The sequence below is a fragment of the Chanos chanos genome, chromosome 6 (assembly GCF_902362185.1).
Source record: "Chanos chanos chromosome 6, fChaCha1.1, whole genome shotgun sequence".
Classification (NCBI taxonomy): domain Eukaryota; kingdom Metazoa; phylum Chordata; class Actinopteri; order Gonorynchiformes; family Chanidae; genus Chanos; species Chanos chanos.
Window position 1 is genome coordinate 11,609,904 of NC_044500.1, and position 68,137 is coordinate 11,678,040.

At 41.3% G+C, this 68,137-nt stretch overlaps 4 protein-coding genes across 4 annotated transcripts in view; all 4 read right to left on the minus strand.

The window, feature by feature from the left end:
• LOC115814386 (T-lymphoma invasion and metastasis-inducing protein 1-like) overlaps nt 1-12,452 on the minus strand; it is a 26,235-nt gene extending 13,783 nt beyond the window's left edge. The window contains exons 1-13 of the mRNA XM_030777212.1: nt 11,559-12,452; nt 9,712-10,180; nt 8,796-8,968; nt 8,357-8,581; nt 7,073-7,258; nt 5,424-5,570; nt 5,122-5,196; nt 4,093-4,263; nt 3,232-3,336; nt 2,384-2,465; nt 2,011-2,097; nt 400-612; nt 181-281 (exon numbers count right to left, since the gene is read on the minus strand). Coding sequence (XP_030633072.1) covers nt 181-281; nt 400-612; nt 2,011-2,097; nt 2,384-2,465; nt 3,232-3,336; nt 4,093-4,263; nt 5,122-5,196; nt 5,424-5,570; nt 7,073-7,258; nt 8,357-8,581; nt 8,796-8,968; nt 9,712-10,180; nt 11,559-12,452 — 2,928 coding nt within the window. The remainder of the gene's footprint in view (nt 1-180; nt 282-399; nt 613-2,010; nt 2,098-2,383; nt 2,466-3,231; nt 3,337-4,092; nt 4,264-5,121; nt 5,197-5,423; nt 5,571-7,072; nt 7,259-8,356; nt 8,582-8,795; nt 8,969-9,711; nt 10,181-11,558) is intronic.
• Nucleotides 12,453-31,043: 18,591 nt separating this feature from the next.
• Nucleotides 31,044-46,636, minus strand: LOC115815037 (SR-related and CTD-associated factor 4-like). Its single transcript, XM_030778007.1, has 19 exons — nt 46,511-46,636; nt 44,907-44,990; nt 44,518-44,562; nt 44,254-44,415; nt 44,028-44,157; nt 43,744-43,904; nt 43,229-43,363; nt 42,857-42,948; nt 42,687-42,738; nt 42,392-42,505; nt 42,050-42,126; nt 41,730-41,935; nt 41,371-41,471; nt 40,998-41,111; nt 40,477-40,633; nt 39,769-40,091; nt 32,245-32,380; nt 32,035-32,115; nt 31,044-31,935 (listed from the first exon to the last, which is right to left on the minus strand). Exons 1-19 carry the CDS (start codon nt 46,538-46,540, stop codon nt 31,361-31,363), a joined length of 2,775 nt encoding a protein of 924 aa, XP_030633867.1. The 5' UTR covers nt 46,541-46,636; the 3' UTR covers nt 31,044-31,360.
• A 908-nt stretch (nt 46,637-47,544) lies between these two features.
• On the minus strand, nt 47,545-50,656 carry LOC115815038 (THAP domain-containing protein 5-like). The gene is made up of 5 exons (XM_030778008.1): nt 50,476-50,656; nt 49,672-49,864; nt 48,415-49,211; nt 48,013-48,199; nt 47,545-47,670 (listed from the first exon to the last, which is right to left on the minus strand). Exons 1-5 carry the CDS (start codon nt 50,550-50,552, stop codon nt 47,545-47,547), a joined length of 1,380 nt encoding a protein of 459 aa, XP_030633868.1. The 5' UTR covers nt 50,553-50,656.
• An 890-nt stretch (nt 50,657-51,546) lies between these two features.
• ppp5c (protein phosphatase 5, catalytic subunit) lies at nt 51,547-60,105 on the minus strand. The gene is made up of 12 exons (XM_030776966.1): nt 60,023-60,105; nt 57,313-57,554; nt 55,812-55,959; nt 55,341-55,462; nt 54,927-55,025; nt 54,378-54,483; nt 54,015-54,157; nt 53,838-53,925; nt 53,495-53,535; nt 53,199-53,377; nt 52,914-52,995; nt 51,547-52,745 (listed from the first exon to the last, which is right to left on the minus strand). Exons 1-12 carry the CDS (start codon nt 60,087-60,089, stop codon nt 52,683-52,685), a joined length of 1,380 nt encoding a protein of 459 aa, XP_030632826.1. The 5' UTR covers nt 60,090-60,105; the 3' UTR covers nt 51,547-52,682.
• Between the last annotated feature and the right edge of the window lie 8,032 nt (nt 60,106-68,137).

Below are 68,137 nucleotides of genomic sequence, written 5' to 3' on the forward strand. Positions count from 1 at the left end.
TCTCATTACCTACCTAGATCAGTGTATTTTGCTACCCAAAATATCCGTGACATTTGAGGTACCAAAACAAGGCATAAATCTTATACCATAAAATGAATCCAGCCATAACCATAGCATAGTACTGTACATCTGTAAATGACTTGTACTGTGGATTAATGAGCACTGGTCAGAACTCCTTACCTTGCCACATTCTTCACTTTCCCTGAAGAGTTCTGAGTCATCATCGAGACTGTCCCCTGAGAACTCCAAAATAAGGCCAACGCCGTCGTCTAAAATCTCCTCTGTAGAGAACCAAACCGTAGAAGGCCGTGTTAGAACAGAATACCGTGATGTGAAGAACCAGAGAGAACAGCGTTAGAACTTTATATCGTAATGTTAACTGAAAAGTTCTTCACTGACCCTGACTCTGGGAGAAGATGTCGGTATAGAGCTCATCAGCGGCATCTGACCGGCGTGGGGGCAGATAGCAGAGCTGTCGACGGTCCACAGGGGGCAGTGTGTTTACTGTTAGAGAGAGCGAGACATGCGAGAAGGCTGCTTTCATGTCGGCAAAGGTCAGACTGCTGGAGTCTTTCCCATTCAGCTGGAGAATCTCATCTCCTGCATTCAGTCCTATACAGAAAGGTACAGGGAGAATACAGACGTTTAGTGAAAGAGTCCATTCATAGCGCGGAGTGTTAAACAAGGTCTTCCAAGTAGTCATCTCTCAACAAGATTCTTAACGTATGAAATCTGACCCGTTAAGAAAATGAGATTTTTAAATAGGATTTTCAATTAAAGATCCAATTCAAGATTTCATTTTACAAAAAAAAAAAAAAAAACTGGAATTTTATTTACGAGTCGGGTTTTTACAGGGTTAAGAAATGTGCTTCCAGTCAAATTCTATTAAAGCTATTACGGATCGTTCCACCTGCGCCGTTCATTGTATGCTGTTCTGAATCAAGCGAGCAGAAAAATTTCGCACTAAAAGAGGGAGTTGTTCATGGGGCCATCTGAACTGACAGTTTTGCAGTTTAGATGTTTGTGAACATTTGATGCGTGAAAAAAGGGGATGTGCATGTTATGCAAACTGCTTTCCTACAGGCACAATCACCCATAACAGAAGCTTGAAACTCCTCATATAAATATCTTTGTAGAACCATATTACTATACCCCATGCATACTAATGAGTTTTATGAGTCAACAAAGCCATTAAAGCCCAATACTGTTTTTAAGACTGAACGGGAATATGTGTGATAGAAATGCATTCCGGGTTGTTGCTTTTTTTTTTTTTTTTTTTTTTTATGTTATTTATACTAAATTAAATAAAAATCTCCAGTGTTGCTGTAGGTAAAAAAAACATTTTCTGGACTAAATCTGCTGTCGTTATCTTCTTGCCTCATGCAAAAAAAAAAACAAAAACTCAGGGGTCTGATCCAGTTTTCTGGGCTGGAAGAAATATCACAGAGAGCTACACAGCTGTGATTATAAGCTAGCAACACCTCTGCCCGCGGCCCCCCCACCCCGCTGTCAAATCTAACATTGAGGTCAGACGCGGAGCACGCTTTCTTCACCGCACATTGGCGTGTCAATGCGAATGCGTTTTCAGAGTCGCACCAGACCAAGCCTCGATGCTAACCGAATGTAACGCGCTTGACAAATAGGTGCGATATTGAATACTTTGCTAAGGCGCCGAGTGTAAATAATGTGATGATGCACGTGGTCTATTAATGGCACTCGGGTCACGTAGAGGTATTTCTCTTTTCTCTCCTGCCCGCCTCCGTGCTCGAGCATTAGTCACCACACATTTCTCATTCGCGTCTCCTTGAGCCCCCGTAGAGAACTCTCTATATGGGTTACGTAACATATTGTGCCGCGTAGCTGTTTTACAGTCTGCGCGCTGTCTGAAGTCTAATGGGACTTGAGGTCTTGTGACAGTGCTTGGTGCCTCCCATAGAGACCCATTCACTTAGGGAACATGCCTATGTCTCTGTGGAAAAACTAATTACGCAGAGAAGAGAGATAGTGAACCTTTGGCAAAGGCTAATCCTCCGGCTTTCACATCAGTGATGTAGAGCTGTTGAACACTGTCCTCCTCCACCACTGAAATAGAGAAACCTGACAGAGAGAGAGAGAGAGAGAGAAAGAGAAAGAGATCATTTGACAGCCATCTGCCTCTGATAACATAGTTCAGTACACTGAAGAGTGAGAAAAATCTCCAATCAGTGAAGAGGAGACAATTAGTCAGAAGTGTGTGTGTGTGTGCGAGAGAGAGAGAGAGAGAGAGAGAGAGAGAGACTAATGGATTCAAATACAAATTTTTAGCACTTAGCCTAAGATTCTAAAATTGAGTAAAGTAATTGGAATGGCACAAGAATAAGAGAGAAATTAATACGCATCTTACCGTAACCAATCATGCAGGATTCATCACGGTCAAACTGGATGACCCTTTTAATCTTGGAGCACAGCTCAATCTCCTTATAAAGCTGGGAAGATATGAAACACATGTGTCGATTTTTTTTTTTTTTTTTTTCGGAATTCAGCATTCCCCAGTGCGACAAAGAGTCGTTCTCTAGCGAGTCTGTTAATGACGGTAAGGCACAGCGCTTTGATATTCTACATTCAAAGCGATGGGACTGAACAAACAGCTTGCAGAGATGCACTTTGCGCCAGAAACATCATTGCTTTTTCTTTTCTTTTTTTTTTTTTGTTTTTGCTTTTTTTGCTGAGCCTGTATTCCGGGCGAAGACAGCTATGAGTCACTGAAGCACAACCTGAACCACATCATACACAGACAAGACCAAATTAAAGCAGTATGCAAAGATGCCCGCCGCAATGCTTCGTGCGGTTCTGTAAATAAGGCACAACCTCGTGTCCCTGGGAGAAAAGTCCAGGTTCTAGTGCACTGAAAACAATGCTCCAACTCATAATCACCATGGTAATCACTTCACAGGGCTTTTAATACGCCGTGACCGTGACTATATGCAAGACATTAGAGTTTCAAAATCGTTCAGTCATTGAAGATTCAGTGCACATGGCATTCAACATCACATGAATCTAAAAGGATGTCTGGAGGGCCTGAAATGGTGACTCTAATCCATTGATATAGAGAAAGAGCTTTTGGCATGAGAGGATGCAGAGCTGACAGTTTGGATTTGTAAGTTGAGGGGGGAATATGACAGATAAGCTTATCTGTGGGGGTGTGGTGTGGTGTGTGGTGTGTGTGTGTGTGGGGGGGGGGGGGGCACTTACCAGGTCATACACATCCTCTTCAGGTTTGGGGATGTAGAATTGCACTTGGTTTTCTATTAGAAACTTTAGCCGCAAGTAATGTTTGGTGGGATCCAGTTGGTGTGCCTTCAGAGTTTGGCCGAAAAAGAGGCAAAAAAAGAAGATAGAGCTTTTTTTAGGAAAGAGTTCTTCTGCCAAGTGTACACTTTCTTACAGCAAGCCAGATGGCAAAGAGGCTCCTACAAACATTTAGTTTGAGTTATTTAAGCATTTGAATTCTGGACTGAGCATAATGTCTCCATCAGAGAACAAACAAAACAGCATACACTAAAGATTTAGGTTCCTTTACATAATGATGAAATACCCACACATAAATGACCTTGTGCAAAGAGACTGTGTGTTAAATTCATTGTCAGGATTTTTTTTTCTGTTAGGTGAAACCAGAATATTAAAAAAAAAAAAGGTGAATGTGTTACAGCAGTGAACTTTTGAGTCAGGTTATGGAAGGATGTGAGTGGAATGGAAAGTATGTGGTAAAGAAATCTCTACGCCATGAGCTGTCAATGAAACAGCGGGGACTTCAAAAAGTAAGTTCATCAAAGAGCCAAGGAGAGGATGCAGCCTTTCTTCACACTAAGATTACTTTAAATGCATTTCCTTTCCAGAAATCTCTTTATACTGCAGCACTGAAACTATACAAGAAGCCCACATATAAAAACTGTCCATTTGAGGAGTGTTCTAAAGATATATGTGTGTGTGCGTGTGTGTGCGTATATATATATATATATAAATATCTATATATATATATATATAGGTCTATAAAAATTCTTTCCAAAAGTTGAAATTCAGATGAAGAATGAAGAGTGTAGTAGCTGACTGTACTTTGCAAATGGTCTCCAGTGCGTCCAGAGCGGACTCTCCTGGCTGGATGATGGCTAACACAGGCTGGTCGTTTGGCAGACACACCCAGGACGGGGTGAGATGGTCTGAAGTCCAAATGTCGTGATCCCCGCTGTGTCTTGACAGGCTCTTCACAGGAACCTTTTCACCTTTCTGCAGCAAAACGAAAAGGAAAGAGTAGAAAAATACATGCATAGCTTTAAAAGCTGAATTTTAGTTGGGGGTTTTTTTTTGACACCGTACTTAGTACTGTATAATTCCTAAACCAAGGATAAAGCAGCAAAATAATAGGTGGCTAGTCCTGGATGTTTAATGAACATGTAAAATCTTATCAAGTAGTGAACTCCTCAATGAAAAGACCTGGTACAAATAACGGGTTACAGATGCAATATAGGTAAACAGGTGATAATTTGTTTATGAAGCTTTGTAATTACACTTGCGGCAGTTCAGCTCTTTATTTCATAATAAAAACTGAAACAATGGACAGAGTGACCGGCCTACGGTGGAAAGTGCTGTCTTATGATGAATCAGATCGAGAAAGAAAAAAAAAAAAAAGAACAGGAAATGATCTCACCCTTTCAGCTAATTTTGGATATTCGTAAATCAGACTACAGTAATGTTTATCTCTTGGCTGTGGATATCTGAACTGCTGGGTGATAGATGTCATCTCAGAGCCACTGTTATGTGACAGTAATGTTGGCAATGCCACTGTTCTCTTCAGCGCTAATGTTAAGTGTGCTTCAGTCTCCCTGCCAACAAATTAGACAGAATGAATCCCTATCAGTTCCCAGTAATGTACAATGCTTTTACAAATAATGAGGACTCTCTGGTGTTGTTCAGTTAACCCTGAGCACGCTTGAGTCTTGTACTGTGAATTGATTTGCGAATGTATACCATGTTGTCCTGTTTTTTTTTTTTTTTACCAAGAACATTAAGTCTCTCTGTCTTCTTGATGGGGCGTTTCTATGACTACTAGAGAGTGATATATGAGGACAAATTTTTGTTGCTTACCGCCGTTTCCGTGGCAGCATCCTCACACATGCTGTCCATAGGCTTCTTCGGCGGCTCCTCGCCATCTGCAAACACCTGCAGCAGGAAAATGCTAATGAGTCCGTAATCTACTCTAACGCAGCAATGCAGGGATTATATTTTAATCCCGAAGTTTATAATATGCATTTTTGATGCACAGTAATTAAAAGCACCTGGAAAAGCTTATCTGGAACTAATTTAAGACCGGTGGTAAAAACGGACACAAAAAAAAAACAGACTGTCAATCAAAAGACACCGAGAGAGACCACGTCCTTGCGAAGCACCTGGTTAATGCTGGGATGGCCTTTGGTTTTCTTTTTGGAAGTTGTGTCCAGGCCCCAGAGAGAGGAGAACCTGCTCTTGCGTTTGCTGGAGGAACGGGACATGGCGTGCGTGCGCCGTCTCACTCCGCTCTCGGTGCGTGCTGCCACCTAAAGAGACGACACAGGCCCACGTTAAAATCCCAAACGTACAGAAACGGATCTTCACGCTCAGGGTGTACCTATCTGCTTCAGTCAGGTCATCGTTTAATCAAACATGTAAAACCTGAAAGCAGATCTAACATATTTGTCTTCATCCTTGCTGAGGTTACGCGATAAATAATATTCTGAAGCGTCAACCCAGCTGAAGTGACGTCATCATTTCATTTTTTTTTATGTATGTTATATACAGTACATCGCTCCATCTGAGTGAAAATGAGAATGTGGGGCAATAAATTATACACTTCCTGAGTTTTCATCACTCACAAACTGTACGTGTTTGTTGCGCTCAACACGTACTGACGTTTTCTGTCGTTTCCTGCCAGAGAACTGCGCCCTTGCTCCTGCTCTTTCAAAGAAATGCAATCCATTTATTACCAACCATGCATGGTCTCTGGGCTACTGCTCACTAATGTAACAGTCTTTCAAGTGGAATTAACTCTGTGTGTAGGACGCTTCAATTTATCCTGAGTACACATCTCTGTGTCCCACTCTTTCTCTCTCTCTGTCTCTCTCTGCCTCTCTCTCGCTTGCTCTCTCTCTCTCTCTCTCTTTTTCCTTCTTCCTTCCTTTCAAAACCAAAGCGAGGTTGAGATGTTCTGAAGAGCAAGAACAGCTTAAAAACAAAGTGATGGCAAAAAGATAAGAAAAAACCAAACAAACATTTTAATAATATAGAGTATGGAGACCTCTACTTCAGATCCCTCTGTTCCCCTGTCCTCTATCCTGACACACCCACTCTAACGGCAGCTCGTGTGGGTGGCTCAGAACATGGATGGTATTGATCGGCCCAGACTGTGGCCCACTTCCAAGAGTAAAATATCCTCATCTACCAACGCATACTGTCTTCGTGTCAGAATCAATTACTCTACCACGGCAACACTGGAGAGGCGGCAAGAAACAGGTGACCTAAAATGTTTTATGGGTAAAAACAGTTAAAATTAGCAGCTCTTTTCTCTCATTCAACAGCTTCGGTTATTATTTCTGACCTGAGAACAGGATCTCTCTGTGTAGCTGGTTATGGCCTGAAAAATTCATATTTTCATAGGATTAAGGAAATGATCTGTAGGTGGTAAATGCTACACGAAGAATACAATGAACGTATAAAGCAGGTGTGTAGGATTCGGACAACATTATACTAACATTTTTAAATGTAAAATGAAGGAATATTTCAAATAAAAGAATATTTCAAATGAAGCAATATGCATGCACTAATATGATATTACACACTTTCAAATGCAAATTGTACAAACAGAAATTGTGTGATGATCGACATATTTATGAATAAATACATATTCTATACATCTGGTCAGTCAAAGTACCCAAATAAACCAGGTTACGCTGTAATATAAAATAATTGAAACTGATGCCGACACAGATGAAAAAGTTTCATGTCAGAAAGGTTGGAATGACAGGGCGGTTTTAATTAAGAGTATACGCGGCAGTGTAGTTACCAGTGCATGGAAGGAGGAGACAGAGAAGATACCCAGCCGGCCCATGGCCAGTTTGGTGGGACGAGAGGCAAAGGCCAGTAGACGTTTGGGGTTGGGAAGTTCGCCGCCCTGTAGGCTGGCTAAGTAACAGCGAAAACGGAAAAGATCCATGTGAAACTGCTCCAGATTCTGCTCCCACAGAAAAATCTGTCCAAAAAGAGAGGGAAAAAAAAGGAAGAGTTCATTCTCAGTTAAAACATGAGTGAATAACAAAATAAATCAGGAAATGACTTTATCAGCCGAGGAAGAAGAGAAAATATACATTGCTCGCAGGTTTGAATTACTTAGCAGAGTTGTTTTTTTTCAAAGCTAGCTCAGATTGATTCTCTCTGGACACGAGAACAAGGACGCGGGGCCATTTAAGGAACTGAAGAAGCTCCGTGGCTCTCTTCCGACAAGTGCTGCTGCTGACCCAGCCTGTGCTTTAAGAGCGTGTTGTTTTCAGGGCTAGTGGAACAACACATTGTAAACGTTCATTGGGGCGCCCCCCCTCAGTCACCCAGCAATGTTTTTTTTGGGGGGGGGGGGGAATACAGATACTGAGATACTGCGGAGGGGCCTGACTCTCTGCCAAGTAACCCAGAGAAGAGAAGAGAACAATAAAGCACATTCCACTGGCAGGCAGAAGGCAAGGAAAGCTTGGGCTTTCAGAGGAACAGCCCTACTTCCATTCACAAGAACACAATGTGAAACCTGACACTGCCAAATACACCGCCACCACCTTCCAGTTGGAAACAAAGGCCATCCGATCTCTCTTTTCGCATGTAAACACCCATTAACTTTAATACGAATCTTTGAATTAATGATGAGAATGAAATTGCAATTCTATCAACGTCACAGGTAACAGAACTGAAATTGTGTATCGAGGTAAAAAAAAAAAAAAATTCAATATCCATTTTGAAGAGTCATGGAAATCTACTGAAGCCTATTCAAACTGTGGCAGGGCATTAGTGCAGGTGATGCGCAGGGAGATGTCTGAATGCACACTCTACAAAATAGCAATTCTTTAGTGGTTTTGTTTTCCCTATTCAGGCTTGTTAATCAGTCTGTTGACAATATTCACATTGATCCATGCAAGCAAGTTCAAGGTATAATACTCCCAATAATACGTCCCCTGTAGGACGAGAAAAAGTTTTTAGTAAAGTTTTCAAGTCCATCTGGTAAGTGTGAAAAATTGACACGTATCCACAAAGCCCAGATGAAACTCATTCTCATGTAATATGGTACCACGCGGCCATGCATCACCTGATCTAGTATGGTCTTCCTCTTCTTGGTATCAGTGACAGCAGAGAGCTGCATGTCACCCATTTTCTTCATCTTTTCATCCATGTCAATCTTCTGCTCCAGTTTCTTGATCTCGGCCCGGAGGAACCGGACAGTGTCCTCGCGGTGGTGTTGGCGGGCCACCGCCGTGGCACAGGCTGAGTGGATGGCTGTGATCCAGTTCTCCAGTTCTGTCTGACTGCAGGTCTACACAAACAATTAAAATGCTTAATAAAAAAACAAGTCTTTGGGGTTTTCTTACAGACTCACTGTATAATACAAGAGGTACAGTTCTGCACGAGACTGCGTCTGTATCTGTTTGTGAATAGTCACAGGTATGTGCAACTCCTTCACTCATTAGAACTGAAGTGGTAGATCTTCATTGTGTGATTAGTGTAGACCTTGCCTGTGAGTCACCAACCTGGAACAGAAATGAGTCTCCCAATGAATTGCTCAGACAGAAGACAAAGTCCTTTTTGGGATGTTCTGGGACAGCCTGAACAATGCTGTTTTCTGCCCATACTGCGTGTTTAGGGACACTGTTATGGTCAACACCAGATCGCCCATCCGTCTCGTAGAAAAACAGGGTGCATCCTAAAAGGACAGGCCAGAACACAGATCGATTTAAACGTCTGCTAATAATACATCCACTTAATTTACCAGAAAACTATTTGCTTTTGTGGTCTTAAAGGAATCCTTTCTGAGAAAAGCAAGGGGAAATCAAATAAATAAGTCACTTTTATGGGTTTTATTGATTTAATTCTGCTCTCCAGTGGCCAACATTAAGAAGTGCAGGTTTGCATTCTAAAAGGAAAACTGGCGTCATTCAAGCACTGATTTAATTTTAAACACAGTGCAGCGCCATCAGTCGCAAGACCCTGTAATGCACTTCAGATTTGCTATGTAGCTTTGGAAAACTGCAGACATAACTCATTCCTACACGTTTGCCTCCAAGTGTATTCTGCACATTCAATTCACCAGCCCAAAGTATAAATAAAGAAGTCATAAATACAGAACATAAATGCAATGCTAAAGTAGAATATGAAGGAGAGATGAAACACTGTCATAAAGAGACTTCACAAAATATTTACAAATGCTGCCCAATGCACATTATAATCAATATAACTAACATACTGAACCCCTTTTCATTATCCCTTTTCCCTTAATGTGTAATTAATAGTCTTTGCATACATGCATACCAAATTCACCTGTTTTAAATTAACTATGAGGGTAAATCGATATTGTCCAATGAAAAGTGTTTAGCACTGTTGAACATGCCCTGTATACCATTACCTATATGTATTCTTTCTGAACACTTGACTAGATGCAGCACGCACCTTTGAGAGAAACCCAGTAACTTTTCCACTTGCGGCGTGTGGCCAGCTCCACCTTCTTGTTCTTCTTGTGCACCAAAAAGTTCTTGACAGACAAGCGTCCAGCCTTGCGAACCGTCCCCTGGACGACATTGAGCAGTGGGTCTGTGTGGTAGGCGGAGCTCAGGGTGCCACTGCTCTGCTCATCGCTCAGCCCTGAGCCCCCCTCTTCGGGACACTCCGTCTGGCATGAGCTCCTCTCCAGCTCCTGCCGGAAGTTCTCGTACACCCCCTGTACGCCTTCGCCGGCTCCCGCCCCGCTGCTGCTGCCGCTGTCGCTGCCAGCGAAGGTTCCCCCACCCTGGGTGGAGTACATGGAGAAGGAGGCCGACATGGTTTTGTAGCGGCGCGTCTGGTGCTGAGACTCGCTCTCGGCAGTCAGCCTGTCGATGCCACTGTCCTCATACTCGCTCTCTTCTCCCGCCGTGACATCCTGCACACGGAGACCACCAGAGCAGATTTATACTCTCTTACACTTACCGTAACACAAGCATGGTTCATTTAGAACTAAGGCAACACAAACTGCAAATTGAACCATTTGGTGACTCAGCAACGCAAGCAAGCTCCTACCTTGGTTGAAGAACATTCTGTCTCTTCAGATGCAGAGGACATGGTGGAAATTGTGAAGTAAACATGTTCTACACTCTACGGTTTGTCTACCTGTGCCTGACCAAACTCCAAATCTGGAGATGGAGCTTTGAAAGCTTTAAAATTTGCTGGAGAGCTGCTACCCTGTTGGGGATGCAGCCTGTCCATACAATGCCACTCTGTATTCCTGGCATGCTCCTACAGACATGGGGCTGGGGCTGATGGGAGATTAAGGAGGTCGCACCAAACCAAGCTTCTACAGATGGTCACATGATCATGCCGAGCAGCCCCGACTCTCCATTCATCTCTTGTGCTGGTGCCTCATGGGCAGGGACTTACACTCACACGCAGACACACACACACACACAAACTGACTCACACTAATTTTTACTGTTATGTTCCTCTGTCAGTTACAGCTCATTAGCATAACAAAGAGCCAGTGCATTTCACACAGCCACTGACTTCTGAAACTAGAACATCTGACGCCACCCAGAGAAAAACAAGACACTAAAGCAATGCACAAAAAGTGCTGAGTGTATGAAGATTATGAGCTTCTCAGTCGTTAGAACTGACATCTCAGATACAGTAGCACTGTAACGGAGGTGTTCAAACAATGTATTGATGGAGGCCAGAAAATTCAGGAATTCTGGAAAATTCTAGGATTCTTACAAACATTAAGAATCCAAGGCCTCTCCTCCTGAGCCAAAGCAGTGTTGTGGTAAAACTATGGGGGCTTCAACCATTGAGAGCATTCAGAGCACGCGTCCATATACTCACATATTCATGGAAAGGAGGGAGTGGGAAGAAAAACTGTGGGTGGTTTAACAACCCTAACACAAAAACTCTGAATGAATGAATGTAATGCTTTGTTTGGTTTGAGGGTACCGTTCAATAGTGATTGTGCAAACGTCAGCGTTCTGCTGTCACTTGATGAGCACGCAAGCTTAAACCTCAAACCAAACTCAACTGCTAGCCTCATTATAAAAATGTTCTTAGACAAAATAAATTCAGAGTATTGCTTCCTCCATCTAAATTATGCCACAACAATGGCAGGCAAACCCATTTTAATAGCTGCACACCAGTGCAGCCTGTTGGATGAAGCGCCAATGTTTATGCATCCATATTGAGAACACGGAGCTTTGAGGGCCGTAAGACACGAGTAGAAAAAAACGTTCTAGAAATGTTGATGTTTCAGCATTAACTTAGCATTAACATTAACTTACCTGTATGGTCTGGGCCCGCCTTCCTTGCATGGCAGTTTGATGATTGGTTAGTCCCTCTGACAGGCAGTGCGAGCGGCGACAAGGCAGTGTATATGCACCATAGGTGTTGCCATCATCCTCTTGTGGCGATAACATCTTATCATCCTCATTCTCCCCACCAGCCGCACCGCCCTTATGCCACTTGATGTAGCGGCCATGTGACTGCCTACAAGCAGGGCTTTTGGGGCCATATAGTTCATCTAGAGAATTAGCTCTGTTGCCATCTAGCAGTTCCAGACCCTGTGGGCTGGACTGTAACATCCCCTCAAAGTCAGTAAAGTCCCTTTCATCAGTCATATCCACAATCTCTTCCGTACTGGTCAAATTGTCCTGGCTGAGATCGGACAATGAGATCTCCAGGCTGTCCTCCCGCCACATGTCTGCCGACTTTGAGCGTTTCTTCTTGAAGTTGATGCCCTCTTTTGACCCGTCAGACGTCCTCTGCTGAGGGGTGGCATCACCTTGCCGGGCAGCCTCTCCCTGCCCTGTCTGTTTGGCTGCTGCTGTTTCCATGTCTGCTGGAGCGTTAGCCAATTCGTTATGGAAGGACATGGGGCGCAGGTTCATGGCCACACGGTCCACCCAGATGGGACTGCTGAAGTCGGGCAAGACATTGGCATCGTTGAAAGGCTCGAGTCCATTGTCCGCGAGTGACTGAGGGATGGAGGGCGTGCTGCTGGACCGGGTACTGGTCTCCGAGTTGCGATGTTCCACTTTGCCTGACGGATTGGGGCGCGACCGGTAGGACTGTTTGTTGGAGAGACGTAGCGAGCGGGACATGTGCTTGCGGGACAGGTGGCGGTGACCGTCTCCGTAAAAGGCATGGCTCCCACTCTGACTCTCCACATTACCCATGATTCAGTATCTGCTACAAACATAAACATTTATGAAAGGTTTAAAAAAATATATATTTAAGAGACAGTTTATTGGATAAGTAATCGGTTGATTTCTTTTATCTCCTTCCTAAAAAAAATAGCTACAAAAAAATAGCTGTCATCACTACCAGAATCAAGGAGTTCACTTTTACAGTGAAAATCTGCTCTTCTAATATATATTTCTGTAACTGTGGTTAATAAGCAGTGTACTGATGAGGATTTCAAGCATAGTAATACAACCTGTGATAGGTCAGTGACTTCATTGGGATATCCAACTTTGGTGAATATATCTCCATGGAGAAATCATGGTCCTTTGCCTTGAAGGACTACAAATATCTGAGACAGAGCAAGAGAGAGAGACAAGTACAGAGAGGTTTAAAGCACTGCAGTTTGCAGAAATCAAAATGTACAGTACTTATGCAACACAGAAAGTGAATACAGCTTGATTCATTACAAGATCATCCAGCAAGCTCTTCCCTGTACACATACAGTAATGAGGCCATTTCATGAAGGAGTGTACAGTCAGAATTATGAGTTTGGCAGAGGCCCAGTGAAACAGACCTAAGAACATTTTGTAAAGGAGACTGAGATTTAAGATTGTGTATTGCTGTGGTTGGACCACACACGTGTAGGCAGTCTGGCAAGGCTAAAGTAATGAACCATGATGGGCCCAGCTTACTGCAACCATATGATTGGCTATGGCTGCTTGAGTGTGGTTGAAAATAAGTTGACTCGTGGTTACTACTGTTTTGAACAATTGCTGAGGTAGACTGCAGTCGTAAAAGCCCTCTCGAAACTATCCCACACATGCATCTGGAGTTTATACATGAATACTAACAAACATTTAAAAAGTGCCACAATCTTACCCAGACACGTAACTGAAACATAACCATTGAATTACAGCAATATATAACAATAAACTATAAACTACAATGCTTCCAGTTTCGCTTGAGAGTTTGAATATACGGTTTAGGTAAGAGCAGGAGACAATCAATATCTCTCCAGCATATAATGTTCTCAATATTTCATCTCCCTAAACCATACCAGTTGACAGTCATTAAAAAGCCAAAGCTACATAAAAACACATGCGTAACTCTTTCAGAACAAATCATTCTCTGTACACAACAGCCATGTATGGTGCCTCTGTTCCCAATAATCCAGTTATGGCTGGCGTATCTATCTCTACTCTATCAGAGCGCATGCTCCTCTCCCTAGAGGCCTAAGTCAATGCTGAGAGAAGATGACAGGGCACAGCAGGGTCTAGTCGCAGCCTGACCCTCCTTCAGTTCCTCTTTGCCTGCAGCTGGTCTGGGGGGGGGGAAACGGTCCATTGCAGATGAAGCACTGGAGCAGGCAATGAAACAGTTCTGGCTTTATGGTCCTTGTTTCTGTCACAGCCAGAACTGCCTGGCCAGGCTGGTTAAACCTCACTCTGAGGGAGGAAGCGATCCACTCTGGCTTTTTTCAGCAAGCGCGAGTTTACGCAAGGGGAGGAAGGGGAAACAACGGTCAAGCAAGCACAGAATCAGGCCAATGACACATTGTATGTAACAGAGACGACAGTAACCAGGTCTTTGATTTAATATAAATGGCTCTGAGAGTAATCTGTTGCTGCAGCTGGTAGAAAAGAGTGGATTCCTAGCAGTTCTGGGTTGTTTCGAAACAGAGATGAATTGCACCACTGGATGCCCTTGGGGCCTTCCATACTGTTTTACTTTAGATAGGGATAGAGACTCTTCTTTTGGTAATGTTTAGAGCGCGAACCATACTGAGATGGAACGGAAGATAGGACAACAAAGACACAGCTGACGATGTTTTTTTTTTTTTTTTTCCCTTTCTCTCCCTGTTACTTCTTTTCTCTTTTCTTTCAAGACAGACCCTTTGGGGCATTGTCTTAGCATGAAGCCAAGACAGATGAGCAGCGGCCAGGGCTCAGCACAGCTGCTTATGCACTCATGCTTTCAGTGAAGAGCAGAGTTATATAAACTGCAGCTGACCCTCTTTTTCTGCCTCGTATTTCCAAGCGCTCTCTCTCTCTCTCTCTCTCTCTCTCTCTCTCCCCCAACCTGCTCACTCATCACTCCTCCCAGGTACCGCAATGCAACCGCTTCATCTTTGATGTTGGTTCAAGTCAATGTCAGCTTGGCGACATTGAAGTAAATATACAGTACTGCACCAGTTTTTTTTTGTTTTGTTTTTTTCTTCAATAAGGTTAGGCAATGGACAGGATGCAGACAAAGATTAGAAGCTTAGAAGCGAACAGTGAAGCTACTGAGGTGTATATTACAGCTACACACTGAAAGACTGAATCAAGCCAAACCAAATGAAAACAGGGCCATTACAAGATTTGCCTCTTTCCGTGTGGAAACCCTGCAGAACCTCCTTTTTCTTGCTCATGTACAGTCCTCACACTTCCCATGCCTCCCTTCGTGGGAACTCAGAGCTGTTAAGTGTCTTATGCCCATAAAACACACACGGAGAGGGATTGCTACCACAAGGTAACTCAAAGAGACACAGAAGCAGAGGAAACTGCAAATACAGTTGAGGCATTTTCCTGGGTTTCCTAGGATACTAGGGCAACTCTTTCGGCCCCACAGACTAACCACATGCTGAAGTAAGCCATTAGAAAACATATAAAAATAGACACTACTTAAATTGAGCGGCAGTGGTCGAAATGAGTTAGATTAACTGGCTCTTAAAAAATAAAATGGGCAAAGGCCACCGGTTTGGAAGAGAACTGGAGCTTTGAAGATCTTTAAAACAACTTCCTGTGGTTTTCAGCTGGGGATTAGTGTTAAAATCTGTTGTGCTCTGTTTTGCATCGCTTCCTTCCATCTCTCACTCTATTAATAAATGAATACGAGAACGTCCTCAGAGTAGAGAAAGATGTTCCAGTGAATTAAATCAGCTTGACCTGACATAAGAAATCCTCCATGCACATGCAACTTTAAATTCTCATCCAGATGAAAAAACGCAAAGTCAGGTGACGTTGAAACCCATGCAGCAGATGAATAGATTCCTAGAGCAGATCACATGACAAGGAGGACATTTCGATTAATTGGCTAATTCACACGATGGCTCTCTTCTTTTCTTTTGGAACAAAGTCGTGTATTTTATGAAGACAAGCATGGGCATTAGGATGCAAAATAGTGGGTTTCCCCATGGAAGGGAGGAGGGGGGGGGGGGCTGCATACATAACAAACCCTCAATGAAATAAATAACCAAGTGGAATTCCACCTACCCACTTCACTGAAAGAATGGCTGTATTGTGCAGCCTATAAACAATACTGTAGCATAAAGATAACACTCGAATTCAAAGGACTCCACCAAGGTCTGGTTGCTACCTCTAAGTGGGACCATAAAGCATCCAGTGGGTCTGTTACCCACCTCTAATGGATATGTCAGGATGTAATGACCACAAACCAAAACAAACGGCCTCTTTCAATAAGGCAAATCGCAGCTCTAAATTAAACTGTAGCCCATCCATAATGTTTTCTTCCACGTGTGTGATCCTTCATGGGCCAAGCAGCGAAATGATGAAATGTGAAAAAGAGAAAGTAAGACAAATATGTAGTTCTAGCCTAATTTTCTTTGAAGCTGATTCTGTTGCCATACATATTTTCTGTCTGTCAGGTAAAATGCAGCCACATCTTTAAAATTTAGCAGCCCTGCCTCAGGCGCAGTTGTTAGATTAAAGAGTACGGTAAAACAAAACTCACCACCAGTATCTTTCTCGACTGAAATTAAAGATTCAGCAACAATGCTTGTTTTCCAGGTTCACTGGTGACATAGAGTGGTTAGAGTCACCACAGGCTCCACAGAACCAAGGAGATGAGTGTGTAGCATTTTGATTACCGCTTACACTCAGGAAAACAGAAACGCTCACACGCCTATACACCATGGAAGGAACTACTTTACCGTTGAAGTATTTGCTCTTGTGTTTACCTGGTCATCTTGGAAGTATTTGACAGGTATATTTGGCGCTCCTTTGTCATTAGAGACCTCTGGAAACACAGCTTCCATCAGACAAATGCCTGGGCCTGCTGAGACATGAACGGAGCAGATAACCTGAGCTTCAACCTGCCCTCTGGTCTCCTCCAGATCCCCAAGGACAGAGAATGTCAAGACTCAGCTGGGGTTTAAGGATATGATGAGAGGGGGAAACGTGATTTTTTGCCCAGGAGCCAGAGTATAACTTATGCATTTTCAATGACGGAGCTTATACTACTAGAAAGAACCACTGAGAAATGCATTCCAGAAGTCATTGCTTTTTTTTCACAGAGCAGAAAAAAGAGACATTGCCTTAGACTGCTAACATGGAAACTACACAAAGTCTTTTGCTCCAGTTTTTTTGGACACACTCAAAATGTCGGGAAATGTGTTGTTTCCGAGCGTGCCTGTGTTCAGTTGGAATTTAGGAAAGGGTCTGACACAAGAAATTGTTTCATAGCATGATATACAACCTCACAAGGTGAAACACATCTCCTTGTTAAAAGTTTTGGCAACATGTATTTGCGGATTGCATGCATGAAATCTCAGGGACCTTTGCTCTATTCAAACATTCTCTGAAAACTTAAAAAGAACAGAAGTTGCCTAAAACTGGAAGCAAGACAGATCCATCCTCTAGATGGATCCTCTAAAACATGTTGCTTGAATATCAATCTCACAAAACATTTTACTGTGAACAATAAGAAAAAGCACGACAGATGGTTAAAGATAACTACTTTAAGGAGAAAACCTGAGAGAAAAGAACAACACTGTAATTTTAACGACTCTAGTGAAAGGTAAGAATGCAAAACACCTCTTTCTCAGCAGTTCCGCTCCAGGCGCTCTCTTCGTTTCACGTTTTCAAACATGTTTGAAGAGACAAAAGTCTGGTGGAGTTGATGGCTGATCCATAGAGATTTTGTAAACAATGCACCACCATAGGTTTGACAACTTTGATATTTTGCCTGCTAAAACTTGCACATATCTGGCATTTGATGTGCTTTGATGTGGATTTGTCTCATATAAAGGAAAATACAATCATTTACTTGCATAGATTGATCTCATTTCGGACCAGTTTACTGCAGCTGGCCTGTTTTCACTCATTTTTCTGATACTCATCTGTCTCCACCCCTAAGGTGACAACAGCCACACTCAAGCTCCCAATGGGAGGAAACATTTGCATGACACAAAGATGATACATTGACACCTTTGGGGCCTTGCCTTTTCACAAACACTCCACAGTTACAATCTTTTCCAAAGCATGACTCCCAATGCATATAAATGTTTTAGTTCCAAAATGGTTGTGACACAAAATAATACCACCCCCCTCCCCCAGTATGGTCAGCCAAGTTTCAAAAGTAGAGCTTTTCCAAGGGGATTCTCATTTCTATGGTGGAGATTATTTGCCTCTAAATTTGATGAGTAACCCTAGAAACACTGAATGGGAGACAGCTGGGGTGTTCTCAGTGGTAATGAAAACGGCACAAGTTGCCTATTGAATTGCCTTTAGCAAAACAGTGGCCCAGAATGCGGTATGAAAAGAGGGGCCATCCGACTGCGTTGCAGTTTCTTGCCTGGTGTGTGTATTCACTTTCATTCCAGTTAGCTGAGAGTTCATCTCTGAAATGCTGCTTTAGTTCTGTGATAGTACAGACTAAAATCACAAAAACAAAAGCGACAGGCTTCCTTTTTACGAATATCAGCCTCCTACTCATGTTTGAACACAGGGGCATCCCCCCTCCTTGAATCATTATTAAATCAAATTTTATAGCAAGTAGTTTAGCACTGCGTTTGAAATTCTCTCTTTGATATGAGGACACTGAGAAGTAGTAAAATTTTCACAAAGAATTTTTACTCAGATAAATGCATCAGATGAAAGGGTTCCTAGGACTCTAGAACATACTAACATACACATACTAACATCACAAGGTTTTAACCAAGTCACATACCAATGAAATCATGCCTCTCTGGGACTATATTCTTTTAATGTGACCCTTAACTGGGAGGTTCCTGCTGCAGAATCAGCAATATCAGAGCAGAATTAGTTACTGCCAGAAATAACCCTGACCCGAGCATACAGCTCACACAACATAAATAAGAAATTCCACTCCCCACGGGCTATGTATGCAGCGTATACATCGTAGGAAGGTTGACTTAGAAGCATTCATGAAGCCTGACTGAGTTTAAACCAATTTACAGTTCTTTTTGGGCTGACCTGTCCCCTTTGAAGTCTTTAAAGAACTGCTAATGGGAAAAGGAGACAGGCCCCAGCACCTCCTCAGAGACATGAGGCTTTGGTAAAAGGCTTTCATGAATCCTGTTTTTGGGTGTGAGGGTTTGGGGGTAGTGAGAAATGGGTCTTTATGGTTAGGGGGGGGGGGGGGGGGGGGGGGGGGGGGGGGGATGGTTCCATACCTGAGATAGGAAATAATGTCCCAACTTCTAAACAGAAGAGCCATATGACTCCATCTGTTTTTATTTTGCCTTCCAAAGCAATTGTATTGCAAAACATGGATGTTCCACAAAAAAGGCACATGCTTAGATGAAAGAGCACCTCCTCAAAGTTTCAAAAAGAAAAAAAAAAGTTTCCAGTAACAGATTCACACAAACCGTTGGACAGAGATGATACACAGTCCCCACATCTCCTTGGAAATGTGAATATTGGATTCAAAAGAACTTTTTGCAAGTGAAAGAAATTTTCCACAATGCAACACTTTTGTGACAGCTTGCTTTGCCTCCCAGGAAATATTCACAAATAAACCTCTAAAAATGTAAAACAAAGTCAAAACTACAAGATATTTATTGACGCCATGCTGTTTCCTTTGGCAAAATTCCTCCTCTTTTTTTTCCTCCAAAAATATACTAGACCAGAAGTAATGAAAAATCAATCTAACTGCATAAAACTACTGTTGTGTGTTTTCCGTAACATTGTTTGTTTGTTTGTTTTCACTCAAGACAGGTTTCATTGATTCGTGTCATCGATCACAGACATGAGAATATCAAACAGCCATGCCGGTAAATAAACACATAGGCTACATAAAGAAATAAACAACGCAAATATCTATCGGTAGCCGACGCTGTTGTACCACGGCAAAAACCCTCGCTGAATGGCTGCAACAGGTACCACGCATGCGTAGTCCACAGTGAGTACACCTCAGACAGACGTCGTCTGTCTACGACTTTCTGAAGAAAAAGGTCCGTCTGCCATACCATCATCCAACACCTCATGTCGCTTAGCTTTGGCAGCTGTCACAGCCAACACGGCTACCTCTTTAACTGAGTGACTGAGTGCCTGCCACAAAACAGTGGGTGCTGTTTAAAAGCATTACTCTTAACCTTACGAAAGCTTATTTTGCTCAGGGTACGTAAGAAGAGATTCCCCTCAACTTTCCACCAAGGAATCACTTCCAGTTTCTAGTTCACTGAGCAGGAAGATCATTTGAATCCCAATGGCTCACTGCTCAGCCTCAAAAGTGTGGTTTTGTGATGCCCTACAAGCTCAGACATAGTGGAAAATGGTGCCAATAAACATTCAGGTCAATGTAACGAGTGTCTTGCACTAAATTTATTGTTAGGTATTATAGCTGTTGAAGCTTGTTGTGTTGCAACACAGTCTATACATTAGTGTTGCATATCCAGAATTTTGTTCTATAGTTTACTGAGTGCGATCATAACATTTTGAGATAATATTTGGTTACTGTAGCACTTACCATTGTAATGTATCAGCAATGTATATTGTTATGTATATAACCACTGTGTGACCTATACATATCACTTAGGTTCTTTGTTATAAGTTGGATATTTTCAGCATTACTAAACTTCCTAGCTATTCATGTTGCTTGATTTCCTTGTGGCGAAATTCCTTGTGGAGAAAGTCCAAAACTAGGATATAAGTGTCTGTTATTTCCAAGACTTAAAAAATGTAGCTTGCAGCTTACTGTAAAACTTTGGAAGGTAGGGACGCAGGAGGACAACTTGATTTGAAAGTTGCCAAGTTTTCGGTTATATGACAAAGATTTTCCAAACAACACCCAGGGTGTCTTAAGAAACGTCCGTTTTTTTTTATTACCAGGGTTCCCAAATAAAACACGCTGGATGCATTAGCCAACTGAAATATCCTGATAAAGCACTCCAAGACTGAGGTTATCCCCATGTGCTAACCTCCACCACAACTCTAGAGAGCTCCCCTACCCCACCCACTCATTCGCCCACCCTCCCCCCGGCCACCCTGTGCAGTCAGGCATGACCGGGCTGGATTCTACCACACATGACTACACAAAGCCGGGTAGAAATGTGTCTGCTTGCTCCAAGAAGCCTTGATCACAGGCCTCTAATTTCCATTGGCCTGCAGTACAATGACATCCACTGTTTTCCCTCTGATAACAAAGCCACTAAGCACCAGATCAAGCGATCTTCCCTAAATATCCACCATTTGTTTTGAGTTGCATGCGCACCGTGCCCATCTACCTTTGGATTCTAAATGACAGTGAACTACTTCAAACAAAGTTAACTTTCACAGCATAAATAATAGCTCTCGGATTATAATCATTGTCAGTCATCAAAACGGCAAAAGGAACAAAGTAAAATTCTATTTGATGTTTCCTCTTTTAAGTACAGAATTTCAAGCCACATTAACCATACCGACTTAAGAAATGACACAGACGAACTAGCTGTGAGGTACTTGTCTGAGTGTAAGTCTCTTACACTGGAATCACACTTGGACTGTTAACGCATCACTCAAACCCCGATGACAAGCAAATATGCCAGGAATGGACTCCCAGTCATAAAACTTCAAAATTAGAGAGATGCGTGTGTGTGTGAACATTCATCTTTAACATACTCTAAATACAGTGAAAGTGTTGATACTTTGTAATGTTAAAGTCCTGATTTAAGAACTACATATCTAAAGAGTTAAATTGAAGCAAATTAAGTGAGAGCAGTCACTAAGAAATAACCTAACGGCAGTGACCACATCAAAGGATACTAAATAAGAGCATCAGAGCTTTCCAACTCATTCTAAGCTACATTTTTAATCATCAGTGTCAATCTACCCAACACGTAATGAGAGCTCAGCTTTGAGCGTGTCTCATATTACTTTGAAAGGCAAAGGAAAATTTTGTGTAATTTCTACAAGCTCAGTAGTGTCACAGGAGTAGCAGAGGCACTAAATTAAAACGAAATCAGTGTTAGTTCAGATGTTGAATCTAATTAGTTGAAGAAAAAACTTACAAAAGAAAAGCATCTAAATCATGCTGTGGTTAAACAAATGAACCATTCTTTCAAAGGAAACATTGTTCTCAGCTTGTTTTCAAACTCTGGTCTTGTTAGCCATCCACTAAAACCAGCTTAAAAAAAAAAAAAGTCTTTGAGAGTATTTTAGCAAGGCTTGCCTGGGAACACTCACCAAATTCCAACGGAAAGGCTCTGCTTCCGAATCTCTTGGTCCAAGTTGGAGTACGGAATAAGTCTTTACAACTGTGACCGAGGGCCCTGACCTTCTGTGGAGGCGAAGCTAAGGATGGTCCAATTGATTTCCATGTGTATACCACCAGATGCCTGACTCTTCCCTTCACTCTTTTCACAGCTCGTTCACACAGGCAGAGCGAATGGATTCACCAACGTTAAAGTCCTTCACCCCAGGACGTGCTCAGGGGGCTCCACTTGACTTTGACCGGCTAACCCATTTGCAATTCATCATCTTTCTTTCACCGACTCACAATAGCCAACACTTCTGCTGCATTGTCATTACAACGACGCACAGATTCAAACTGCACTTATGCCGTCTCGCGCTCTGAAAAGACCGGTTTGTAAGTCTGTGTAAAAATTTTCTGTTATTATTGCATGTTGACTCATTCAGAAGATGTTCCAAGAAAACCCAAAACAACAACGCTGCGAGAATTTCCCATCTAGATGCACTGTTATTCATCAACAATACAGATAAGTGAAAAAAAAAAACAACAACATGGATTCACATTTTCAAGCCATGTTAACTGTTAGGGTGTATGATGTCATAAAAGATAGAGTCAGTAGCGGATGTGATCTGAAGAGAGTGTAACAGCTGTGAGAAAACCCTTTTATTTAACATGTCTGAGATTGAGAGGTAGCGTTTGTCTCCTGAAGCTCATGCGTGCATGTTTTACTTTCAGATAAATCACAGCTGAATCCAACAGTACACTTCAACCATAACGCCGGCTTACCTTGCCTGCTGCAACTGTGCTGCACTTCTCTTTTGAGACAACAAGAAACCAATTCCAGTAACACTGGGGCTCCTACTCCATTCTGCCTAGTTCTGGCATTTCTCTTTCAACTCCAGGCTGACTCCAGCATGTGAAGATGAGTTCAAGAACTGAGGGAGAGAGGGGGTGTGCCTGCATAGTAATCTCTCTCTCTCTCTCTCTCTCTCTCTCTCTCATCTCCCCTCCTTCTTTCAGTCACTGTTTCAACCTCCTCTAGACCTAAAACAGACTGCTAGCAAGAATGTCTCTGTTGCTCTCCCTAAAGTTCTGGGACCCTCCCCGTCTACCTCTTAATTGCTCTAGCACGACTCTGTGGGAAGCATCAGATTTGCACAAGAATTCACGCACCCCTCCCAATTTACACACCTTCTCTGGCAGAACTCTAGTCCCAGATATCCTGCTATGCTACCCCTCACCAGTTAACTGCCCTCTCTCTCTCTCTCACTCTCTCTCTCTCTCTCTCTCTCTCTAGTTTAATTTTGAAAGAGAGAAGGTGGAGAAAAGATGCATCATCTACAGAAAAAAAAATACAGTACTTTAAACAGAAAGAGGAAAACTGTGTGTGTATATATATATATTAGGAGTCCTGGTTAAAAAAAAAGAAAAAAAAAACAATGAAGGAGAACAGCTGTGTTTTTTGAGAATTATCTGGAGAGTGTATGTTTATGGTACTTCCTGCTAGGGCTTCAAAATAGAACTGTGAATGAAGGGGAGGCAGAGCCATTGTTGTCATAGCACCGAGTCTGTCAGGGGAGAGCTACGTCAATGATGACAGCTTGAGCTGATTTCATTTAGAGCCCCCCCAAAAAAAAACTGCAGGAGGATGCTGGCACAGAGAGGACATAGTGCTGGGGCGCACTAACCTATTCAGTCACTCTGATCATGTACCGTCTGTGAACAGCTTTGCATACATACCAATGCTAAAACAAGCCTGAAGCTAAACTGAGTTAGACCTTCTGACAACTGAACTGCAGAAAGGAAAGAGGTAGTCTGTTTAAAAAAAAAAAAAAAAGGGCTCCAGCAAACCAGGGAGCACACTTCCATGTCTAGACTTTGCGATTAAGGCTGCCAAACAAGAACAGAGGCAAAGTGGGTAATACTGGCTGAATTTCAAACTGACTTCATCCTACACCAAGGTTGCGACCCCAAACCCTGGGCTTGTTTAAGGTCTGTGTTCTCACACAGACGTCAGGGCCAATCTCAGTCAGTACATGCCTTTATTATTTTGTAATGTCACTCAAAACATGGTGAGGCACATGGAATCATAGTTTGTCTGCTTAAGGCTAAATCCAGACCATGCATCCTTGCTTTGCTGAGGAAATTGGATGATATCACTGTCTATTCATCATAGTAAGCAAGATTATGAAGGACAGTTGAGATTTACAGTTGATTGTATGTCTGCTTGAAACCACAAGAATGCCAGCAATGAAACTTGTCCGCCTTGTACTTTGAATTATCATGCTTGCTTTCTCATGTGTGTCAGCAATACCTTTTCTTCCACATCAAACTCTGCTGACGGTCGTAAAGTTGAAACATGTGATAATGTCTTCAATTTTTTGACTGTGAACTGACTAAATTTCCAAAGTTCATTAGGTCAAAAGGCTAATTTATCATGATGGCACATATAAAGAATAGCATGTGTTGGTATAAGATGCAGAGTGTATATCTGAATTGCGTGACCACGCTCAGTTGCTTAAATGCCTTTCAAATGCTATTACGTGTTCGATATTGAAAATAAACTAATATTGATAATATTATCCCCAACCAAGACAAAGAAAGCAATGGATTATAGACTAAATCTATTGCGATACTAACAGAAATACAGGGTGATCTCCTGTGTACGCTTTTATTAAATTCTCCATTAATATTTAAGGAGATTCACTCTAAAACAAAATACCACCCTCTAAACAAAAACCCAGGCCCTAACTGGGATTTCCTGTTAATACCATCAGCCCAGCTTGCAAATTTGCTCACAGCAAGTTAGAGCCACGACCACAAACAATAAATATTCATGACATGAAAACAATGGCATGGCTTTTTATAAACTAAAAATGTAAGGTGACTGGGGAATTATGCTTATCTGATTTAGCATATTATGGTACTTTTGTGAGTCCTTTACCATACAGAATTCACCCCTTAATAATGATCTGTACTGCAATATCTATCTACATTGCAGAAATGTTTGGAGGATTTGAATAATTAAAAAAAAAAAAAAAATACAGACAAGGATATTTGAACTGGGTAAAATGGACACGGTCTCCAAAGCATGACAATACCACTAAACAAAGAACAACCATTCATGAACATACAAATATACAACATGTCTAAATACGTCCATGTAAAAATGAATCCGAAATGACTATAGTGTGTGAATGTTGATCTTCCTTTCAAGAAATAAGCGCTGGGAAAAAAAAAAAAACATCCATGTTGGTCCGATTTTATACAACAAAGAAGTGGTTAAAGGAACGTGAACATTAGAGGAACATGAAAGGGAATGCCTTGGCCTGGCTTGAGATCATTAGTGAAGAAGAACTAGCTTCTCTGCCAGCACTGAGCTCCTCTCCGGTACACATCAAAGAATCTATCTCTGAGTGTCAAACACGCATACAAAGCAGACAGAGTGGAGGGGCTTTTCCATTCTAAGCCAACACATTCTGATATACGGCTTATCATAATATTACATGAATATACACACAGTCGGGCACAGCGGAAGCAATGAATTTTCGCTCAGAGGTCAAATAATGTTCGTACTGGTAACCACAAGCTAACTGTCATGAGTTTTACTGCAAAATGAATCAGGGTGACCAATATCGAGTTGGAGTCCTATTGGTGAATTCCACGAATGGTATTTTGCTTTGTATTTTGTTTTGTTTTACACTGGCGATTGAGACAGCACAGCCTGTGTTGTGACAAAATGGTGGTGATGGATATTTATTTGAAACAATTTCAGTAGTCGGACTGAATGAATCAGCAATGTCTGAGTTACTACATGTATGTGACATTATTGGTAACAATTTGGAGTCATGACTCTTTGAGCACGCTTTTTTTGTGTGTGTGTAGTTAATCGATTTCTAAAGCCATTCAATCTTAAGTTACCTCCTCGCCATCATACTGTAAGTAAGCACAGCTGACCGTTCAACGTTTGTCGTATTTTCACCGTGTCTCTACGCAGACGCTACCTCAGAAACCAGCGGGGAGCACGTTGCAAGTCAACGCAACCACATACTCAACATGGATACTGAAACCTTGGGCCTTTTCAGAGATCTTCACATCTATTATTCATGCTTAGCACCTCACATTAGCAGCAACGGGAACCCAGTGATCTTCCTCGCCTGGTGCCTATCCCTGACAGCACCTCCGGAGGCCCGGCGTTCTGAGCGAAGCCCGGACCAGAACATCGATACACTTTTTTTATCTTCATATCTGCCAGGCCTCTCGCTCGCTTTGCCAAGCTGTTATGGAGATAAAGCATCAGCGCATCATCCATTACTGTAAAGCCCGTGATGACTTTTCACTTGCAATCGAGCGCGCTGTAATTGGATCAGGATCTTTTAAGACATCCTTTCGCCTTGAGTTGTCCGACCTCAGAGGAAGCTGTGAAGCAACGAGATTTCGTTTAGAACCAGACCAGGGTGGTTCGAACGCTGAGCGTGAAATATTTTCGGTTTATTCTCCTTGTTTCTTTTCATATCACGGTGCTTGGCTAGGATAGCCGTGATGGAGAACCAAATCGAGATCCGGAATTTACATATACATGATAAAATCATATTTATAAGTGGCTGCATCATATGCAGCAGCACTACAATGCAATGTAGCAGATAAATAGGTCATATTTCTGCCTCAAGTATCTAGGATAAACTATCTTTTCTTTCATTAAACATTGCTCAGGATTAAGGACATTGCGCATGAGCTAAAGAATTGTCCAAATGATTGAAGACAAGCAATAGGTGGGTGGAAAAGACATGCATTTTCAGAAGTGATGCTTTTCACTTGACGGAGAGAAAACTCTCATCTATTCTCACTACGCCTAACAAAGTATATGAATATTGATTTTTCCTTCACTGTCTAATTTTCCGATGGTATTTGTGTCTTATAAATTGTAGAGTTCAGAAGTGGTTAACAGTAACAATTGTTGTGGTTCTATGTAATAAATGCTGGGAATAAGCCCAGGCCAAGATGTCAGAACACAAATGAAATACACATCAATAAACTCAATAACACATGCAAACAAATCTCAGAGAGGTCAAACAGCATAGCCATTCACTGGGCTTGGGAACGACCACACACTCGAAGGACAAATAATTGATTACATAGTGTGTGTATTTTGTCAGAACAAAATAAAAATGATTAAATAAGCTAACTTGTTGCAAGAGAGACTGATACTGTACAATCTGTCCTCTGTCTGGGTTACGAAAGAAGGGATTCCTTGTTCCCCATGGAAGAGCAGAGGATTCTCACAAGACAAACTTGGCTATCAGCCAGAACAGAACATATGCAATATGACCGTCTGGACAGAGAAAATCATTTACTACAATAACAACTTCTTTCTCTTTTATTTCTTGCACTCTAAATATCCATATTTTTCCTACTTGTACTCGTATATAAATTAAAATCAGTTATCAAGGACAATGTATAACCTTGTTAGAAATTCCAGTAGTAAGTGGCAGACATTTTACAATAGCCCTTAAAAAAGAAAAGTGCTCTGGCAAAACAGCAAACGCCACCGATATTATTTCTCAGCTTGGGATTCCTCAGTGTAGCAGTTAATAATGGATGTTTTTCCTCAAATGTTTGGTTTAGATTGAAGCGGATTCGTCTAAAGTAATCATCCTCTTTTATACCCTGCCCTCTGGAGTCAATCCGGAATTTCCTGGGGGCTGCTGCTGTTAACATGTCACTGAACCAACATTAAACTTAGATATTCTGGGTTACTGAAAGTAAATGAGAAATATTTACTATATTCATAAATGTACTTAGGCCACATCTGCTAATTTGATTTAAGTGGACTGAATCAACACCCACAGGTGTCTGTTTAAACTAAAATCATCATGACTGTAGGGCAACTGAATAATGCCTTCGATTCTTCCAAAGAAAACCACAAAGTACAGTCTTCACAAGACAGTACACTATTTCACTTGCATCATTTTTGGAATGAATGAACAATTACGGACGTGTGGGTTTAAAATGAATAATTCACATCTGGCCCTTAAAAGATTTAAAATATGTGCATTTCAAAACATCACCCGTGCCTCAAGTGACATGTTTCTCCACAGAAAAAGAAAACAAGTCGAGCTCTGTACAAATAGCCGTTTAATTATCATATGGCCCATCAAAGAGTCTTGAATCCTGGATGAAGACAGTATGACGCTGTCCTCTGCTGGGTTTATGGAGACTGTAGACACAGTGTAACTCTAGTCGTGTCATTACCAGTGAAACTTTGAGGATTGGGTACCTCTTGGTCATCCGTCAGAGAGGAGACTGTTTGTCCCAAGTTTGAACCCCACAAACCGAACGAGACATTCCCTTTGAAAGGATCTCTCAAGGAGGATCGTCTTACCAGCCCTGGAGACATTTCAGAAGGCACTCAAATCCCTAATACTAAAAAGTCTCTGTACCCCAGACTCAAAGAAACTGCTTTTAAAGTCCATCTGCTCAGATATTTTTAAAACAAGACTTCGGAATTGGAAGGTAAAACTTTAGTTTAGTTTATCACTGGGATGGTTTTTTATGAAATTGCCACCGTTTACCATGTATTTCATAGAAAATGCACGAGTGATGAGTGTGTTTTGTTTTATTCTTATTATTGTGTGTTCCTCTGTTTCTGGATGAGCATCTTGATGCATGAAAAAAAAAAAAAAAGAGAGGCAGTCAAAAGCAAAGTCAGCTGGTGGCAAAAAGAATGTCACATGACCTTTCTATATGAGACCAACAACACGCCAGGGCTGAGCTTGAGAAAGTTCACACGGATCAGCAAAAGATGCCCCCACTGAAAGGCAGTTTATATATCGAATTAACAGCTGTACACAATAAAGACACTGTAACTTACTAAAAACGGGGCTAAAAAAAAAGAGTGTATATCGGAAATCACAATAGCTCTTAAAAAACGTTGATAACTTCATAATTTCATCAAAACCTGTTTCTGCCCGTGTGTTTATATGGGAGATTCAACTGAGCAGTACAAAGAGTACATGTGGCACATGGGAGTTCTTACATTATTCAGATAATCTTAGCTGTCAAATTCATCTCCATGTGTAATGCATATTCATTTCTATTAGTGCACCCACTGTGGCACAGTAGGAGGATCAACAAGCACAAAAGAACACATATTATTAATAGGAATAACAGAAGTCCAAATAATGAAAAAATGAGAATAAAAATACATGATAATGAGACAGCACACAACATCCGATTGTTACGTGACGGTTCAGTTATGGGGAAAGGGTAGAACAGAACAGGTCAGAGAGGAGGGATGCCCTTGGCATTGATAAGACATGCTGATAGCATCAATGACAGGTGAATGATCTTGATCCGCATTTACAAAATAAACTACATGTGCGAACTGAACAGTTTAAAAATCTAGACTGAAGTATTTATGGGATTTTTGGACTTAAATTGTGACGGTCAGTTAGGCACGTGACAAATGATAATGCATAAAAATGCCGGCTGAATAAAGCTTGACAGAGGTTACCACAGTACCGCACATATTTCAGGCAAATTGACATGATTCATGAAGGTAGTTGAGCATTTTTCATTCAAAGTCCTTTAATGCCTACACAAAGAGAAAAGAGTTAAGGTGTGTCAATTAACGAGCAGTAATTTCATGTCCAACTCACGGTTTATTGATGTTGCGGTCACAGGCGTTCTCTTACGGTCACTAGGACCCTGGAGAGATATTTGTCTTGTGTCGCCTTGAGCATACGGCTAATTTGTCCACAAAAATACATGTCGTTGTTTTTCCCCCCCGAAACGCACCTGTCATCAGTCCGCTGTCAACCTTTCTGCATGATGACTTGCTTCATGATGAACAAAACACCATCCACTGCATCGCTGATTTTAGACATCGCACGATGCGCTTGTAGTCGCTACCATGTTGTTTCTACACTGCCGTGAAGGGAGGAACGCGCAGCCCTTGGAGACGGCGCGCGAATGGACCACAAGAGTGTCACTAACATATTGCGCGAGCCTATCCGCGCGCCTGCACACTTGTTGGTTCTATCTATGTTTGTTCGAGAAAGATGCCAGTTTGCCATGGTTAATCCGCGCTAAACTGAATGGTGCACAAGGTGATCAGACGTGTCCATTCGTTGGTGCTATTCAGCAACATAGCAACATTTCAGCGACATTTAAAGCCAAATGCGAAAATAAGTTTATAGCGCATTTCTTGAACACTAATGACGCTCCAGTACTATTTTTCCAGAGCTGCTGAGAAACCTTCTGTGATATGAAAATTCAATTAACCCAACAGCTGGCAGCAAATATTAGGTATCTTTTCACATTCATACACAATCCAGTACAGCCTTCTTTGGATCACAGGGACAGTCCAAGTAATATCAGCAGAAGATATCACTGTAATGTCTGTTTCAGACTGAAAGAATGCTTAGTATGTGGCCATGAAGATGTTTGTAGATTTATAAAGAGGACAAGAACTTTGATCGAAAAGGGCTAATAATTATTCTGTTCTTTACTGTTAGCGTTTCTTTGTGAATGCAGACACATTTGCAAAAATAAAAATAAAAAAAAAAATCTTCAAATATAGCGTTCTGATGACTGCCTCACAGATGGGAACGCAACATGGGCCATTCTGTCCTTGGCAAAGGCTCTTACATGGCGCCCTCTAGTGAGCTAAAATTGAACAACCTCAGCAGAACCGAAAGGTCAAGGATTTTCAGTGGAGCATGGCAAAACCATATTGTAAACATGGCCAAATTACTGATTTTTCTTTGTGATTCATCATTTTACTGTGTATCATTAGTTTGTGAGGAAATCAAACCTTTCTACTGATAAAGCATACTGATACAAACAACAGCTGGTGAAATAAGTGAGGTTGCAAACCGATCAATACAAAAATAGTTTACTAAAAACAAATAGCAAAAAGACTTAAGTTCTAGTAAAGCTTGTGCTAATATTAACACTCTTAAAGTTGCCGGTTATTCAGTTCAAAACACAGCAGAAACATCTTTAGCTTTGTTTATGAGGTATTTTCCCCAACACAGGAATATCTGACACACACACACACACACAAAAAAAACCTCTTCCCAAAATATACAAAACGACTGTAGAAAACTAAGGTATTTACAAAAATGTTTGTATTAGAACGATATGACAATATTCATGCGCACACTGAGGCATTTACACAGTGCTTCAATGAACACACAATGTCCATTCAACCCTTCATTAACTTAGTGTCTTAAGTGCTCCACCTCCTAGAGGTTTTGGTGGGTCTTTTGAGAATGTAACTCACAGGATGAGTGTGAGAGCCACAGTGCTTTCCATGAGTTATCACTCAATGGCCAAATGAAAACAGTCATTGCTGGATACTTCTTCACACAGCATCTCTTGGTGGATGTAGCCAACCCATTTTCAGGGTCGCTCATAACTATCGAGTTCTCCGAGTCCACCGAGGTTCAAATTCAGCCGACGCACCCTGAGAACTTCCCCGCTGCAGTTACCAGTTACTCCTATCTTCACGACGGTCCATGAACCGACCTCGACCGCGAGGCCTGTCCCACCCCCCGCCTCCTCTTCTGAAGCGTGGTTCATCCCCAAACATTTCTGGCTCTCTGTCATGTCCAGAGTCCCAAGGCTCGTTCCTGTATGGCCTGGGGTCCCAATCATCCCCTTCACCTGGTCCTCCTGGAGGCCCGTAAGGAGGAAAGTCCTCTCTGGGAGGCGGGAAGTCTCCGTGTGGAGGGTGGGACATGGGCATTCTGAACCTGCTCCCTGGCGGAGGCTCCCTGTACATTGGACTAGGGCCGTGAGGCATCATTTGCGGGGGCATGTGAGGCATGTTAACCGGCGGCATGTTGGGAGGAGGGGGCATGTTTGGAGGTGGCATGTCGTTGGGGAAGCGAGGTACGAACGGAGGTGGGGGTCCTGGCGGATGCTGCAGGGGCATCATACCAGGCCTGGCCCCCAGAAGACCTCTAGGAGCAGGGGGGCTCATTGACGATCCACCCGGTATATCCATTTGGTTTGCTGAAGCCTCGTTTACGTCTTTAGATAGGTCCTCCATAGAGCTCCCTGCTGTTGACATTGAAATCGAAGACATGGAAGGCATACCATTAGAGACTGTTGTTAATCTACTGGGTCAATAGAAGCACATGGTCTAGTACAGCCTACCTGTGGTCAGGTTGACTGCAGGAGTCGGTGGAGGAGGTCCTGAAGCATTTACTGGAGACATTACACCATGAGGAGGTAAACCTGCGTTCACGTCAGTGCATGGAAAGTTAACACCCTTATGTCATCAGTGAAATTAGCCATTTAATATCTAATATTTCTACTGAGCATTAGTGTCCAATGCAAGGCCTGAGGGGGGGGGGGGTGTAATACCTGGGAGCATCTGTGGAGAGTTAAATGCTGGGTTTGGAAAGGATGGAGGTGGTCCTCCTGGTATCATAGATGTTGGAGGCTGGCCCATATGGAAAGGGAGAGCGGGAGGGACTCCTACTGGTTGGAAAGGGTGTACCTAAAAGACACAAGGATATAAATGTGTTTAGTGAGTGGATGTCAGTGCACCACATAATGTATCATTAAAGTTAAATATATATATATATATATATATATATATATATATATATATATATATATATATATATATTAATCCCTGCCCTGTAGACCAGTTGATGAAATTACAAAGTTGACATGCAATTAAAAGCATAATTATTTCAACAAGCTTTTGAAAGAGGACAAAAGGTGTTCCTTGGAACTAAGGGTTTTTAACTGGGGTCCACACACCACTAAGGGTTCTGTACTGTAGAGGGATCAACAGACTGTGATGGAAATGCCAATGTGAAATTAAATTCATTTGGTTAAAATCTAAAGGTTGTGCTTGAGGAAAATTGTTTAGGTTGAATGGGTTCAGCTGACAAAACCCTTCCTTTAAACCAAACGCAAGTTAAAAAAAAAAAAAGCCCCCTCATGAAAACATAGGAGTTAAAAATGTAGCAGGTATTTCAGCATTCATAAAAAAACAAACTACGATCATATGTATCCATGAGGAGCTTTTAATGAAGTTAAAAATGTAGTCATTAATTTGAACTTTTAAAATTAATGATGTAAAGACAGGATATACTTTTCTAGAAAAACTGCAATTTAGTATATATAAAGAATGTAAAGAATTTATAAGTCATTCCAGAGACGCACAGATTAACACTTCACAGTAATTGAAAAAAGAAGTCAAATACATCAGTTAAAACAGGTGTACAACTTGTGGACCTGTGTAAAACATGAACTGAGAAGACCAAAACCCACATGGTTAGAAAGGGTGTAACACCGTTTGACAGGATAACACTGTTTGACAGGATACTGCTACTGAACAGGGAGTTGTTTCCGAAGTACCCTGTTCACGGTCAATCCTATTTTAGGTTGTGTTATTGAGAGGGTCTCAATAGTTAGTTACATGACATGGGTCGACCATTCATTCATTTATTCATTCTCAAAGCCACTTATCCTAATTTGGGTCGCGGAGGATGCTGGAGCGTTCAGCATTCACTGGGCAAAAGGTGGGGAAACACCCTGGACAGGTCGCCAGTCCATTGCAGGGCAGACACACAGACACATTCACACCTGGGGTCAATTTAGTATCTCTAATTCACCTAACCCACATGTCTTTGGCATGTGGGAGGAAACCTGAGCTCTCTGAGAAAACCTACACAGACAGGGGGAGAACATTCAAACTCCACACAGAAAGGACCCCGGGCACCCCGGCTGGGAATCGAACCCGGGACCTACTTGGTGTGAGGCCACAGTGTGCCCTAGGGGTCAACCAGTTATTGTTATAAAGCTGAAAGTGTACTTATTTTGAATGAAGCTGAATTTGCGTTTTACATAAGCAAGCAACATACTATCCATATTTTTTAAATTATTTTGCGAAAGGCCACATGATTCACTGACATCATATTAAACATTATCAAACTGTTGACCAAATAACATGCCAAACTCAATAGGCCCATGGTCAAGTCACATCAGGTTGCGACTTCATTAAAACCATGAGGTTGAAATGTCAAGTAAAGTCTAAACAAGTATTTAAATTAACATTGATGAACTATGTTGCTTGTTTTGCCTTAGTATATTCTATGTCAAGCAGCTGCAGCTCACCGAAATGCATGTATTTTCAAATCAGTTTACAGTCAGTACGCTACCATATGTTCTGTGCTCGACGCATAATGACAGAAGACACTAGAACCTTCATTACCCAAGAGGCTGAGAGAGACAAGAATGTACAAACATGTAAATCTCCTGGATGCGACCAAGTTAGACTGAGTGTGCATCATACCGTGTGCTTCCAAACCTCCCATTCACCACACAGTACTGTCTATTCTATTTTCATGTGATTTGTCATGTATTTCTCATTAACCAAAATGGACTTAGTATGTAATAACAATATAATATATTACATATTATACATAATTTCATCATTAAAAAAAAAAAAAAAAAAAAAGAAGAGAAAAACTGGAAGTGTGTATATGATGAAGGTGCGTCAAAGTAATGACTAAGAATCTGCTGTTTCTTTAAAATAATACTAAGAGTTAAATGATACTAAAACCATAAGGTTCTTTCATGAGCTTTTGTGTTGGATTTTTTTTTGTGTGTATCTTCATTCTGAAAGACGGCACACAAAAATTTAATTGGATTTCAAGAGCTCTGTGTGTGCGCTTTAAAGAGAGGATAATGTCACCCATGTAATTTGAGGTAGCTTCCTGTTTTTAATAAATTATTAACAAAGAAAGAACACATTTGAAATAAAATGATTTTCACCAGGCTCTTTTGTTTATGCCTCTATATCATATTTACTCAGCAGACTGGTGAATGAGCTGCAGAACTCGGGAGATAATCTGGTACAAAATACCATGTACAGGTGCAAGGAGGCGCCTGTGGCCCAAGATAGGATGTCAGGGCCTTAGATCAAAATCAACTTTGTAACTGTAACTACAATAAAATTAATCTCATGATCTACTACGGTATGTGACTTGAAGCGTTGATTGTTCTCATCCTGCTCTCTGAAGCAGTCCCCAGGGAATTGGATCTTTTGTATGCTTGCACAAACACCGACTTAAAATACCTTTTACACACACACACAAAAAATCGGTTTTAACTTCTCTGCTGACAGTATCGAAACTTTAGATAACTACTGTTGCATTTTTTTAAAAATGAGTCTTTCCAAATTTTTAACTAATCCTTAAAACAATGGTATCTGATATTAACTTTCCACCTTATGTTAAATAGAACATGGCATTTTTTTTCCTTGTGTTGCAAAGTAATTTGGAAAATGCTTGTCTCACCCGAAAAAAAAGTAGTTATATTGAGGTGTAGTACAGAACTTTCTGTAAAGTGAACCATTTTCTGGGACATAAAATGGATCATTGGAATAGACTCAGATTTCTAAACTTTCAAGAGCACTGTCCACACATAAACTTTTGTTAAAACAGTTCTTTTCATTTGGGAAACACTTCGAATGAGTGTTTGACTCATCTAAATCACAGGTGCTAACAAGTCACCATTCACTCTTTAGCAGAAATTCTCAAAGCAAAGATAGTGTCCAATTCATGCTTACAGAGGATTCTACAGATTTGTGGCTCAAAATAAGAGGTCATTCATATGGTTTAAACTGTACATAACTCAGTAAAAAAAAAATAGGGTGAGTGTTCATGGAAACCACTTATTTTACGCCATCTAACACAAATCTAAACAACATTTTGAATTATTATTAAAGTAAACATGATTACTGTTAAGCATTCATGCAATGATAAGGGGTTGAGTAGGTATAAGAGAACATCTTACACTGAAAGGACATATTAGGTATAAAAGGCTACATCACACAATAATGTGTTTATCTGTACTCTTAAAAGGTTAGGCTGAGGTCTGTTGAAAACCTGCTATTCTTTCTCTAGGGATTCATTAAGAAATTAAATCACCATGCATGCCAATCTTAATTGTAGTACATCACAAGTCATTTTTAACATCCTTTTGGTATAATATGAATATGCAGAGTGCAAAGGTTTCAAAATCTGCAATGTGCCATTATAGAACATGAAAGACTAGTGTTATAACCTTAAGCATATTTTGATGTTTTTTTCCTCAAATGAGTTTTGTGGTATTATGTCCAGATGGATTGCCCTGGATGTCTAAGCAGAGCACGATAAATGACAGGTATGCTTAACTTTCATAATAAAACACTTCAAAAATGCGTTATTGTCAAAATACCGATCGTTATTCAACAGCCTGACTCATATGAAAAATAGCAGTGCTTCCTAAGGCTACTTAAGTGACCTTTATGGTGTACATCCACAAATTTAGGTTCATGCAACACTGAATGTTTACCAAATATAGATTTAACAGGACAGTTCTGGTCTTACCAAATTTCAGGTTCCTCCATAGACCATGGGTGGAGGGTCCGTGGCACTAGCCACCTCATACCGCGTAAAAAAGGTTCCACACAGAGAAGCACCTGGGAGGTACTGTGACTGCTGAAGCTGGGCCATCATGGTTAACTCCATAAGTCAGTCCAGTCACTGAAGTAACATCTGTTTCAGCCATGACTCATACCCTACTTCAAAAGATTCACTATCTACTAACATGGGCTTAATTAAAAAAAAACAAAAAAAAACAAAAACAAACAAACTTTGTTTACCTTCTGAATTAAATTAGCCTAGGTTCACTGAAACGTCTTTAGGTATTTTTTTAACACATTTGAGATCAGCTAGTCACAATACACGAACTTATTTTTTTTGTACAGTGTCTACTAGTGAGATGTAGACATGGATAAGCTTTAAGTTGTGAAATTGAACCTTAACTAAAGTTGCTCTCTACCTAGAGAGGTTGCAGCATACATTTCTTCCATAGAGGACCGAGTTCTCTGTGACGCAGGATTAATACTTCATTGATGTTGGACCTTTTTTCCTGTGCGTGTGGCACTGAGCAAATGAAAACAGCTCACATTAGGATTCTGTGAATCGTGGGACAGCGGATCGGTCCGAAAGGAGCGAGCGTTTACCTTTCCATCACTGGAGTGTTCCACAGCATTGCAAAATGTGAGGGCCTCTGATATCCATATTCCCAAACGTCCAAACACACTCACCTTTGTGAGTCCTTGGGAGACCGGGATTGCGGTTTTTACATCCATGCTGCTCTCTACACAGCGTTTGATCACTGATCTGATCCCAGCATGGTGTAGCGGATTGCAAATCTGCAACTGCGATTTTTCAGGTGATTCATTTCCACAGACTTTACTACTGTTTCGTTTGCTGTTTCCTCCAGAAAAGTATAGTTTTAGATGTATATTACGTGGATCAAATGGCAGGACTTCCGATAAGAAAATTATACAAATTTTAAGTTTTAACTACAGGCTGATTGCAAGTTGTGGAAATCCATGGTGCCATTCTAAAAATGCATTCCAACCAATATCTGGATTACTTGGACATTAAATGATGTGCCTTATTTTCCTAAGCCCTTGCATTTGTAATATTTGTCACTGGTATGTGTAAGTGTAATGTTTTATTTCATCAAAGTGTTGCTTTTTAAAGGTGTATACTGCTACATAGCTGAGATGCAGAAGTCACTGCTGCAATTTTGGAGTAAAGGACAGGGCTACTGAAAATCCATCCACCTGAAGTATTTTTCTTCCATCAACTTCCCACATCTGATTCTTACATTACGTGCTACTTTAAGGACTTTGTAGACATCACTGTCTTCATCATCAGTCCTCCAGTGCCGTCAACCATTGTTATGTCATCAAAAACTTAAGAACAGAACATTTTTATCCACAAGGTTGATTAAACTCGGACTCTCTGTAAGCGTTCATTGGTATCTGAGCTCTTTTTGGACCACTGAATGAGTGTCACCTATCAAGGTTGATAATGTTGATAAAAAGAATCGATTTTAATGATTGGTAATTGATCATTTCAATTGCAGATACAACTGCATTACTGTTCTCCAGTAAATCAGTACATTTTTGAAACACATTTTGGTTTCTGTTCAAAACGTTTAGTGTTGTTGCCCTCAACCTGGAGCTGTTCAAATTTGAGGATTTTGCATGACTGGTGGTAAAGCCACAATTTTTCTGATTTCAACATTTCTAACAAACATCACTGCAATGCAGAGCAAAACACTCTCATGCCTGCAACATTCATAAATTTAGCATGTTGGCTGAAAAAAAAAGTCTGGACAGTGACAACTGCGTATATTTTACAACACAAACAATCTTTACTACACATTTGTTTTGATCTGAATTGGTAATTATAAAAATTGCATCAAACACGGCACTGTGAGATTAGAGATGCAATATTTTTCTAAGTTTACAGCTGGCTAGTTAGGTGACAGCAGTTTAGCTTGGTGATTTTAAATATGGTACATTATTCAAGGGACTTTTCAGCCGGCAACTCTAAACTGCTTTTAGGAGTGGTTTGTATCTGACGGCTTTTAGGAGTGGTTTGTATCTGATAAATGTCAAAGTGGGTAAATGCACACAGGCCAGTCTACCTACTCGGTTCCATCAGCTTGATCAGGACTCCACACTCAGAGAGACTTCCTGAGTTTGAGGGAAGACAGGAGGTCAGTATATTGACTGTGGAAGAAATGGCCTGCACCGGTCGGCTATTACGAGCTTACAGCTCTCAAATTACCTTCTTCCATCACGGTTGGGAAGATTCTGTTTCGACAAAAGTGAAAAGACTACAAAACATCTGTGAGCTTACTGAAAACTTTTACGTTATTTGTTTCCGATGACCGCAGTGATGACACTGTAAAACACACAGAACTGAATTTACGATTTGACGACCAAATCGACTGTCTTCCAGAACAGAGGCATGCTACAATAGCAACTATACCATACTATTTCTACTTTTAGAATGCTCACTGGCATGGCAAGAAAATTAGTGTCATGATTACAAATGTAGGCCTCCTCCATCAAGTGGCCAAATGTGTAGGCTTGCCTACAGATTACCGGAGGGGGAAGAAAATTAAGTAAACAAATGCTGTAAAGAGCTGAGAAACAGGGCAGTGTGAGCAAGGCAATACACATCCACAACTGAGCCAAGATAAATGATCTGTTTTCAAAACAAATGTCTTATTCTCCATTATGTGTACAGCTAAGCTAACTGTTTCCATCTAAACTGAACTTCTTCTGTGACCCTGCCAATACCATTCTTAAACTCTTATGTTATAGTTACCCAACCAACCATCCCACATTGCAAGCTGGTGAAATATCAGATTCAGGTATGCCTGACATACAGTAAATTTTTGGCCTGTAGTCCTAACCTGCACAGAGCAAATACTAAACGTTAGAGAGGTAAAGGGTCTTTGTGCATAGTCTACATGTTAGTAACAAGGCATCCATAAAGACACAAGCACGGGAATACACACCACACCTTCAGAGCAATCACAAAATATGTAACTGCGAACACTGCGACATTCAGGTGATCATGAAATAGAGAGTTTTATTATGATGACAAAGTGAGTTTCCTGGCACCCGAAGGATCAGACACACTCAACTTTTGAAGGTGCTCCAAAATGAAGACAAAATCTGACTTACAATAATTCTGTTTACTTTTGTGCGTCATAGCAGGCGGTGCCTATCCAGATCCATCCTCATTGCAGGGTGACATGATAAAGAGTTGAGACGGGGTCTTGGTAGTGGGTGCAAAAGTGGTTACAGATGCAACCACTGAATAGCTCTATCCATATGTTAAGCCATGTGTGGAAATGTGTGTATTATGACAAGGTATCAGTGGAAAATGAGCAGCTAAAACGCAGTTAAAATGACCACAGGAAAACACTGGCAAAACTATTTTTGTCAGGACACTAGCCTGTTTATTGTGGTTGAAATGCGTAGACAGTATTTGTTGGAGGTAGATTTTATTGTTCCATGCCTCCGGAACCAAAGACACACACACCAACGTAATGCAAAGAGTTGTGTTTTGATAAATAAACTCTCACAGAACCACCAACAACAAATGCACAACATACCGAAAATACCCTTTGCCAACCCATAGGGAATACATATGCCATAAGAGCGCAGAAAACAGAAATGAGACACAGACCGTTTCTGAGGGGCTTCGTTTGAAACCCTTCAGCTTTTACCTGTGGAAGTGCAGTGACTGAGTCTCCATCTGCCTGTGTTGCCTGTGGCCCTCTATTTCCTTCACCTGGCTTTACCATGTCCTTCATAGCACCATTCCACTCTATACAAAGGGGTGATCAAAGCCATTAGTGCGCTGTGACAGCAAACTACAACGGGTCAAAACTGGCTAAACAGTAAGAGACATTTGAGCTGTCTGAGAAATAAGAGATAAACAAAGACCTACAAGAAGCAGCCGCGTCTTAATTTCACTTCAGAACAGTACCAAATAAGCACAATCCATAAAAATGCATTAGCTTGTTAATGAGAGCTATTTATCCAGCTTAGTTTACTTTTTGTTTTTTTTTTTATTTTGTTTGTTTGGTTGTTTTTGTTTTCATTTGGTCACAATGTCCATTTAGAGGATATCCAGTTACAGACTATGTGACTGTAAGGGGAGGACATTATCATGATTTTTTTTTTCACGACACATTAGTCCGAGTACTTACCTGGACAGAGTGTTTCAACGTCCAGCATGCCTCCCTCACGAAAGCTGTCCAGCTCCTCCTGTTTGACCTTACTCCAGGGGATGTAGGTGACCCCGCGTTCAACGTCCCAGTACTGTTTAAATTCTGGCTTTATGCCCTTGTTCATCGCCCATGCAATCTAGCCAACGACACAGCATGTGGAAAAAAACAGCCTCACAACTATTAGAAAAACACCCTGATACCCTGATAGGAAACTATCAAAATGTACCTAATGACACTGCTGACAGCAACTCCGCTTTCAGACCTTTTGAGTTTGGATGTATAAAATATACAGATACTCAAAGACCCAGAGAGTAAAATGAAACTTCCAGAAATTCCGATACGGTTGCATTGTATGTGGCTTACATTTACTGGATTAAAAAATAAGCCAAAAAAAAAAAAAACCCTACTATCTACACAAAGACCCTGTCAGGTCTTTTGATAGGGTTTAATTGCTTGATAGCTGGTGCACAGCTCACACAGCAGGTCTTATGAGACGGTACCTTGACAGTTTTCTGGTTGATTTTGACAGGGCCCCTGGTGAGCGTAGTCAGGGCTCTGTGAGCATCCTGCCTGTGTACCATGACAACATAGGCGCAGCCTCTGGGGGGAATCATCTGAGGGGATACAGAACATAGAACCACATGGATTTCTTTTAGCCCAACATCACTTTACAAGATTACTGTCTTCAGAGGGATCCTTTGCTGGTTTACTGGTTTTACGTTCAGAAATAGTTCACTGCTCTGACTCGGAGAAATGGACATATCGATTGTAATACATCTTTTAATATGCTGCAGCTGTGCACGCTTTTTAATTTCCACATCAAAGAGCAAGAGAGGAGTTGTCATAAAATGAGATATGCTTTCTGATACTTACGTTGACTGACTCAATCTGACCAAATTCCTCTAGCAGGCTTGTTATATCCTGTTGCTGTGTTTTCTTATCCAGCTGGCCCAGCCACAATGTGGTGCTACAAACTGCAAGAAAAACATTGGTCATTATGTTAGAGGGGTAAGACGTGTAACTTACTGATGCTGCAGCATCACCTCCGCCGTACTTAAGAAGTACACCCTCTGAATACCTAAACCTGCAAACCAAACTTACCATTACTAATTAAAACAAAGATTCAGGTTAGGTCCTAGGTAAGTAGGTGCATAGACAGATATATCAGTGAACACAGATATCTTTTAAAAGGCATTCCTAACACTGCTATCAAAGTCTTTAACTAGACCTACCACTAAGACTTTCTCTCTTTATAGAGGGTAGCCCTTTCAGTCTGCGTTCTCGCTCCCTTTCTCTCTCCCTCCTTTCCTCAGATCGAGAACGTGGAGAGCGTCTGTGGTGTTCTCTCGAGCGAGACCTCGAGCGGTGAAGACGAGGCCGCCGCGAGCGTGAAGTGGATCGGGATCTACGCGAATGCGATGCCCTTCTCCTTGGGGACCTGGAGGGACACCATTCGATCGCTCTCGGTTACGTCTGGAATGTTTTTTTTTAACAAACTCAACAATATCAACAAATCATCAGAACCCTTCTCAATCTATCCCTTTAAACTGACCTAGACTGAGATCTCCTATCATAGCGTCGATCTGTTCCATCCCTCCTTGCAGCTGGATCCATTTCTATAGATGCCACCTATCAGAAAAATGTATAACAGTACATTTAAGCCAAGAACGACTATCAATAACATAGGACAGCGTTATCAACTAAATTAAACAATTTCTCAGCAACATCTTTAAAACAGTAAGGCAACCTCACAGCCTCATGCATGACATTGCCTTCTCTCTACACCTTCATTTACAGATTTCCACAGCAAAAGGACAGTTGCGTCTCCTCTTGACAAAAATACAAATCAAGTCTGTCTTGCCTGTGCAAGGTGTAGGGGATATTGACTGAATACCTCAATGTGAGGGGGTAATGCAACGTTGGCCATCTGTTGGCCCATGAGTGGATCTCCCACAGGCTGTATCATTCCTGGGTATGGTTGTGACAAAGCTGCACCGTGAACCTGGGCCTGTAGGTTTGGGACAAGCAACAAGAGGAGGAGTTTAAGAGAACTTCAAAAAATTATGTATTTAATAATCACAGGAGATTATTCCTTAACATCAGCACAAGACAGTTTGGACAACAGTGTACCATTATAAAGGGAATAAAATAATTGCAAGATAACTTTTAAAAACAGTCAGTTACCATACCTGATTGGGGATCTGAGCAAGAAACTGAGGATGCAAGGACTGGTGCAGATTTCTGAAAATCAGACAATCATTAAAAAGAAAAAAATTATATATATATATGTATGTATGTAAACTGTCTGTAAGATTGAACAAACAACGAATGTAAACACAGGATTTATCATGTATCTTACACAGGAAGAGAAACAGCAGAATTTGTTTCGTCCCTTTGCGATTCTTCCCCGCCCTCTGGCTCGTCGTCATAGTCAAAACGGTCAAGAAGTCTCTAAATGGACGAAAAGAAAAATATTCAAGTCAGCAACAATATAAGCAAATTCACAATTTCAGACCCAAAGCAGTCATATCCACTGACACTTAAATTATATCCACTTTACTATAAACAACCCTGGACAGGTGTATAAAGGAAGTGTCCCTCTGGACAGCCTCAACATGAATATTCCACTGACAATAAATAATTATTCTATTTACTTCTTTTTCTGTGCAGGCATGGGGCACATCATTCATCCTGAAAATGCGTGCAACTATGTGTGCAGCTGCTGTATTACCTTGGCAATGTTGTTCTTCTGCTCTGCGGGAGGTGCACTCACAGGGACATTCTGTGCTACAGGGGCCTGAGAGTGTGCAGGCTCGCTGTTGACAATCACTGAACTTTGCTGGAGGGTCTGCAGAACTTGCTGAAGCTAGATATGAGGTTAAATAAACACAGATTGAAGGTCAGGCTTATAGTGGGTTGGACTAAAAGCACACAGTGCAAATAATATATCTACCACTTGCGCTCAACAACTGTTACACAGATGTTCTGTGTATCTAACAGCAACTTCAGAAGACAATAAATTACAGATCTAAATATGATATGCTATCAGTCAAGAATGTTTTTATGGAGTAGTGCAAGAAAAAAAAAAAAAAAAACCGGTGCCTGATAGCAAAGAAAGACAGTTCGTTTACACAGTTTTTTATTGTTTTTTTTAAGTGCGCCAAATTTAGATTTCACTGGAAATAATTTCTTGTTTCCTAGAAAATCAGAACATCCTGTGTATCTGATCAGCGTTCGGCAGCCTACCTCCAGGCTTTGAGAGGACTGAAGGATCTGTGCCACGGCAGCCAGGGCGGCAGAGTTCTGCAGCTGCGGCAGAGCTGCCATGATGGAGGCGGTGGGTACGGGCAATGCCGCTGCTGTGGGTGGAGCAGCCGGTGCCACAGCCAGTGCTGGGGCGGGAGAACCTAGAACAGACATGTAGGTATGGTTACTGAAACATGATGTAGAAACTATATCCCAATCGATATTCTAAGCGGCGAGCATATCTCTAGGTATACAAAATAAGGACTGAATGACTGTCAGTGCACCTCCTACTATGCTGCCGTTTTGTGTGACTGGCATCGCTGGTGCCGTTGCCATGTCCGTCAGAGACTGAATGATGTCCAAGCTAAACACCTCGTTTTTCTGCCACAGGTTCAGCACTCGCAAAATTTTGGCCTGAAGGGGGGGGGAAAGGTAGTTCTAGTCAGTCTCCTCCTTCAAGATTAGCCATTATTCTACATTTCAAATATCCCTGCTGTAAAACAAACCTACTTTATCATCAGGGGGACACTGGTAGAGATGCTGGAATGTTGCTGTTAAATTTTTCAGAAACCTTGGCCCAAACACATCCTTTTCTACTCCAAACTGGTGGCGTGATTCCCTAATGATGGAGTCTACCACGTAGAGACCAGGGACTTTTAGTTCTGGTTTACACTAGAAAGTGGGGGAAAATAGATCAGACCTTAATATACAAGACACACATTCGGTGAAACACAGAGCATTACAAGACTTTGTATCATCTTTTCCAGAACATACCTTTTTAATGAATTTCTCCACAATCTGGACCACGTGTTTGTACAGCTGATAAGGTAAACATAAGCAAGAATTACAATGTAACAATCATGTCTACAAACTATTTTAATCAATCTTATCAAAGAATGAGTGTCTTTGTGACGGCACAAACAGCTAAACATTCTAAATGTTTTCGTAACATTTCAGGTTTGTTTATTTGCAGTTCTCTGTTATACATTCAAGCTAAACTTGTTAGTACGACAATCTGTACAGGTATTCTGCTATCCATGTACCATCCAGACCTATTCAGGATAAAGCCTACTGTTGACGAACGAATATTGAATATTGGATGTTGTAGAAAGCAAACATATTCTCCAGTCAGTACATTTACCATGAATATTAACTGTGCATACCTTGATGGCTTTTATTCCGGCCTTTGTAATGGCCATCATCTTTGCTCGAGAAATGGGAGGTTTCACATCCATCATAGAGAACAGCTGTTTGGAATAAACAGAGGCTAAGACTGTAAAATAATCCACTGCCACAATCCTAAAAACTTCAGTGAATAGTGAAAAAGTATAACAGGGCCATGAGAAATGCACAACAATTTGCTGGAAAGATTACTGAAATAGCAATAATACATTTTATGACCATCACGTTATGGCTCATATTGTTACCATTACATCTAAGACCTTTGTTGTGATGTAAAATTCATCACTGTTGGCAAACTGTCCTGTTTCCCTATATTTGGACCCTTATATGACTGCAATCCACAGGTCAAGCCAAAAAAGCTCTTAAGTATGATAAGTAGATATTCAAGTTATTGTGGAAATGTTAAGTGTAGCCTATTTCACTCCACTTTTAAGCCAAAAAATTAATTCTGCAGAGTAACCAAGGATTTACAATAATATAGAAAACAGCTCAAGACAGATCAACAAGTTTAATGATTGAGCTCTGCTACAAGAAAAAGAAAAGGGAAAATGCACTAAATATATAACCGTGTTGAAACTGTACCACCATATTGACACCCCTACTGCTGTTTTTGGTTTGTGTACGCTTACTGTAACTGTAGTCATAACAGTCAGTATAGCACGGTGAAGTGCAGCCTCGCTGAGCAGAAGTAAATTAACCACAATCGGAAAATAGACAAGGGACGGAAGAAAATAGCTGCGGTTGGAGTCAGAGAACTTCACAACAGAAACAACAAGTTAGTTGATTTCTACTGGAGTAAAAGTTATCATCAGTAGCATCACATCTCGCCAGGGAGCTTCATGAAGGTTAAGGGATCTATGGCAGACATTTTACAAGAACCATATCGAGGAGAGAATGTGGTGACGTTATCTCAACGTTGTAATTTGATGCAACAACTCAAGCGGTACACGTAACAGCTCGGTTGATTTGCAATTACATATGCGAACAAACGTAAGTTAACTGCCGACTAAATTCTGTAATAACCCAGCTAAATTAGCCAAAATCACCAAATCGATTAATGTGATTAGCTCCTCTGTGCCCTCTACACCGCCCAGTACAGTAAGCAGAATCGATGTGAATGACTGTAGTTACTTTACAGGGAGCTCGCTAACAATCTGCAACAGAGCTATGACAAGCCAACCAACAGTGCAGCGTACACAGACTAACTGGCCACAGGTGTTTAGAATAGTTTACCAGTGGAAATCCTCGGCAATTTTGACTCCAAGATGGCTACCCTTACACCATGGAATGTCTGAGCAATTTCGAGCTGAGTTCGGCCAACTAGCATATTTATACAGTCGGAAAATAATCAAAACGACTTTTGAGCAAAACGAATGTTTAATTTACGATGACAGGCTGTGTTGGCAGACTTCACAGAGCCGAATCGTTTCGAGATAATTATGTGAGCTAGCATGGATAGCTACCCTAGCTAAACACGGCCATCTTTGCAGATCGCTTATGCTAACCTAGGCAAGCTAATGTTAGCTAGCTAGGTTAACTTTCAGCAACCTACACACATACTCTGCACAAGTGATATGCCACTTACTTCAGTGTTGAAAGCATCGACCGCATCCATGTTCGCTCGTTCTCTTCGTTTACCTTTGTAACACTCACATACATACACTACACTTTCAGTTATAAAAGGATTAGCTGATAAAAATTACGTTGCAGTTCATATACTTCTTACTCTGGCCTCGCGCCCGCCATCACTGATGGGTGTGTCTCGTCTGCAGGTAGGAGGAGCACAGTGGAACAAATTTTTATTGGTCAAAACAAAGAGATAAACTGAAGTATCCAGGACAGCAAATCTAAACACAGAGTTCGGTTAAAAATAAGATAAAATATAAAAACCTGACCTCCTCCTATATGTGTATATATTTGCTAACATTAAAAAAAACATTTTTTAAAATGTTAGCAAATTACTCTCCATCGTCCACAGAGTAACTGATGTCACACATGTAACTCAGCACAAGATATGTGTAGAAACTTTTGTCTTTATGACAGTTCTGTGCAAAACAAAAGAATCCTACGACAAATATAAAAGAGACAACACCTGCATGTATCACATAATCATACACAGGACAGGACACATAGAGTTTACAAGCAATCCACATATTTATCAAACCAGCAAATTTTTTTACAATGTAGAACATTTACAGACAAACAGACAGAAATGTAAATATCCAAACCACAAGTATGAATTACCTACAGTGCATCTGACTGTAATCTTTCAAAACATGTTAAATATAGAACACACGATTGTCAGTCTGTCTTCTTTAGCCTATGTAGCACAGTGTTAACAATCGAAAAGCCATAGAGAAAGATAGTGCAAACTTGAAGACAGCAATCCCTGTATACGTAATCCTTGCATACAGCAGCTATCTGAACATTAGAGCGATCTCTGCACCAGAGAACGACACTTTCTTGTCGCTTGATACAAATACAGTTTCTCTTCTTGTGAACTGTTTGATGGCGGAGCACTGGTCCACAGCAAAATTCCCTTTCAGTCCAGTCAGCCATTCCTATGAATTGTGAACAGATTTTTTTTTTTTGTTTTGGTTTCAAGTTGGCTCTGAAGAGCTAACCTAACCCCTCCTCTTCTTCAGTTTTTGGCTCGGCATGGAGATGTGAAGCATTTTCATCCTCACAGATAATAGCCACAGTCTCCCCGGGATGAGAATCGGCCGCACTAGTCTGTAAGTAGGCCTGCAAAGAGACAGGAATGAGATCAAAGAAAAGTGCAACTTTCAAGAGTATGTACATAATGAATATTGTGTTTGTACAAACAAATAAATAACCAAAAACAGAATGTTATTTTACACATCTGATGGAAGCTTCTGCCACTCTGGGTTTGAGTTAATTGCTTTTGCAGTAGACTGACATTACATACATGTCCAAACAGTTTAATCAGGATCTTGAAATGATACATTATGATGCCCTCACTAAATGAGAAGCAAACCAATACTTTACAAAAAGTATTCCCTTACAACAACAACTAACCTCTAGACTCTTCATACGTTACATTATACAGTACGTGACTTTCTGTACCCTCTCAAGCAGTTGTAGGCGTTCTTCTTTGAGCAGGTTGCTTTGTCTCAGTTGATTAACTGTGCTTTCTAATCCAAGCAATTTGTCCAAGTGTCGGCGATGCCTTTGCTGCAGGACCTTCACCTTTTTCTGGAGCTCAATCACTATGGCCTCCAGCTGTTCCTTGCTCAGGTTGTTCTTGTGATACCTGGTGAAGAAGCAAGAATAACGGACATGGCATCGTCTACAGAACGAGGAGTTAGCGGATCTGCCTCGGCGTCGCTCGTTCTGACTTGTCTTACGCGTCCTTTTACGCTTTGTTAAAGAAAAGGTATGATATTACCTAATTCAACAGCTCGAGAGAGAGAGGTACTACAAATGATTGCATGGCTAAAAATGGACGTGATTAAAAACCCTTCTTACCTGTGCTCCTCGAGTTGTTTAGTCCCGCCTGCCGTGCCTTCGCTTTCCTCCCCTTGCCCCTCGACAGATACTAATCTCTCCAGGGTGAGAACAAGTGAGTCTGGGGAGGGCATTACGTGCTTGGATACGATGGGGACGGTGGAGACGATTGGCTTAGAGCTGAGAGAGGAGGACAGCACTGTTTCTGAGGAGGCACTAATCTGCATAGAGGCACAATTAGATAGGACATTGGGAATGGTCTCAAAGTAGGCAATGAGCTGGGTGCCACTGTCCTCTTCCTGGACAACAGAGGTCTCCTCCATCTTCGTAGCTTCATTCTCAGTGGCAAAAGAGGAAGGATCGTGGAGTGCTTGCCTCATACCTTCCTTCGTTACTGTTTCCTGGCTATCTGACAGCTCCACCTCCTCTCCTCCTTCGAGAGATGGACTCTCAAACATCATTACAACCTCACTTTGTCCCTCGCTGCTAGTGTCATCTGTTTTCTTGGCTGTCTGAAGAAGATTTACGGGAGTGTCTCCTTCCGTTCCTTGAACCCCATCTGTCAGCACAGCTGTCGGAAGGGTTTCCAGTTCACCTGCAGAGTGACTGGCATCTAACAGTACAGGTTCACTACCATGGGATGACTCAAAAGTTACTGCATAAAGCTGCACAGCACTGGTGTCACTTTCATGGGCAGAATGCTTCCTTATTGGAGTTACTTCCTTAGATGGAGTCACTCCATCTGGTGGTGGCAGTTTTGCTTTCTGGTATCGCAGACGTCTGGCTTTCCTCTCAAGATAACCAAGAACCTTCCGTTTCTGTCATGGCACATTACAGATTCTTGTTACATTGTTTTCAACCACAGCACTAATTATAACAGTAGTAGTTATAACAGTAATAAATGGATATTGGTCAAGATAATATTTGATAGAAGCAGTGATACCAGCTCATGAACAGAAATGAATTACCAATAGCAGCTAATGTATGCACTTACTTGCACACACAAGCAGATATACACACACACTCACACACACCACACACACACTGTCACATGCACTCATTTTACTGACAGGGGGATCTAATCTGGGAGTATCTGCTTTTAATGATTTTGCAATGCCATGACTGACTGAATTTCTGAATATCTGACTGAATTTGACAAGGGATCAGTCCTTCATCTCTTAAGTCTAATGAGACTTTTAGAAATCTGCAGTTTGTTTTAGCATGGTTTAGAATGTTTTTGTTTGTTTGATTTTTGAGGGTTTGTTTGTACTGACCCACCTTAGCGCTTTCGGTGAGATCGAAGATTGTTGGTACAGCATCAGTGGCGAGGTAGCGGATGCCCCAGCGTAAAGTAAAGCAAGATGGCAAGAAGTGCTCATGGCAAATATACTGGTGGCGAGTTGGAGACCATTCTTCACGACCCATGTTCTTCAACCACAGCTGTAACCTCTCTGGATCGTGCAAAGGGTACCTTGCAAAAGCAGAAAATGTAATTCCAAAGAAAGGCTAGTACTTACTGGACACGTTCTGCACAGACTGGAGCAGCTATGACTCTACAACACTGAATTTGTCAAAACTATTCAGGCACCAGCACAGGCACTTCAACTGTAATTTGACCACAAAAGATAATATATGAGATTTGTTTGATTTCTTATTTTCTTTTTCTTTTTATATTTTCTAGCATACTGCGTCATAAACCACTTCTTTTTAAGGATTTTTAAGTGCCAGGTGACAATCTGAATTCATCTTAGAACATGCCATTGAACAACCAACTTAGTGATACTGCACTGAGAAGCTAAGCTCAATAAACTGCTAAGCACAACAAATTTGATGGAACCTCAACCAACCTTCACCTTCCTAAGAAACATACCGTTATTTGAAAATTATCTGACGTATTTAACCGGAGAGCTTCAATGATAATATCATTACTTTACGAATATGTTAGTCTCTTAATGTATGAGCAAGACAGCGGAATGTACGGTGTTGAAACTTCTGAAAAATATGGTTCAGTCGCTGGCTAATACTCATTTGCATTGTGTAGTTCACCTTGATCTCTCAAGGTGCTCTCTTGCTTGAACTTACTTGTAAAAACTCCGCTTCCCACTACCTGTGTCCCTGGAATCATTCTTGCAGTTCGGAGCTGTGCAGTATTTCGGCATTGTAATGCCATATAGTGCAACTTGAGATCTGAGACCAACTATTAATACAGAATATTGATTGCGGTGCGTCATGTAATGGTAATGCATTTGACAAATATTTCGTTGGTGTCAATAGTCATACTGACAACCAACCCCTAAAAGCCGATATGCTAGCATGTAGTCGCACAATAGATATGTACGCATGCGCGCGTGAAACAACGGACTCTAAATGGGCGGAGAGTGCATCACGGAAGTATTCTTGTCCTTGTCTGAAGTATTTTCTTCCGAAAATTTATTTCAACTTTATCCCTCTCTACAGAAGTTTCCAAAAGATGAGACGCACAGTTTTTATTGTGTCTGAAATATATATAACAAGAAGATGCGCTCGGATGTATAACTACATACATTATCCAACGACAAGCTATAATATCAAATGACACCTTTACGCAAGCACTGCTGATGTCCGCACGGTGGCAGCAGAATACGGCATTGAGTTCATTGGATCAAGCTATCATATTGCGTAGTTCATTTTGTATCAGGAATGTTGGTATTAGTATATTGTGTGTACTTTCAAGGACGTTCTCCTTGTCATACTTGTGACAGTGCATATGTAATCTGTAACAGAAGTTAAAATCACACGGCACAGTGGCATGTAAATAACATGAACTACATTCTCATATTTTACATTACGCATCTCATTCATAACATTAGAGGTCTCCATCCTAATTATCAAATTCAGGGAGATGCATTTAAATTCATCAGTAACTATCCGTATATTTTCAACCCACATGGGAGGTCATACACTTTCCCAGAAACCTTTCCATCACTTCCACTCATCCACACAAGAAGGATGCAGGCCTGCCATTTAACACGTTCCCCATATTCAATAGAACACTCAATTATAAATCAAGAGGACTGGAGTCAACATTTAAAATCATTGAACTGCAGTTTTTTTGGTTTTTTTTTATTCAATAACTTTTTTTTTTTTTCCCAAACATGTACACAGGAATTTCAATGTTACAGTATATATATACATACACGTTTGTGTATATAACATAATCTAAAAAGTCAAGGGCAAGGGATATGACTGCTGTGCGCTTTAAAAGAGGAAGATGGGTCTCTGGACGCCTGCTGTACTCTTTAGTAGATCCACACAAAGGGAGCCAGGAAGTAGGGAGACAGACACACAATGAAGGTTTACAGCATCGCCAGTGTTATTCAGTTAAGCGAGTTGGGAGAGAAAACATGTGTTTGTAAGAGCTGCCAATAGAATGGAAATACGACAAACAGCTACTGATTTTAGCAATACTGTACATTCTCATGAAACGGGATTGAAAGTGGCGACGGCAACTACTGGGATTTCAACAGACGGGGGAAAAAATGTGAATACGAGACCACCTTTCGTGGTGAAAATTTGAGACGTTTCTTGTAAAAGCCCGCTAAAACAAACCTTACCAATGTCCCATCTGACTCGAACATGTACTTCTCTCAAATGTGACACGCACGTGAAAAGTGGTTGTTTCTCCAAGCAGCACGAATCCGCAGCGCTACAGTATTACGGTGACACACTAGCTTCCCTCCCAACAGTGCCTCACTTAACTGCGTACCTAGGCTGAATAATGAGACAGAGACTGATCCATATGAGCACTATGGTGATACATGACATTTCCAATTCAACTCAATTTCACATCTTTGGTACAATCCAGCTTCTGTTATCACACGGCTGGAAATCAACCACCAGTCAAATCATTAAAAATCTAGCAGCTCCATTTGGATGCAAAAAAAAAATTTTTTTTTGTTTTGTTTTGTTTTTGTTTTCGCCCCGAAGCAGAACCGACAAATGGAAAAGGTATGGAGACGGGAAAAATCCTGTTTTGCTATTATAGCTGTCCCTCCCTGTCTCTCCCCCCCTTAACTGTCCCGCACGCATTCTCAACAGAGCAAGCATGTGCATGTGTGAGAGAGAGTGAGAGAGTGAGAGTGGGAGAGAGAGATAGAGAGAGAGAGAGAGAGAGGAGAGAGAGAGAGTCATATGTGTAGAGAGGGACTGAGTGTGTGACAATCTTGAGGACTCGGTGTGGATTTGGATGAACAGGTCATCCCACTGCTAACAGACAGACAGACAGACAGATGGACAGGGACACAGGGCCTCTACATCATCCCCAACTGCAACAGAGAGTTGGCATACGCCATGGGCTTGACATTCGGATGAGGCTGCAGGAAAAAGGGAGGGAGACGATCAGACACATCATATGAGTCACAGTTGTGTGAGTCATGATATTAAACGAGGTATTATTTAAGGAACGCATGTCAGAACACAACACGGATTCACCAGCCAGAGTTATAACATTAATCCTCCAGCAAATTATACAGTGTACTGACCACAGCAGTGAACTGGTGAAACTCTGGCTTGAGGTCGGATCCCCTGAGGTGGATATATGCTCCTTTGTTACCCATCTGGTCACTGGAGAAAGAAAAAAAAAAAAAAAAAAAAAAAATACAAAACACAGGTCACAAGTGGAGCTGATAGTTACATATAGTTCTGTGCCTACACACACTAAATATCAGCTTTGCCTTGGGTTAAGGATAAAACTCACACTTTCTTAATCTCATGCATGTCAAATCTACCGAGTGGCAGACGGTAAAGGGGGGGGGGGGGAGGCGTACCAGTAGTTGGGTGCCGAGAATACGGTGATGCACTTCCCTGAGTGAGTGACCTCGTAACCCTCGGATTTCACCTCATGACTACGAACAATGTACTGAAGCTTGTTCTGTTTGAGGAAGCGCTCTGTGACATCAGGCCCAAACTGACAGCTCACGCCCCGCTTACTGATGGACCGACCGTTCTGAGACAGGGGGAGGAAAGAGACAAAGCCACATCACTCACACGGAGGTTAGACAGCAGGGGGAGTTTCATTGATGGAATTATGAAGAAGAGTTAGGAACCTGGACTGGACACGTACCTGAGGCTGTGGATCTGACCACAGAAGGTCACACATAGGACCTGAGAGACAGGAATAAGGGGAGAGGTTACAGGAATGACTGGCACAGAGAGAAAGACATTTAGAGAAAGAAGAAGAAGGAGCTGGTGATCTAACAGGTATGTAGAATAACATCTTTCATGGGCCAAATCCTTTGGGTGAATTTGCGGATTATGAAATAAAAAAGGTGCCCACACTGAAAAAATATGACTTCACAAGCATTAACTAATCCCACATAGGTATTGAGGTGAACAAACACCGTGATGCGAAACTGAAAATAACTTTGCTCCGAAAAGAAAAAAAGATGAGACTTCACACTTCTTACCAGAGTCTGGGGGTTGTCTGTTCCTGTCTATCTTTCTGAGGTCATCTAAGGTCACTCCGTCTTCACTGAACAGTCCTCCGTGCATGATCTACAATTTTAATTCCAACTACTCAGTCTCTCATACACAATCTCCAGGCGAAGGAAGGTAAATGGATCATTAGAGAATTTGAGGCTTACCAGCACTTTGTTGTTGATACACTGGGCTAAAGGAAGCCACTGGAAGACCTCACTGAACAGCTGGAACATCTGGGCAGTGTACTTGGCTTTTACTTCACCCTCAAATCCATACATCTGGTTCATGTTGTCTGTCTCATGGTTACCTTCAAAGAAGAGGGACATTCTTTCAGCGATGATTAAAAAAAAAAAAAAATTGTAAGATATTTAAAGCGAAAAACAAATATGTAGAGTGGAATGTGTGTGAAAGAATATGTACTCTAGCTGAAGCACACACAAAGACACCTAGCCAAGAGCAGCAGGCGTGATGTTTGAAAAAGTGTTAAGGAACCTGAGCCTAGGGCCTCAGATGGTGCAGGAACTCACCTCTCAGCAGATGGAAGTGCTCTGGGTAGAGCAGCTTAAAGCCAAAGAGGGTGAGGATCACCTCCACTGAGAATGAACCACGGTCGACAAAATCACCATTGAACAGCTGTAGGCTACCATCAAGGCTCAAATTTACCACTGCCATTATAACAAATTAACATCCATTTACACTAAGCAACTACACTGAGATGGGATCAGCAGGCTGTGCGACTGATAAAATGCACGCACCTGTCATCAGAGGTCAGAGTTAGGGTTAGCAGCAAGTAAACAAAACATGGTATGTCTGGACCTGGGAAATCACACCTTACCAATATCACAGAGGCAAGTGACATTAAGTCCTTTCTCAGGGTTGCGAAATACTGACCCCATTATAATATGAACTGTACATCATGGCTTCCTTCTCCAATACTTGACTGATAAAACTGGACTTTTCTCCTAGACTCAGTCTGATGTACTCTGTAATACCTGATCTCTTTCCCAGTTTAGCTGATCTACTCCTGTGAATATACTATTATATCTAATATCTTCAGCAATGCTGAGGCAGGATACATATGGATTGGTCGGTGAGGGCAAGCCATTCAACTCAAATATGTTTAGGAGGTCATAGAACTGGCCGTGTGTATCCCCACAAATAGTTATTTTCTCTGTCTGGAGAAGGAGAGGGAAAAAAAAAACATGAGATGAGATTTCTATATCAGGAGGATAATTATATAAGCGTAGGAAAAAAACAAGAACACAGTTCACATTTGATGTAATGTCACCAGAAAATTTGCTTAAACAGAAACTGTCCCTTGTTTGACTGCCTTACCTCTTTTAATGTGATTTCCACAAGACTCGGAAGTTTGGATAAAATCTCTTTCACTTGAACCAGCATCTGAAAGGGAGCATTAGGTGGGTGAAGTTAAAGGGGAAAAAAAAAAAGAAAGAAATATTTCATTTGACAAAGCTGTACCATGGACTCACCTGGTAAGCACACTTTCGGTGTAGTTTCTTCTGATCTTTAAACCACTCCATCAGCTCTTTCATGAAATTTAACGTGACCTTCCCATCTTCCAGTTTAGGCCCTGCATACTCATCCTCAATTGCTACATTAGGAGGGTAAACAATTTACTTACTGTTACAAAACAGCCAGCAAACAAAGCACATGAGTCATCAAATATTTCTAATCATAAATATTTTACAATTATAATGGTTTTCACAGCCTCTGTTCAGCCTGTTCTATACTTACTGTGTCCTTGCCTAATACAATTAAAGGGCTGATACAGTAATTATCTCTGTAAATCCTAAAAGGCTACTAATTACTATTCACTCAGTGTGACTTAGTAGTTTGCATGTTCTGAAGCAGAAACAACAGAGATGGTCTAATCGTTCAGTCAACCAGTTCTTCTCCGCGTTTAGAGAGCCTGTTAATGAATTTATACAGTTCACACTCACTCATGTTCTCGATGTCTAGGGAGTCGACAACGGATCTTTTCAGCTCATCGCTGGCAATGGCTCGCTCAAAGGCCTTCTGCTTCACAATCTTGTTACACTCCTGGTACTTCATCTTGGCATCCTTATCGTTGGGCCGCACTCTTACTACCTAACACGCAGCAAAGAGGAACCAGCTGTTTGACCAAATCACTCTCGACACTCATTTCAATCAGAGTTTTGATGGAAAGTCTCTGCAGTCAATATAGTGTCTGCACCCTCTGCAGCTCACTGCAGGTTGACCTAACACACGACTGAAGGGGCTGGAGATTTATCCACAATTCTTGCTGAAGATTTGTCTGCGAGAAAGCCAAAGACAAAGGTGTGGGGCTTCATGATTCAGATCTGGACCCTTTTGTTCTCCTCTTTGTATGCGTATCTTCTTGAAAGACAGGAAAGCTCATTATTCAGTTTCAATGGTTTCTGGGTTTTTTGGGGGGGGTGACGACTATCTATATATTTCTGAAACAACAATTACTGTAGGCTAAACCGTGACTCACTGAGTTCACTTCCTGATATATAACTCTGGGTGTCACAGAATTCTTCTTTTCTTTTTTTACACCGAGAAAACCCTGAAATGATGAAGCATTACGACCAAAACATCAAAACATTATCATAAAATGCAGAAGGTCATTTAACAAGTGTCTGTATTTTAGATTAGAAAGCTAACATGGCCTAAAATAGATTACCCCTAGTTTCATCAGTGACACATCATAGTAGAGGCATTTGCCTAAGGCCCACTAAACCTGACCAGGCTCTGCCTATCACTAGTGCCAAGAGTGTTTGTGTGTGTGTGTGTGTGTGTGTGCGTGAGTGTGTGTGTGTTATCGTCCAACCAGAGCCTCTCCCATGCCGAAGCGGGGGTATATTTATGCTCTTCTGTTATGGGAACAGCAGCAAAGACAATGGAGGCTAAATTAGTTGTGGAATGTGCGGAGAAGAAAGCTGTAAGAGTGGATCTAATTGGTATCATCACAGGCTTAGAGGATCATCTGTGTTCTGAGCCCTTTTTATAAAGTATACAACTCACAAGGCAGCAGCTGGAGCCAAACTCTTCTCTTATTAACCATTTTCAGCCACGCACCAACAAATACATAACATCTACCATTTCAACACATACACGTGTATTTAGAAAGCCTCTGAGACCTTAGATTTGCACGTTAAAAACGAAAAAGAATGTACCTGATTAACCAACAACTAATAAGAAGCAATGGGATACAGCCTTAATGCCAAACAAGCTTAGAAATGTATGCTTCTTAGATCAGTTGAACTCTGCTGCAATTGACAAAAAAGGGGAAAGTTATCCGCGACACACATACTGATGAGAGAGCAGCTGGAATAAAAGATCATCTTTTTTTTTTAACCCCAGAGTATGTGTGCGGTTTTTTTTTTTGTCCTTAGACTATCGTGAAGTGATTCTACAATCGTAATCTACCTCATACGCGTGCTGCGATATCCGACTTACCGTCTCATAATCCTTGAGAGCAGCTTTAAACTTGCCCAGGGCCATGTTTGAGGTGGCACGCCTATAGTAGCCCTTGATGTAATTTTTGTCGATCTCCAGGGCGCGCGTGGCGTCCGCCAGGGCATAGCCATAGCACTCAGTGCGCAGGTATGCCAGGCTCCGGTTACTGTAGTAGATGGCATTGGATGGATTTAGCTCCAATGCTTCAGTGTAGAACTTGATTGCATTTTCATAGTCTTTTTCTGAAACAGAAAAAAAAACAGGCTCATGGGTTGGTGCGCTGCTAACACATTAAGGGGAGGGAGTTCAGGGTATATTTAGGAAATTTTATCTGCTTGCAATAAGACTCTGGTGAACTGCCCAGTTTAGTTTGTTTTTATATGGTCATCAACTGTCCCATGAAACACTGGCCAATTAATGACTGCTAGCTTTCACGCCCTCAATATCAAAATCTTTAGACCACACAATTACAAATTCAGAAATGAACCTAATTCTCTTTTCAACATAACTGAAAAATTGACACCCCCCCCACATGCAAGCCTCATTCATTTCACTTTCGGTGTTTAAGCTAAACACTAATCTAAAACACTGTAGATGTTTTACTGTGGCTTTATACACCGAACAACTGAACAAATCATTCCTCTCAAAGTACATCATAGTTCTATTTAAAGCTAAGCTGACACGTAGTGCATTGATTTCACATAAACCCTATGACATCATTTTTGGTCACACTCCACCAGTAATGTCAGCTAGAATCAAAGCTGCCCAAAACAGGCCTTCATTTGTTACCAAAGAGATTAGCTAATGCATCAGATAACATCATTCCCAAGCTTATCATCAAAACAACAACAAAGTAAAAAAACAAAAAAGTGATATCGTAAGGGAAACATAGGGATTAACACCAAAGTCCAAATTTAAGGTAAAAGTAAAAGTCTGCTGTATTTATGGTTTATTCTGGGGTTTTTCCTCTCTTTTTTTAGGGTTTTTTTTTTTTTTGGACAGTTTTGTTAATCTTAAGTCCTCAGAAATTCTTCATTCCTTCACCCGCCAGAGAACAAAATGCGTGTAAAATGCAATAGATCATACATTGGAGTGTCTAGCACGTTTGAAGTCAAGTGTCAGCATGACTAACATCAATGGCAGAAGCATGACTAAACAGACTTGAACAAAGCAAAGTGCTGCACTGTCCAACTCTCACCATGTTAACTGATCCCCAAATTAACATTCTAGTTACATAATGAGGCTTTGTTATTAGTGACACTCTACTTACATCTACACAGGGGAAGAAAAGTATTCTTTTCCCAAGAAATGAATACAGCCTAATTTTACCAAATGCTGCAATTTTGTTGTTACACATTTTGAGGTCAATATTTGTTTTGTGGGTAATCTGCAAACAAACACCAAAACAAAAAGGCAGAAAGCACAATACCTAGATACGCCCACAAAGGTCCGAGGCTCAGAGAGAGACCCCACCAAGTACACAAGGTTTTACTGAGTGTTAGCCACGGCCAACTTAGAAATAGTAACTATTAGCCTTACTTTTCCCATTCAGACTGCAGTTCCTAGCCATGTCAGAGCAATAAGACTTAAACGTAACACAAATCCTGTTTGAAACACAAACCTAAATACTGCCAGCTCGTGGGCATTGTGTCACATTTTCATGTCAGTGTTTAACAACTGCATAAAAGTTCACTACAGCTAATTCGTGAAGTCTGTTGAACTGCTCTGGTTTATTCGTCGCACGTGGCTACTGGTACAACTGAATGTTGTGTGTGGAGCCAAACAAAACACTTGTAATCGAATACTAGCCAGAGTTTGTATATATTCAAATATGTAGTTTTGAAAGAACGAAACCGGAAATATTTTATGTACCTAACGGCAGTACTTAGCAAGCTAACTGCCCCCTCATTACTTAGGCTACTTAGCTACAAAGTTCAAGCTATCCTTGCTAGCCCATACAACGCAGTTGGTGTAGCTAATTTCTTTAAAAAAAATAATAAAAATAAATAACATTCTAAAACATAGTCGACATGCCGGACAATCATCAATGCCAAAACACGGCAGCTTTATTTGCATCAGTAACAAAAATGCTGGACATAGCGTAAATCAAACAGCACAAAATCACAGCAAGTGGAAATGAATGACTTGACAACAACCATTGCCCCTAATTCGAAAAGTCAGCTAAGCAGCAAACAATGTCATCTTAGGTCTGTTTTGCAAACTTACATAATCAGCAAAATTCACAGCAATTTTTAATTCTTTAACAGTCATCTAACTACCCTGAAGATAACAATTACAAGTCAGCATGGCTATTAAGGTAGTCATCGTGTCTGAACAAGTATTGTAGGGGTTGGAGACACGCGCTCCACACAACAGTTCGTCTGCTAATCCATTTAGCACAGCTAGGCTAAATTCTACAGATTTTTAGCAAATAGCATTAGGCTATGTTTGCTTTCTAATGGTGACCGTAGAATTAAGCCACACTGGCTGGGCTAGCCAATCTAAGTAGTTCGATTCCTAGCTAGCATGCTGGCTAGCCTGGTTAACCTATACCGGCTTCATGAACCCCTAACGTTGAATTGGTCTAGCCACCGACACAAGCACTGTGCCAATGACTGACAACAACTTAATGATTGTATGATTATGCCTAGTAACACCAACCGACGATGACCTTCTGTCTTTCTCCAGGGGACACCTGCGTGAATATTACCTTTAAAATAACTGTTCGCCTTCTCCTTGAGTTTCTCGGCTTTGATATTCCGTTCCTCCTCCGCCATCTTCTCAGTGCCGCTATCCGTCACGCGCGCCACCACCACTGGGTTTATGGTCGCAAACACCGACTCTCACCAGTCGCGAAATTCTCGATAGTTCTGGTTATTTCTACAGGCTCAACACACGAGTACTGGTGATATTACTTGACAGGGCAGCAGAGAGGCTAAACAAGAATTTACTCTTTTATTGCAATTACGAAATAGGAGAAGTGGTCTCACACATTTTCACATTTCATATGATTTAACAATATTTACATTTCTGAATGATCCGGTTTCATGTGAGTAGTATCTTCATAACCGCACAAAATTCCAATCAACATATGCATAGCTTCCCAGAGCGTTATACTGTCACGAAAATCACAAACTAGCCATGTTTTGCGTTAATCACGTGGGCTTTTTTAATGCAATGTCTCTTTGACACCTGAGGGCGGCATCGTTCCCTAGGTTGTTACGAGAGTCGGTTGGCGACCATGTTGGGTCGAATCAACGTTCTCTTATATTTTGTGCTGCAGTTTACGATTTTTCAAATAGTAATATTTTTTTTTCTTACACGTATTCAGACACAGTATGATATAATCCAAATACAAAGCCTAAACATTGCATCGCCCTGGAGATCGACATTGCGCCTAAACATTTCACTTTAAAAGCTCTTATGTACTGAAACAACGTAAGAAGCAAAACCATGTCATTCAGCTGATATTGAAATTTGGTAGAGTCTTTGAACTATTTGATAGAAACTTTGAACTATGGTGATCTTGAATGCTTTCTTCCTTCTCTGTCATGTGCTATGTGTGTGCTTCCTGTTGAGTTCATCTCAGCATGTGGACTTCTGGGAAGTTAAAGACTAGAATAAGGGGATGAGGGGGGGAGCAATGGTGCCACAGGTGTCCCTATAATCTTACTCACACAGGCCTGCCATCTGACGCACTGGAGCCTCACAGGAGGTTTGGTGCAAAAAAAAAAAAAAAAACAAAAAAAAACAAGGACAGCACGAAACCTTAAATAAAACCACACCACTGCGCTTCACGCGGTTTGTATGAAAGCATCTCTGAGCTTAATGGATAAGGGGTTTGCTGTTGTTTTTCTGTGGCTGAAAACAAGAACTCTCTGGACCCATGAACTGGAGCACATGGGTGAATGCCCCTATCAAAGCCATAGCTATTTTCTCATCCACACATCAATTCTCAGTGTCCAAGTGAGTTAGAGATTTACGCTTTGAACCAACCATTACATTATAAAAAGACGTGTACTGATAGATCATGAGTCTGTTCTGTAGACATTAAAATGAAGGGAATAATATCACATATGGGAATATGAACAACTCACGTAATATGACTCATTGGAACACTTTCTATAGTTCACTCCCCTGCTGTCAAACTCTAAGATCCATATGAGTTTTAATCTTTGACTCAGCAATTACTAATAATGAAGAGACTTGTATTGATACACCCCAGGTCTATCATTAAGTCAGACATCAAGATGAGGGAGAATAAGACCCTGAACAGGTCAGCAATCATGTGACTCATTTTACCAGCATTCATGTGGCTTTACTCTCCAGTTATCAAGCTGATATTCATGCTCATGATACATTGATTCTAACAGACAGAGATGGGGGGCGTCTCAGTTTGAAGTAAGGCTCTGACAAATAGGATATTCCTCAGTCCTCTTTGGTGGTTTGACTCACAAGGGGCATCAAGCATTGGGGTGCAAGAGGCCAAGCACCAGACTGACTCACCAACCTCATCAAACAACTTCAGAAGTAAATGTACAAGTGTTGGTGCACTTTCTCTCAGAAATGCATAACACATGAGTCTTGCTCCCTGGTGACTTCAGGCCCCTTCCTCTCTTCCATGTAGCATAACCATCTGAAGAGGAGACACAACTAATGAGGGTTTTTTTTTTTAAAACAAAAAAGAAAAAAACTACATGCACAAGAAAAATGGATGACCTAGACAGAGGTACAGTAATTTTAGGTAAACGGAGGACAGGAAAACAGACTGAGTGGGAGAGACAGAGTGGGAGGAAGGCATAGACAGCAAATGGGAACGGACAAGAGAGGGGGAATAGGAAAGACATGTTACCATTCTCCTGGGTGTTAAGCTGTCTGAATTGGGGATTTGAAGGTCCTGAGAAAGTTTACACAAACACAGAGGGAGGACCACGGATATATGAGTAACAAGGGAGAAAGATGGATGAAGGGTAAGGGAAAGTGAATGACACTCCACAGCAAACTAGTGAATAACAGTGTTATGTTCGAGTCTGAGTGTAACCTGAGTCATGATTTCTGTGACTTGGACTCAGACTGGACAGGCTTGTGACTCGGGCTTGGACTCAGACTCAATCATTTTTTTTGGTTTCTAACTTATAAGTGATAGTCTGCTATGACTTCAGGAGAGACTGAAACAGCATTAAATAATAAATAACTCGCGTATATAGTTTTTCTCAACATTTTTGTATTTATTTTGACTCTTGTCTCACTACATAAAAATTCCTGTCTCGCTCTTTTTCCTGTGGGTGGTATCTTCCTCAGTCTTGGCCTCCTACCAAAGGCCTGGGGATTTGAGAGTGTGGTACAGTACAGGGATAGCTTAGGGGTGCAGGATAGCTTGGGCTCATGGCCCCTGCCTGCCCTTACTACCAGTGGGACTACCTTGGTTTTCACCGTCCGTGTTCTCTCTAGTTCATCCCTCAATCCCCGGTATTTCTCCAGCTTCTCATATTCCTTTCTTTTGATGCTACCGTCACATTGGATAGCGGTATCTATCAGCACTGCTGTTCTCTGTCTTTTGTTTAGTTGGATAGCCTAGAGGATAATGCCACTGTGTAGCCTGTAAAAGATTAGGGTTCAATTCCCTGCCCAAGCACGCCACCATTATACCATTTAAAGCCCTTGCTTACCTTTGAATGTAAGAGTCACAAGAAGAATATCATGCCAGCTTGGATGTTACCTGTATTAAGAAAGTCTACATCAGCTGTTGGGAGCCAGGACAGTTTAATGGAAAAGCCCAAGGTCACCCAAGGAAATTATATTTAAAGCTATTTATCTGGGCACTAAGAGTTTATTTGCTTGTAGACACCCTATGGAAAGTTAGAATGAACACAAATATTGAAATAAAAGGAAACAGAAATGTCTTGGGGAGTGTTTTCGTCATTCTATTTTGACCAGATCCCCTACACCAGTGGCAGAAAAGTACCCCCAGACCATGACAGAGCCACCACTGTGTTTCACAGCAGGCTGGAGACAGGCATCAGTGGGATTCTTGCCAACTTTTGTGACATACTTGCATCTTTGAGCAACAAAAATTCAAATTTGAATTATTCCTCCGTAAGACTTTCTGTCATTGGTTGTTGCTCCATGCTTTACAGCCTCTTGCATACTGCAATCTCCTCTTCATCTTGCCTTTTCGCAAGAATGGTTTCCTAGCTGAGACACACCCTACGAGACCATTTCATGTAAGACGTCTTCTCATGGTCAAAGCCTGTACTTTGGTGCCAGATGACTCTGCCAGATGCTAAGCAAGCACTGTATTTCTATCTGTCCCTTGAGGAAGTGACCTTTAAGTAGTGTTCATCAGATTCAGATATTTTTTTTTTTTATCTACCACTATATTTTCTGTTTTCAATTTGCCCAGTTTCTTCCAATTTCTTTAAAACAGTTTGAATGCTGCATCTTGAAAATCCGATTTGGTATGCTATTGCTAGCTGAATATAGCCTTGTTGATGCAAAACCAATGCAAAGTGTGTTAACTTAGCCACTTCCAAATCTCTCCTTGATGCGAGTTAAATCAGATATGAGCACTGTAAACAATATTATTGATACTGTGAGTGAGTAAAGTTGTGTCACGTTGGAATTGTCCATTATCACTAAGAAAATCAGCAAACCTGTTTAGCCACTTGTAGACTTGATGACTCAGCTTGGATTACTCAAGCACTGGTGACAATTTGGATGTGGACTTGAGTGTTGGAGACTTGTGGATACAGAGTATAGTGACTTGATTTCAACACTGATGAAAAGTCATAGTGCTCTCCTGCACACCAGGGCATTGTAACTAAGACAACACTTTCCCCTTCCCCTCACTATTCTCCTTGCTATCATACCGCTAGCTGTGCAGTATCCTAGCTAGAAAGAACCAGAGTGACCACTGTACACTTTGCAGAGAGGTTTGATTGGTTTTTAAATGTGTTTAAACTGTCTCTGAAGTGCAGTTTTTAAAGATTCTTTATCAGTTGCCACAGCTAAATGTTTGCTTTTGCCACACAAAGCTAGGCAACCACCCACACGTGTAAACGATCCACATCACAGATATTATGTGGGATAAGCAAAGAGTGATGATACACCGTATTTCAGTGGCTGGAAACTATCTGTGTGTTGTTTCTGTTTATAGTAAAAATACTGAGCATGCTAGTGCGAGTACATGAGCTTATACTTTTCTTCTCTGTCACATGATTTTGCGGTTTATGTGAAACCCAGGGTGTGGTGGTTCCACTTCTATTCACTCATAGGCACCTATACCCCCCACCAGCAACAGCAGCAGCAGCACTGCCACCACACACACACACACACACACACACACGCACACACACACAGAGGCTGAATTCTGTGGCTGATAAGAATGTCAAAGCTCTTCTGTGTCTATATCTGTTCCTCTTGCCCTAATGAGGAGCTGGCCAGAGGGGGTCCGCTAGAGCTCAGGCAGGGGTGCTGGGGTATTTATTACAACCACATGTGCTTTTGGAGGGCAGGAAACAAGAAACAGAATCACAGATAAGCCAACAGCATTTTGTTAAATACCATCTATAACGATTTAACCAAACACACCCTTCCGCAGCTTTTACACCCTTCAACTCTCTCTCTCTCTCTCTCAATTTCTCAATTTGTCTTGTTGTTTCCTTCCATCCTTTAATTTTGTTTCGGGTCCCCATACAAGCTTTAGGCAGGGAGGTGACTTTTTTGGAGTATAGTATGGAGCTGACATGGATCGTTTTGTGGCTTTTACTTACGCCCTGTGTGACTTCCACTATGATTTCCGGTGAAATGATTATTCATGACTCATCATGTTATAGGGGAAGGTTGCTCAGGGTCAGAGTGGACTCTCTTAGGCATCAGCAGTCAGTACGTAAATCAGCACACTGGAAGGGACATTTTATGAGTTCATTGGAGTTGTTCACATGTGCAGGAGCACGGAGGTGGAAAGTTGATGTAGTGGAAAAAGCAGCTTCACTCATACCTGAAAAAGAACACTGAGCCAGCATTCACCTTTCCACATGTGCGCACATGCAAATGCATATAGACGTACACACACATAGACATTCTAACTAGTGCTGTAATGTATTTAAAAGTTAGAGAGAGAGAAAGAGAGAGAGAGAGAGAGAGAGATTGTGTTTATATATTGTGGAGCGTCTGTTTACATTTCTTGTGGGGTTGTTTGAAACACAGAGCGGGATATTTACCTTAGTGGTTTTACTAAAGTTTCCTAAAACTCAGTCTCCCTCTACAGATGAGCTTAGACACGGAGTGACCAGAAAGCCACAGGTGGTCTTGGGTGTCAGAGAAGACTGAACTGTCCTGCCTCATTGTCACAGGAATATCATGTCATAAAGCAAACACAATAACGTTTGAAAATCTATATCAACATAATCAAACAGTCACCTATATTTCTCATTTCTCTGAAATATTCAGGTTAAATTTTTACACCCTGGCAACCAAGGAACAGCATCACATTACACACATGCATCCCATAATACATGATGTTCTGGTGAGGAGTTATGACACATTTAGTCTATAGCGCTTTTTGTATTTTTAATAGCAGAACGTTCAATAGTCTGGAATATGGACAGCGTCATCCGTATATCACAAAGCTTTAGAATATCTCTCATCCTCTGTCTCATCCTGTAAATCTGAAAAAAAATGAGATAGCAGTTTAGCATTGTACTCTTACATGAAAATAATTCTGTAAAACTGATAAGGCCTGTTGCATAAATTATATAATCCTCTTCATGAGAGACTTACGTATGTCAGATTTTTGGGGCACTCTGAGAATTTATCAACTGAATGGGCAGATCTGAGTTGCATTTATGAAAGTCAGACATACGTTACAACATTTTTAATACTGTTAGCTGCAATTTGAACTTAGCTTTCACTTTTTCATTGGATTGACTGTTACAGCAAATGTTACCGCAAATTCTGCAGGTACCTGTAGAATTTCAGTGAATTGCACTTTGGAAGCTACATTATTTACACAGAATATTTGTGGGGAAACCACACATTTGTTTCAGACTTACAAGTTGTGAGATAGGCCCATATCTTGGCAAAATGAGAAAGGTAATTATATTTTCTTAATAAAAGACAAATCTGAGTAATTGGGTTGGGCTGAGGGAAAATTCTGTGGTGCCAAATATTCATTACTTGTGCATCATCGGTTCTGAACCTCAGGGAGAAATGACATAAACATCCCTGTTTGACTTTATACCTAGCTTAATGGTGGCTTGTTCCACCAATAAATAATTCCCTATGGTCTCTAAACTACCTCACCTTTGGCTCTTTGTATCTTGTAACAATACCCTGAGCCAAAAGTACAAGTGAACCAAGCAGCTAAACCATATTTACAAGTCACTGTCTCTCTTCAAATGCCTTGGCTATAAGAGCATGTATTGTAGTTTCTTACAAAGTAGATTTGGTGTGGCTAACGGTTTGTATATATTGTACCCTTAGTTTGAACACTGGATTCAGTTTGAGAGTGGAAGAAATCAGAGTATAATTAGACCACTGGACTATTGAGTTTTATTGGATTAAATGATAGCAATCTCCTCCAGATCTACTGGCACCATTGCCTCATTAAAGGGGATTAAGAAAATGACTGACTAAATATATAATTGACATAAATATAACGGATTAATTTATGGGCGGAAAATAGAGGTAGATTCTCGAAAACCGGTGAGCTAGATTGAGTCATTATGAGTGGAATGAGAATTTTTCCCTGCAGTGTTTTAAAACAGTTTTTCAGACTCAGTGACTTCGTGTGAGGTTCTCGAGACTGCGACGAGAAAAATAATCAAACTTCATCATCCTTGCATCTGCTTTCCTTTCCTCTCCATGTTTTCTGTCTTTCTCCGCGCTCTTCCCATCCCTCCCCCTCAAATGCCTTTTCATCTTCATTTTTTTTTTTCCTAAAAATGAACAATCCCCAGACTAATTTTTCTCTCTTTACATACTCATAGCCCTGGAGTTTCTCAGTCTCCCAAAAACCCATCTCTCTCATCTCTCTCCCTCTCTCCCTCATCTTTCTCCCTCTCTCCCTCTCTCTCTCTCTCTCTCTGTCTGCTTTTCTCACGCTGTATCCATATGTTTTGCCTCCAGTACTCACCTCTCTTACTCTCACTCAGTCTCTCTCTCTCTCTCCATCCCTCTCTCTCTCTCTCTCTCTTTCTCTGTGTCATGCTTACTTTAATTTCTCCACTGTGTGTACTCCTTTCTCTGATGTGAACAGTTGTTTGATGTGTGTTGGGCAGAAGAACAAGGGACTGGAAACACACCCCAAACAGGAAATGAGAAATTCGAGCGAATTGACCAATGTCTATTAGTGTGTATGCGTGCGTCTGAGACATTGAATGACAGAGAAGCAAAGAAGGTCAAGAGGGGATAGAGTGGTCAGTGTCTCTAAAACTAGAAACATGATTGTTGTTTTAAGTCAAAAATGGCAGATTTTTTGGTGTGACCTTTGTATTCGGTATGTTTCTCTACAACGAACGTCCATCCTGACTGCTGCTTAAATTTCCCTTTGACATCAGTTGTTGAACTACTTCCATTACCACAGAATGACCACATCTGTCCACAGTAGCAGTAGTCACTCTTCGCTCACCTTCCTTCAGACAGAAGCACTCCAGCTCTAAATATGCATGGTTTTTTTTTGTTTGTTTTTTGTTTTTTTTTGCTCCCCGGTCTGCAAAGTGACCTTTCGCAGTGCCGTGTCTCTAAGGCGGACAGTGTTGTGTCTGTGCGTCCTCTCTGACATTGGGCAGTGTCCGTTTTGTGCTACGTCCAACATCCACCCAAC

Excerpts from the sequence above, each read along its gene's own strand:
- LOC115815037 (XM_030778007.1), bottom strand. The coding sequence starts at position 46,540 with ATGGATGCGGTCGATGCTTTCAACACTGAA. Across the intron at positions 44,158-44,253 it reads AGTGTCCCCCTGATGATAAA|GCCAAAATTTTGCGAGTGCT; the intron begins GTAGGTTTGTTT and ends CCCCCCCTTCAG. Across the intron at positions 43,905-44,027 it reads AAACGGCAGCATAGTAGGAG|GTTCTCCCGCCCCAGCACTG; the intron begins GTGCACTGACAG and ends TGTCTGTTCTAG.
- LOC115815038 (XM_030778008.1), bottom strand. The coding sequence starts at position 50,552 with ATGCCGAAATACTGCACAGCTCCGAACTGCAAGAATGATTCCAGGGAC. Across the intron at positions 49,865-50,475 it reads GGGAAGCGGAGTTTTTACAA|GTACCCTTTGCACGATCCAG; the intron begins GTAAGTTCAAGC and ends TGCTTTTGCAAG. Across the intron at positions 48,200-48,414 it reads AAACAACTCGAGGAGCACAG|GTATCACAAGAACAACCTGA; the intron begins GTAAGAAGGGTT and ends CTTCTTCACCAG.
- ppp5c (XM_030776966.1), bottom strand. The coding sequence starts at position 60,089 with ATGGCGGAGGAGGAACGGAATATCAAAGCCGAGAAACTCAAGGAGAAG. Across the intron at positions 57,555-60,022 it reads GGCGAACAGTTATTTTAAAG|AAAAAGACTATGAAAATGCA; the intron begins GTAATATTCACG and ends TTTCTGTTTCAG. Across the intron at positions 52,996-53,198 it reads TTCTCGGCACCCAACTACTG|TGACCAGATGGGTAACAAAG; the intron begins GTACGCCTCCCC and ends TTCTTTCTCCAG.